The sequence below is a fragment of the Triticum urartu genome, chromosome 5A (assembly GCF_056163025.1).
Source record: "Triticum urartu cultivar PI428250 chromosome 5A, HENAU_Tu73, whole genome shotgun sequence".
Classification (NCBI taxonomy): Eukaryota; Viridiplantae; Streptophyta; class Magnoliopsida; order Poales; family Poaceae; genus Triticum; species Triticum urartu.
The window spans coordinates 424,155,617-424,227,705 of NC_141877.1; the positions used below are offsets into that span (position 1 = coordinate 424,155,617).

Genomic DNA, 72,089 nt, shown 5'->3' on the forward strand with positions numbered 1-72,089 from the left:
CCCCAAAATGACAGCGGTAGATCGGTAAGAGAGATCATAGATCGCACCATATCCAATAGAGTGCGATTACGATGTTCGGACACACCATTACGCTGAGGTGTTCCAGGTGGCGTGAGTTGTGAAACTATTCCACATTTCCTTAAGTGTGTGCCAAATTCGTGACTCAAGTATTGTCGGAGTAAATGACCATGGGTAGCCTAGCAGGCTCCCCCTAGCACTTCAGAAAAATTATAGGCCGATCAAGCCTCCAAGCTTCCAAGACATAGGGCTGCCTTCCCCCAGCCGGCTACCTCTCAAGCCGGCTGCGCAAAGGCGGCCCAGCTCTGAAATCCTTGAGAAACAAGAGCACGAGAAGGCCAACTTCCAGAAGCCGGCCATAAAAGGGCCGACTCCCAGGAGCCGGCCCCTCAGCAGGCGGCTAAGATCTTGCCCTTAGAGTCTACACCCACATAACGGCGACAACACGGGGCGTGGCTACAGTAAAGCCTGCCACCCCCGAATCCCGGCGCACGCATGGCCATAGTGCACCGTACGGGGCGGCCATCCCCGTCCGGCGTGGCACTGTTGCCACGATGATCGTGATGTCACCCACGGCGAGGGGTCAGTACGACCCGTGGGTGGCGGGCCCCCTCGGTCAGGGAGATCCCAAAGGCGGCCAGGCTTCCCACAGTCGGCCAAGGGTATGGCCGGCTTCCAACAGCAGGCCAGCTCCCTCCCTCCAAGGAGGTGCTTCATTAAGGAGACAAGAGAAGGTAAGGCTACAGTGATGAGCCGCCTTGCAGCGGCACTGTAGCCATGCTTACCACGACAAAGCCATCGTCACCAGGGGCAAGATAACAGTAACCAGCCCCCGACAAGACCCCCGAGCGGTGGGGCCGGCCTGTCGGCCAAAAGGTCGGCATCTGGCGGGCCTACAAGTCGGAGGGCCCCACTAGTCGGCGGAGAAGCCGGCGGGCGTAGACACAGACGGCTGGGGCCCACGCCCAGCCAGATTACCATTGTACCCCTGGGGGGTAGGCCTATATAAACCCCCAGGGTTCCCATGCAGGGGAGATCACTCTGGGGATAGATTTTAGACACCATAAGGAGAAGAGGAGTGGGCTGGCCTAGCCCTCCTTCATCCTTTCACCGAACTGCTCAAGGAGCATTCTGTAGCTACCCATCGAGCTAATGATCATGCGGAGACCCCGTAGAGCAGCATTAGGGGTGTTATCTCCACGGAGAGCCCTGAAGCTGGGTAAGATTCGCCGGCGTGCATGTCTTCGCCTTATCCCGTTTCCAGGCACCGGCGATGTTTTATTGGCTCCCACAATGATAAGCCATCCATTGGCATATGTCGGACCAACCACCCGACATTTGGCGCCCACCATGGGGCCAGGTGCACCGTCGTCCGGAGACCTGCTCTGGACGGGAACCCTCTTCCTTCCCAACGTGCGTAGCCAGCCTGGCACGCCCGATGGCGCTTGCCCCGACGCGCTGCAAGACGTCACAAACGCGTGCGCGGCGAGCTGCCTCGCCGATCTTCTTGGCGAGGCTCGCATCTCTGACGAGCCCGCATCCGACGCGGGCACTGACTGCCCCGAGAGCCACCTCGTCAGTCTCCTCGATCAACTCCACGTCTCCGGCGAGCTTGCCGCGGACTTGGGGTCGGTTGGCTCCACCGACCCGATGCTTGTCGACTCCGACACGGCATCCCTTGACGCCTTCCCCACGAACGTGGTGGTCATCAACGACCCTCTTCCTCGAGCCGACAACAGCGGAAGTGCCATCACCAAGATACTGGTTATCAGCCACGGCGCCCCCTTAGGAGAAAACGCCCATGACGCTCTGCAGGCGACGCTGCACGACTTATCCGTCCCCGTCCTGGCCGACACGGATGCCAAGACATTGGAGGTGTGCCGGCTCGCCCTCGTTGCGGAGGGCCAGAGGCTCGCCACCATGAGAAGCCTCACCGAGGCTCACCAGCGCGAGGTCGACCGTGCCGCATTCGGCACGCCGCCTCCCGACGGGCCGAGCCGCGTCGGTGTCGTCAAGAAACACGGCGCGGCTATCGCCGACATGCTGGGAGCAGACCGCCCCGTCTATGCCACGCCTCTCGAGAACTTGCGCACCGCCCAGGCGGCCGCAGACGGGTTGAATGGGCTGGGGCCTGATGAGCTCCCTTACATGACCAGACGCATCCAGCAACTTATCGACACGGCCACAGAGCGGCATGAAGCCGGCGTCCGCGCCGAGAGTCTTCCCCCGCGCCGAGAGCACGACGCGACGTCCCGAACACTGACCGCGGTTAACACCCGCGCGAGAAAAGAAAAGGAGCCGGCTGCTAGCCGCAGCCGGACTCGAATCTCCATCGAGCGAGACGCCGAGGGCCGCCCTCGAGCCGTGGAGTGGCGGGGCAACCCTCCTCCTCCTCCGCCTCGTGGGGAGAGATACCCTACCCCGCCGCCTGTCATGCACCCGACTCTCAGTGGTCGGCTGGGTCGCCGCGAAGGAGTCGGCAAGAATGATGCCCGCCACCGGATCGACCGCCTTGCGCGATCCCTGGCACCGGAAGAAGAAGATGATGTCGGCCCATCTTGCTTCGGCCCCCGCATCCACGACGAGCCCTTCCCCAAAGGGTTCTCGCTCCCAAGAGACACGCCCAAGTACAACGCCTCCGTGAAGCCGGAAGATTGGTTGATCGACTACTCCACCGCGGTTAGCATCGCAAACAGCAACAGGCGTGTTGCCGTAAAATATGTGCCCCTCATGCTCCAAGGCACGGCGCGCACCTGGCTTAACAGCCTCAAGCCTTACAGTGTCAACAACTGGCTAGACTTCACTGAAGCCTTCATACGCAACTTCACCAGCACCTACAAGCGGGCTCCTAAGCCCCGACAGCTCTCCTTGTGCATCCAAGGGCCCAACGAATCGACTCGCGACTACCTCACGCGTTGGGCCGAGCTCTGCTACCTCTTGAGCTTGCAGCAGAGTAGCGTAAGTATTTCCCTCGGTTTTTGAGAACCAAGGTATCAATCCAGTAGGAGGCCACGCGCAAGTCCCTCGTACCTACACAACACAAAGAGCTCCTCGCAACCAACGCGATTAGGGGTTGTCAATCCCTACACGGTCACTTACGAGAGTGAGATCTGATAGATAATATTTTTGGTATTTTTGATATAGAGATGCAAAGTGAAAAGTAAAAGGCAAAGTAAAAAGCAAAGCAAAGTAAAAGTGATGGAGATTGATATAATGAGAATAGACCTGGGGGCCATAGGTTTCACTAGTGGCTTCTCTCAAGAGCATAAGTTTTCTACGGTGGGTGAACAAATTACTGTTGAGCAATTGACAGAATTGAGCATAGTTATGAGAATGTCTAGGCATGATCATGTATATAGGCATCACGTCCGTGACAAGTAGACCGAAACGATTCTGCATCTACTACTATTACTCCACTCATCAACCGCTATCCAGCATGCATCTAGAGTATTAAGTTAAAAACGGAGTAACACTTTAAGCAAGATGACATGATGTAGAGAGATAAATTCATGCAATATGAAATAAACCCCATCTTGTTATCCTCGATGGCAACGATACAATACGTGTCTTGCTGCCCCTTCTGTCACTGGGAAAGAACACCGCAAGATCGAACCCAAAGCTAAGCACTTCTCCCATGGCAAGAACTACCAATCTAGTTGGCCAAACCAAACGGATAATTCGAAGAGACTTGCAAAGATAACCAATCGTACATAAAAGAATTCAGAGAAGATTGAAATATTATTCATAGATAGACTTGATCATAAACCCACAATTCATCGGTCTCAACAAACACACCGCAAAAGAAGAAGATTACATCGAATAGGTCTCCACAAGAGAGGGGGAGAACTTTGTATTGAGATCCAAAAAGAGAGAAGAAGCCATCTAGCTAATAACTATGGACCCTAAGGTCTGAGGTAAACTACTCACGCTTCATCAGAGAGGCTATGGTGATGTAGAAGCCCTCCGTGATGACGGCCCTCTCCGGCATAGCTCCGGAACAGGCGCCAAGATGGGATCTCGTGGATACAGAAAATTACGGCGGTGGAATTAGGTTTTTGGCTCCTGTTCTGATTGTTTGGGGGTACGTGGGTATATATAGGAGGAAGGAGTATGTCGGTGGAGCACCGAGGGGCCCACGAGGCAGGGGGGCGCGCCCTATAGGGGGGGGGGGCGCCCCTACCCTCGTGACCGCCTCCGGTACTTCTTGGAGTAGGGTCCAAGTCTCCTGGGTATTATCCGAGAAGAAAATCACGTTCCAAAAAGGATTTTTTCTGTTTGGACTCCGTTTGATATCCCGTTTCTTCAAAACACTGAAATAGGCAAAAAACAGCAATTCTGGGATGGGCCTCCGGTTAATAGGTTAGTCCCAAAAATAATATAAAAGTGGAAAATAAAGCCCAATATAGTCCAAAATAGTAGATAATATAGCATGGAGCAATCAAAAATGATAAAAAGAGGGGAAGATAGTCTCACATCAACTAGGCGTATCAACGGGCTATGGAGATGCCCATCAATAGATATCAATGTGAGTGAGTAGGGATTGCCATGCAATGGATGCACTAGAGCTATAAGTATATGAAAGCTCATCAAAAGAAACTAAGTGGGTGTGCATCCAACTCGCTTGCTCACGAAGACCTAGGCCAATTTGAGGAAGCCCATCATTGGAATATACAAGCCAAGTTCTATAATGAAAAATTCCCACTAGTATATGAAAGTGACATAACGAGAGACTCTCTATCATGAAGATCATGGTGCTACTTTGAAGCACAAGTGTGTTAAAAGGATAGTAAATTGTCCCTTCTCTCTTTTTCTCTCATTTTTTATTTGGGCCTTTTCTCTCCCCTTTTTTATGGCCTCTTATTTTCGTCCGGAGTCTCATCCCGACTTATGGGGGAATCATAGTCTCCATCATCCTTTCCTCACTTGGGACAATGCTCTAGAAAATGATGATCATCACACTTTTATTTTTCTTACAACTCAACAATTACAACTCGATACTTAGAACAAATATGACTCTATATGAATGCCTCTGGCGGTGTACCGGGATATGCAATGAATCAGAGTGACATGTATGCAAGAATTATGAATGGTGGCTTTGCCACAAATACGAAGTCAACTACATGATCATGCTAGCAATATGACAATGATGGAGCGTGTCATAATAAATGGAACGGTGGAAGGTTGCATGGCAATATATCTCGGAATGGCTATGGAAATGCCATGATAGGTAGGTATGGTGGCTGTTTTGAGGAAGGTATATGGTGGGTGCATAATACCGGCGAAAGGTGTGCGGTATTAGAGAGGCTAGCAATGGTGGAAGGATGGGAAAAAATGCATATAATCCATGGACTCAACATTAGTCATAAAGAACTCATATACTTATTGCAAAAATCTAGAAGTTGTAAAAGCAAAGTATTACGCGCATGCTCCTAGGGGGATAGATTGGTAGGAAAAGACCATCGCTCGTCCCCGACCGCCACTCATAAGGAAGACAATCAATAAATAAATTATGCTCCGACTTCATCACATAACGGTTCACCATACGTGCATGCTATAGGAATCACAAACTTTAACACAAGTATTCTTTAAATTCACAACTACTAAACTAGCAGAACTCTAATATTATCTTCTCTTAGTATTCAACGCACTCAAAAGAAAATTTCACATATCTTGAACACCAAGCATATTTATATTAAGCAAATTACCATGCTGTTAAGACTCCCAAAATAATTTAAGTGAAGCATGAGAGATCAATGGTTTCTTTAAAACAAACCACCACCGTGCTCTAAAAGATCTAAGTGAAGCACATAGAGCAAAATTTCAATGCTCAAAAGATATAAGTGAAGCACATAGAGCAAAACTACATAGCTCAAAAGATTTAAGTGAAGCACATAGAGTATTCTATCAAATTTCAATTCAAGTATGGCTCTCTCAAAAGGTTTGTACAGCAAGGATGATTGTGGCATACTAACAAACAAAGACACAAATAATACAAGACGCTCCAAGGAAAACACATATCATGTTGGTGAATAAAAATATAGCTCCAAGTAAATTACCAATGGAAGTGGACGAAAGAGGGGATGCCTTCCGGGGAATCCCCAAGCTTTGACTTTTTGGTGTCCTTGGATTATCTTGGGGGTGCCATGGGCATCCCCAAGCTTAGGCTCTTGCCACTCCTTGTTCCATAATCCATCAAAAGAATTCACCCAAAACTTGAAAACTTCACAACACAAAACTCAATAGAAATCTCGTGAGCTCCGTTAGAGAAAGAAAACAAAAGACCACTTCAAGGTACTGTAATGAACTCATTCTTTATTTAATTTGGTGTTAAACCTACTGTATTCCAACTTCTCTATGGATTATAAACTATTTTACTAACCATAGATTCATCAAAATAAGCAAACAACACACGAAAAACAGAATCTATCAAAAACAGAACAGTTTGTAGTAATCTGTAACTAACGCAAACTTCTGGAACTCCAAAAAATCTACCAAAATTAGACGACCTAGATAATTTGTTTATTGATCAGAAGCAATTGGAATCAGTATTTTATCACGTTCTGATGATTTTTAGTAATTCGGGCACTGAACGCAAAGTTTCTTGAAATTACAGCAAAATCAAATAACTATCATCCAAGAAGATCCAATAGGTCTAGCTTGGCACAAACACTAATTAAGCACAAAAAACACAACCAAAACAGAGGCTAGATGATTTATTTATTACTAAACAGGAGCAAAAATCAAGGAATAAAAATTAAATTGGGTTGCCTCCCAACAAGCGCTATCCTTTAACGCCCCTAGCTAGGCACAAAAGCGAGGATAGATCTAGGTATTGCCATCTTTGGAAGGCAATCCATAAGTGGCTCTCATGATAGTTTCATATGGTAATTTTATTTTCTTTCTTGGAAAGTGTTCCATGCCCTTTTTTAATGGAAATTGGAATCTAATATTCCCTTCCTTCATATCAATAATCGCACCAACCCTTCTAAGGAAAGGTCTTCCAAGAATAATAGGGCAAGAAGGATTGCAATCTATATCAAGAACAATGAAATCTACGGGCACATAATTCCTATTTTCAACAATAAGAACATCATTAATCCTTCCCAAAGGTTTCTTAATAGTGGAGTCCGCAAGATGCAAGTTTAGAGAGCAATCATCGAAATTACGAAAATCTAGTAAATCACACAAAGTTTTGGGGATATTGGAGACACTAGCACCCAAATCACACAAAGCATAAAACTCATGATCTTTAATTTTAATTTTGATAGTTGGTTCCCACTCATCATAGAGTTTTCTAGGGATAGAGACTTTCAACTCAAGTTTTTTGTTCATAAGATTGCATCAAGGCATCAACAATATGTTCGGTGAAGGCTTTCTTTTGACTATAAGCATGCAGAGAATTTAGCACGGATTGCAACAAGGAAACACAATCAATCAAAGAGCAACTTTCGTAATTAAATTCCTTGAAATCCAATATAGTGGGTTTAGCAACATCTAAATTTTTATTTCTTTCAATCCCACTTTCATCAATTTCATCATAAAGATCTAAATACTCTGAATTTTTGGAACGCCTTCTAGGTAAAGGAAGATCATATTCAGTTTCATCAACATTCATATTGCAAAACAAAGATTTGGTAGGGGACACATCAATAACTTGTAGATCTTCATCTTGATTTTCATAGGTATTGGAAGAACACACTTTAATAAAGGCATCTTTGGAAGCACGCATCCTAGAAGTTCTTTCCTTGCACTCATCAATGGAAATTCTCATGGCTTTGAGAGACTCATTGATATCATGCTTAGGAGGAATAGATCTAAGCTTTAAAGAATCAACCTCAAGAGAAATTCTATCAACGTTCCTAGCCAAATCATCAACTTTAATCAATCTCTCTTCAAGCAAAGCATTAAAATTCTTTTGTGAATTCATAAACTCTTTAACACTATTCTCAAATTCAGAGGGCATCTTATTATAATTTACATAAGAGTTGTTGTAGGAATTTCCATAATTATTAGAAGGATTACTAGGATATGGCCTAGGATTAAAATTCCCTCTATAAGCGTTGTTACCAAAATTATTCCTACCAACAAAATCCACATCCATAGATTCATTGTTATTCTCAATAAAGGTAGACAAAGGCATATCATTAGGATCAGAAGAAACAATCTTAGTAGCAAATAATTTCATAAGTTCATCCATCTTTCCACTCAAAACATTGATTTCTTCTATCGCATGCACTTTTTCATTAGAAGATCTTTCAGTATGCCATTGAGAATAATTAACCATAATATTATCTAGGAGTTTAGTAGCATCTCCTAAAGTGATTTCCATAAAAGTGCCTCCCGCGGCCGAATCTAAAAGATTTCTAGAAGCAAAATTCAAGCCGGCATAAATTTTTTGTATAATCATCCACAAATTTAAACCATGAGTAGAGCAATTACATATCATTAATTTCATTCTCTCCCAAGCTTGTGCAACATGTTCATGATCAAGTTGCTTAAAATTCATAATATCGTTTCTAAGAGAGATGATCTTAGCGGGAGGAAAATACTTAGAGATAAAAGCATCTTTGCACTTGTTCCAAGAATCAATACTATTTTTAGGCAAAGACGAAAACCAAGCTTTAGCACGATCTCTAAGCGAAAAAGGAAATAGCTTCAATTTAACGACATCATTATCGACATCTTTTTTCTTTTGCATATCACATAAATCAACGAAGCTATTCAGATGAGTAGCGGCATCATCACTAGGAAGGCCGGCGAATTGATCTTTCATAACAAGATTCAACAAAGCAGTATTGATTTCACAAGATCCAGTATTGGCAAGAGGAGCAATCGGAGTGCTAAGAAAATCATTATTGTTGGTATTGGTGAAGTCACACAATTTGGTAGTATCTTGAGCCATCGTGACAAACAAGCAATCTAACACACGAGCAAACAAAAGGCAAGCGGGAAAAAAGAGGCAAATAGAGAGGGAGGATAGAGAGAGAGGGTGAATAAAATGGCAAGGGTGAATTGGGGGGAGCAAACGAGAGGCAAGTGACAAATAATTGAATGCGGGAGATAGGCATTGTGATGGGTACTTGGTATGCTGACTTTTTGCGTAGACTCCTCGGCAACGGCGCCAGAAATGGCTCGTTGTCGGGAGTCAAATCTTGACTTGCGCGAACCTCCCCGGTAACGGCGCCAGAAATCCTTCTTTCTACCTCTTGAGCTTGCGTTGGATTTCCTCGAAGAGGAAAGGGTGATGCAGCAGAGTAGCGTAAGTATTTCCCTCAGTTTTTGCGAACAAAGGTATCAATCCAGTAGGAGGCCACGCGCAAGTCCCTCGTACCTACACAACACAAAGAGCTCCTCGCAACCAACACGATTAGGGGTTGTCAATCCCTTCACGGTCACTTACGACAGTGAGATCTGATAGATAATATTTTTGGTATTTTTGATATAGAGATGCAAAGTGAAAAGTAAAAGGCAAAGTAAAAAAGCAAAGCAAAGTAAAAGTAATGGAGATTGATATAATGAGAATAGACCCAGGGGCCATAGGTTTCACTAGTGGCTTCTCTCAAGAGCATAAGTTTTCTACGGTGGGTGAACAAATTACTGTTGAGCAATTGACAAAATTGAGCATTGTTATGAGAATATCTAGGCATGATCATGTATATAGGCATCACGTCCGTGACAAGTAGACCGAAACGATTCTGCATCTACTACTATTACTCCACTCATCGACCGCTATCCAGCATGCATCTAGGGTATTAAGTTAAAAACAGAGTAACGCTTTAAGCAAGATGACATGATGTAGAGAGATAAATTCATGCAATATGAAAGAAACCCCATCTTGTTATCCTCGATGGCAATGATACAATACGTGTCTTGCTGCCCCTTCTGTCACTAGGAAAGAACACCACAAGATCGAACCCAAAGCTAAGCACTTCTCCCTGGCAAGAACTACCAATCTAGTTGGCCATACCAAACGGATAATTCGAAGAGACTTGCAAAGATAACCAATCATACATAAAAGAATTCAGAGAAGATTCAAATATTATTCATAGATAGACTTGATCATAAACCCACAATTCATCGGTCTCAACAAACACACCGCAAAAGAAGAAGATTACATCGAATAGATCTCCACAAGAGAGGGGGAGAACTTTGTATTGAGATCCAAAAAGAGAGAAGAAGCCATCTAGCTAATAACTATGGACCCGAAGGTCTGAGGTAAACTACTCACACTTCATCGGAGAGGCTATGGTGATGTAGAAGCCCTCCGTGATGATGGCCCTCTCCGGCGGAGCTCCGGAACAGACCCTAAGATGGGATCTCGTGGATACAGAAAATTGCGGTGGTGGAATTAGGTTTTTGGCTCCTGTTCTGATCGTTGGGGGTACATGTGTATATATAGGAGGAAGGAGTACGTCGGTGGAGCACCGAGGGGCCCACGAGGCAGGGGGGCGCGCCCTATAGGAGGGGCGCCCCCTACCCTCGTGACCGCCTTCGGTACTTCTTGGAGTAGGATCCAAGTCTCCTGGGTCTTATCCGAGAAGAAAATCACGTTCCAAAAAGGATTTTTCTGTTTGGACTCCGTTTGATATTCCGTTTCTTCGAAACACTGAAATAGGCAAAAAACAACAATTCTGGGCTAGGCCTCCGGTTAATAGGTTAGTCCCAAATATAATATAAAAGTGGAAAATAAAGCCCAATATAGTCCCAAACAGTAGATAATATAGCATGGAGCATTCAAAAATTATAGATACGTTGGAGACGTATCAAGCTCCGCAATTCCTGCGAGGGAGTGCACGAGGTCCAAGCTATAGAGTACTTCACCGCCGGGTGCCGAGAAGGCACCCTCCTCAAGCACCAATTCCTCTGCGACGAGCCGACTACGCTTGAAGAGCTACTGGTCATAGCTGATAAATACGCCACGGCCGATTCCTCGATGAAGACCGAGCTCCGAGTAGACGCCTCCAGGAAGGTGCTCGCTCCGAGTCCCAAGACACCGGCTGGAGAATCCAGCCGACGCCCGCACCAGAACGACCACAAGCGCAGGGCTCCCCTGCCGCCTTCCGCCAGTCGGCAGGTGGCCACGGTCGAAGACGAACAACCTGAAGGACGGCCCGCACCCAAGAAGCAGAAGGGCGGCAGGCCGGCTTGGCAGCCGGCTTTCCCCTACGAGCAAGCACTTGATGCCCCCTACAAGTTTCATAGCGGAGCAATGCCTTCAAACCACACGACCAGAAAATGCCATTGGCTCATTCGGATCTCCAAGGGTGAGGGGATGGCGCCGCCTCCGTCTGCTGGTCAGCCGCCTCCGGCTCCTCCGTAGCCGGCTGCTCGACCAGCGGTCGGGGCAGTTCAAGATGAGTACCCCGACGAGCATGCTGCCTACGTCGTCTTCACCAGCCAGCCAGAAGATCGGCGTAGCCGGCGCCGACAACACCAAGAAGTCAACTAAGTCGCCTCCAACAACCCAGAATTCATGCACCGGTCCGAAAGGCCTATTAGCTGGAGCCGGACAGATCACCTGGAGGTGATGCCGTCTCCCGACTCCTATGCATTGTTTCTGGACGCCACCCTCGCTACGGAAAGGCGAGCCGCCCGTTTCTCCCATGTGCTGATAGATGGTGGGAGCAGTATCAATATCCTATACCGCGACACCATGGAGAAGCTAAGCATCAAGACAAAGCAGCTCATGCCCAGTCGGACTGTGTTCCATGGCATCGTACCCGGCTTGTCCTGCTCCCCAATCGGCAAGATCAAGATAGATGTCCTCTTCGGGGACAAGGATCATTTCCGCCGAGAGGCAGTGTGGTTTGAAGTGGTGGATCTAGAGATCTCTTACCATGCGTTGCTTGGCCGACCTGCCCTGGCCAAGTTCATGGCTGTACCCCATTACGCCTACCTCAAGATGAAGATACCAAGTTCCAAGGGCATCATCACCATAGCCGGAGACTACAAGAAATCCTCCGAGTGCGCCGCTGCCAGCAGTCGGCTGGCCGAGTCCCTTGTACTTGCTGAAGAGAAGAAGATACTGGACCGAGTCGTGGCCATGACCGGCAAGCAGCCGGCCTGTCCCCCGACCCCAAGGAGTGTGGTGCCCAAGGTTCCTTTCAGCCGGCCAAAGAAACAAAGAGGGTACCTCTGGACCCAGATCACCCAGAAAGGTTTGCCACCATCGGGGCAAACCTGGAAAGCAAATAGGAAGGTGAGCTCGCCGATTTCCTCTGTGAGAATCGGGACATTTTCGCATGGTCCCCCAAGGACATGCCGGGTGTGCCGAAGGAATTCGCCAAGCACAAGCTACATGTCCGAGAAGGTGCGAAACCAGTCAAACAGCCTCTCCGCCGACTATCAGAGGAGAAGAGAAGGATTGTAGGAGAAGAGATAGCCCGGCTTCTGGCTGCCGGCTTCATTATGGAAGTTTTCTTCCCAGAGTGGCTCGCCAACCCGGTCCTCGTGCTGAAGAAAAATAACAAGTGGCGCATGTGTATAGACTACACCAGCCTCAACAAGGCTTGCCCCAAAGATCCCTTTGCCTTGCCAAGGATTGATCAAGTAATAGACTCCATGGCTGGATGCGAGCTGTTGAGCTTCTTGGATGCTTACTCAGGCTACCACCAGATAAAGCTGGATCCAGCTGACCGCCTGAAAACTGCCCTCATCACACCATTCGGAGCCTTCTGCTACCTGACTATGACATTCGGCTTGAGTAATGTCGGTGCCACTTTTCAGCGTTGCATGCAGAAATCCCTCCTCAAGCAGCTCGGCAGAAATGCTCACGTCTATGTAGACGATATTGTGGTGAAGACGGAGAAGCGCGGCACCTTGCTGGAAGACCTCAGAGAAACATTTGAAAACTTGCGCCGATTCTAAATCAAGCTCAACCCCGAGAAATGCGTGTTCGGAGTAGCAGCCGGCCAGCTCCTAGGCTTCCTGGTCTCCGAACGCGGCATCGAGTGCAACCCAATAAAGATCAAGGCCATAGAGAGAATGGAGATTCCCACCAAGCTGCGGGATGTCCAGAAGTTCACTGGATGCTTGGCTTCCCTGAACCGCTTCATCAGCCGGCTCGGAGAGAAGGCCCTCCTCCTCTACCGACTCATGAAGAAGTCCACTCATTTCAAGTGGAATGACCAGGCGGACCAAGCCTTCCATGAGCTAAAGAAGATGCTGACCACGCCGCCTGTCTTGGTGGCACCGGCTGAAAAGGAGCCCATGCTCCTTTACATTGCCGCTACTAGCCGGGTGGTCAGCACTGTCATTGTAGTCCAACGCCCAGAAGAAGGCCGGGCTCAGCCGGTTCAGAGGCCGGTGTATTATTTAAGCGAAGTCTTATCCACCTCGAAGCAGAACTACCCACACTACCAGAAGATGTGCTATGGTGTGTACTTCGCTGCCAAGAAGCTCAAGCCCTATTTTCAAGAGCACCCCATTACGGTCGTATGTACTGGCCCGCTTGCCAAGATCATAGGCAACCGGGACGCATCCGGCCTAGTGGCCAAATGGGCCATTGAGCTGGCCCCCTACGCGATCTTCTACCAGCCCCGCACCGCCATTAAGTCCCAGGCACTGGCCGACTTCCTCGTCGATTGGGCCGAAACCCAATACCTGCCACCGGCTCCCGACTCAACTCACTGGCGGATGCACTTCGATGGGTCCAAGATGCACACCGGCTTGGGAGCCGACATCGTCCTCACCTCTCCCAAGGGCGACAAGCTCAAGTATACATTGCAAATTCATTTTGCCGCCTCCAACAATGTGGCCGAGTACGAGGCGCTCATACACGGGCTCCGGCTAGCAAAAGAGCTCGGCATCCGCCGGATCTTGTGCTATGGCAACTCGGATTTGGTGGTCCAACAGTCATCTGGTGACTGGGACGCCAAAGACGCAAACATGGCGAGCTATCGTTTCCTCGTCCAGCAAATCAGTGGATATTTTGAAGGATGTGAGTTCCTTCATGTACCACGTGCCGACAACATGCAAGCAGATGCCCTGGCACGAGTAGGATCCACCCGGCAAGCCATACCAGCCGGCGTTTCTCTCCACCGACTCCTCAAGCCGTCTATCAAGCCATCTCCAGAATCTGATTCCATCTTCGTGCCGCCTGACCCCAACGCAGTCGGATCCGACTTGGGAAACCAAGCAGGCGGCACGAGGACTCCAACAGGCGGCCCGGGGACTGCCATAGTCGCACCCGGCCCGGGGAATTCGGAACTCGGCCCGGGGACTACTGCAACCGGCCCGGGGACTACATCAACACAACAGGCGATGGCCGACTCCGACTCCAACTCTTCACTACCCAGCCCACCCGCCCCTATCACAGTGGCAGTCCTGACAATAGAAGAAGTCATAGCTCCATCCTGGGCCCAGCCCATCCTCAACTTCTTAGTAAACAGAGAGCTGCCAACCGACGAGATCTCGGCAAGACAAGTTCAACGCCGAGTCAGAGCCTACACAATCGTCAACAGAGAGCTTGTTAGGCGCAGCGTCACTGGAGTCTTCCAGCGCTGCATCAAACTAGAGAAGGGCATAGCAATCCTCAGGGAAATCCACCAAGGCGAATGCGGCCACCACACAGCCTCAAGATCACTCGTCGCCAAGGCTTTTCGCCACGGATTTTTCTGGCCGTCTGCCTTGGAAGACGCCAAGGAACTAGTCAAACACTTCAAAGGGTGCCAAGTCTTCAGCTCCAAGCAACACCTGCCAGCTTCTGCACTCAAGACCATCCCCCTCACCTAGCCCTTTGCCGTCTGGGGGCTGGACATGGTGGGCCCATTCATGATGGGACGCGGCGGCATGACACATCTGCTCGTCACTGTGGACAAATTTACCAAGTGGATTGAGGCAAAGACGATCAAAAAGCTGAATGGGCCGACTGCCGTCACATTCATCCCAAATATTATAACCCGGTATGGCGTACCGCATAGCATCATCACCGACAACGGCACAAAATTTGCAAAGGGAGCACTGGCACGTTTCTGCGCAACACGCGGCATCTAGCTGGACCTAGCGTCCGTTGCCCACCCGCAGTCAAACGGCCAGGTCAAGCGAGCAAACGGCCTCATCCTCTCCGGCATCAAGCCCCGACTGGTCGTGCCACTGGAGCGTTCGATCGGCTGCTGGCTCGACGAGCTGCCGGCCGTCCTCTGGAGTTTGCGCACTACCCCAAACAAATCGACCGGCTTCACCTCTTTTTTCCTTGTATATGGTGCCGAGGCCGTCATACCAACTGACATCGAGTTCGACTCGCCTCGGGTCACCACGTACACGGAGGAGGAAGCCAAGGAAGCAGGAGAAGACGGTGTTGACCTGCTGGAAGAGGGCCGGCTGTTAGCTCTCAGTCGGTCCGCCATCTATCAGCAGGGTCTGCGCTGCTACCATAGCCGGAAGGTCAAGCCAAGATCTTTCCAAGAGGGCGATCTTTTGCTCCGGCTGATCCAGCGAACAGCCGGCCAGCACAAGCTCTCGGCCCCTTGGGAGGGCCCCTTCATCATCAGCAGAGCTTTAGGCAACGACTCCTACTACCTAATCGACGCGCAAAAGCCTAAGGCATGCAAGAGAGACGATTCCGGCAAGGAGTCAGACCGACCGTGGAACGCCAATCTCCTCCGAAGATTTTACAGTTAAAAAGCAGTATGTAGCACGCTACCTTTTGTACTAAGTATGAGACAAGGTGTGCCCCGAGGAGTACTTGGGGACTACCCACTTTTATCTATGAAAGATGAGTATCACGCATACGATTATGTTGCTACACTTGCTTTCTTCGTCCGGCACCGGGTTCGACCAGTCGGCCTGGGGACTCGCCGCCTCAAGTTATATCTGAAGTTCCACCTGCAGCCAGACAAGTAGTGTGCCGTCACCCAAGCCCCCTCTTGCCAAAAGTCGTAGCTCGAAGAAACGACTGTCCGACTGGCAAGAGCCAAGGGCAGGAAAGGATGCCACGCGAAAAACGGCTAAGGACTAACGAACTTATATAACACGAGCCACCCTCCCACCCCGCCAGCCGACTACCAGAGCAGTCGGCTGGCCGGCTTCCCGTTCACCTTACTCCAATCTGAGAAAGCTCTAGTACTTGCCTTCCCAAAATGACCAAGTCCTTATCCGGCCACAGACTGCAGAGTGGCTGTCCGGCTGGGAAGGCGGCGACCAAGGGAAGGTGGCAAAGGAAAAAGGCAAAGGATAAAAAGCAAACATAAATGGAAGCCAAACACATGCATAATATTTACACAAAAGACCTTCGAAAGGCCAACATTCAACATAGTCTGAATACACCCCCAGTGGGAGGAACTGCGCAAATTTAAAGATTGTTCAAAGAAGTAACAAGCAGGAAAGCTAGGACGGCTGACCAAGCCAGGGGAGCAACAGGCGAGTGGGGCAGGTTGGCGGAGTCGGCGGTGCTGGCTGGAGGAGTGACCGGCTGACGAGTCTCGGCATCGTTGCTAGAAGCATGATCGGGCTGAGGCGGGCTGGTCGCTCCACCACCCGGCGCAGCGTCTTCGTCATCCTCTCCCTCTTCCTCTTCGCCCTCATCACTAGAGGCAATCTCCTCCGCCGAGTCCTCACCTTCGGCCGGGTTCATCCCAAACCACTCCTCCGGCTGAGCAACGCCGGCGTCATCCACCTCAGGAGCAAAGGCACTGGTATCGGTATACTCGGCGATCGCCGAGGCGCGCTGGATGATAGCCGGCCGCACCGCCTCCAGCTCCTCGTCAGCCTCCTGCCTCCAGGTGCTCAGCTGGTCCAAGTTCAGCCCAGGATACGAAGCCCGGACGAACTCCAGAGCCCGCCCAGCGCCGGACCGGGCCGCTGACGCCTTCCAAGCCTCGAAGCGGCCGACTGCGACCTCTAGCCAGTCGGCAGTCAGACTTGGGGTGCGCAGAATCACCTCGCCAGGCCAGTGGGCGGCCAGCACTTACGCTCCGGCGCGCTGAAGACGGCGGAGCATGCGATGGGCCGGCTGTAGGCGGGCTTGAAGCCCCAGAAGCTGCTCCTCAAGTGACTGACTAGCATTCGGCGCAATCTCGGCCCCACCTACCGCCGCGTGTCGCGGTAGGCCTCGATGGCTTGGGTGGCGGCGGCTGAGTAGCCGGGGAAGTAATCTGCACAAAGAGGAAAGCAGCGACACAAAATCAAAAATTGAATCAGATAGTAGAAGGCAGGAAAGGAAGCAAAGAAGAAGGCGGCCTACCATCAATCAAGTCTTCCACCCGGCTGTAGCCTTGGCTCAGCGCTTGCCTCATCTCGGCCCAGTTTGCCGCCTCGGTCTCATACTCGGCTTTGAGGGCGGCCTCGCTGTCCTGCGCCGCTTTCAGGGCCACCCTGTGGCTCTCCTCCTGGTCGGCCAACCTCTTGGCCAGGCGGTCACGCTCTTGAGCCAGGGCGGTATACTCGGCCTCCTTGGCACGAAGGGCGGTCTGGGCTCCGCTCAGCTGGCTCCTCAAGTCGGCATTGGCCCTTGCAATATAAAGAAAGAAGTCGTCAGGAAAAGATCCGACCCGACTACTCGGTAGTCGGCCTAAATCTCGGGGACTACACCCAGTGGGTGCGCTGACGCGCCCCCACTTAAAAGAAAAACGAAGTGCTTACTCCGGCTCTCGGTCAGATCAGTGGCTTTCTAATTCAACTCCTGGGCCTGGGAGTTGAAGGCGGCCGCGCGGAGGTTGTGGTACTCCTACAGAGAAGACAAGGGACGTGAGTAAGAACAAGATGGTAATCAAGCTTTCCCGTAAATTCCAAGCCGCCTGCTCAGCAGCCGGCTCGGAACTCGGGGACAACACCCAGTGGGTGCGCTGACGCGCCCCCACGGAAGAAATTAAAAGCAATCAAAGGAGTAGGAGGACTCACCCGAATAACCGACCGCGTCGTGAGAAACTCCTGAGTGTACTGCTTCAGCACGGCGGCTTGGGCCTGAAGCCGGCTCTGGACGTCCTGCACCGCCACATTCAGCATGGCTGTCCCACCGCCCGGCGTCCACCCAGACGAGCTGTCGCTGGCCACTTCTAGGTCCTGGGCAGACGAGCCGGCGTCCACAGTGTTCTGCACATCCGGCACTGAAGTCGCCTTCCCCGCGCGCCGGCGAAGCGGTGATGAGATCACAAGATCCCCTCCCACAGTCGGCTCGCCCCCAGCCAGCTGTGCTGGCGGCACTTTAGGCCGGCCTCCTCGGCCTGCTCCAGTCGGCGGCGATGGCGCCGCCTCCCTCTCCATCTCTGGCTGGCCGCGGCTGGCCTCCTCTAACGAGGGCACTGGGGTGTCAGGAGCCGCGGCATGGAGGGGAATGACGAACTGCGGATGCTGGTTCTGCAGGGCTTCCGCCTCCCTCTCCACGTCTGCGGCCTCCGCCTGGGCCTTGGCGGCTGCGACGGCTCGCGCCTCCGCCGACTTCTGCTCCGCCTCCTGAGCCGCCCTCCGCTCCTCTGCCTCCCGCTCCTCTCGCGCTTCCCGTCCGTTCCGCTCCGTCGCCTCTAGGAGGTCGGCGCGGGGATCTACCCGACGCGAGCTTGAAGACCCTCCTACGGCTCCGACTACGCAGGTGGTCGGGACTCGCCCAAGGGAAAGGGGGGCCCTGTTTGATAAATTGATAAAAAGAGTTTGGAAAAACATCAACCGGAGAAGAACAAAAAAGAAAGGCATAAGAACAGTGACACTTACGCTGAGACCGCCTGCGGCGGCTTCACCACCTTGCGGAAGCGGGCTGCCTTCGCGGCCGCCTCGTCCCGCTTGGTCGCCACCGCGGTACTCTTGGGCTTCTTCGTCCGACTGCCGAAGTGGGTCGACGCGGCCCGGCACTTCTGCGCGCCGCCCTGGGCAGTCGGCCCGGCGGATGGGCCCGCACCATGGTGATCGGGCGCCGGTCGGCGGCGCGCGATGACTTCGGCCTCGTCGTCATCTGGCCAGTCCTCGAAGCCGGCCCCGAGCCCGGACCCACCAGTGTCGCCGCCTTCCCCCACGACGTCGTCATCCATGGCGGCCGCCCCTAGGTCTGGGTCGTCTAAATCATTCATCGTACGGTCGGGGAGGAACTGGCGTTCCACCCCTGCGGCCCCGGCTGCTGACGGAAGCATGGGGTTCTGCCAAAGAAAGGCCGGCTGGTCAGGAGTCGCCCACCATGAACTCGGCAATGAGCAAAGAAAAAGAGGAAGAGAAACTTACCACCGGCGGAGGATTGGGGCGAGAGTACAACACCTTTCCATACTGCCACTCCTCGGTGTGCTTGCAGTTGGAAATGTAGTTCACCATGTAAGACACCTCGGCGTGAGGCATCTCCTTGGTGCTTAGCCGGCACGGGTCGAAGCGGTCGCTCATCTGGAAGATCATATGAGGTCGGCCCTGGAGCGGGAGCACCCGACGCTCCACGAAGGCGGCCACCAGGTCGGCCCCGGACAGACCCTCCGACTGGATCATCACCCGGAGCCGGGCAATGGAGGCGGACCCGCCCGGAGACAGTGACCTGGACCGGAAGGACCATGAAGGCTGCCTCCCAGCCAGCGGGCCGGCTATGTAAGCCGGCAGGTTGATGAAGTCGCCTTGTGGAGCAATATTCTTCATGTAGAAGTAGGACTTCTGCCGGAGCTTCACCGACTGGATCAGCGGGATGAGCGGAAACAGGTTGTTGTCGCTCTCCCTCCGCATGGCGATGAAGGCACCACATGGGGCGGGCACGCCCGCGACGACGGTGCCGAGCTTGCACTGAAAGGACTCTCCCCACAGTTCAAGAGTGGGGAGGACGCCGAGAAAACCCTCGCACAGGGTGACGAAGGCCGACAGCAGCATCACCGTGTTGGGAGTGAGGTGATGCGGCTGGAGATGATAAAATTCAAGGAACGAGCGGAGGAACCCGCTCGCCGGCAGGCCGAAGCCGTGCGGGGATAGTGCGAGCGAAGATTACCCACTCGTCCTCTTCTGGTGCCAGCGAGATCTCCCTCTCCGGCACGAGGCGGACCCGTACGAGATCCGCGCCCGGCAACCGCCGCGTCTGACGGAGGAAGTCGACGTGGTCGTCATGGACGTTGGAGCCGTCCCAGGAGCTCGACAACGCCATGGGGACGGCGCGGCGGCGAGAAAGGTACGACGAAAGGAGGGCGCACGACCTAGCTGCGACGAAGCAACGGCGAGCCAAGAAGATTGGAAGGAAGGCCGAGCGGCGGCAGATAGCTGTCGTGACGAGAGGAGGAAGAAGAAGGAGGGGGCGGAGCAAGGGAGAGCGCGTGAGCGTTTGGCGCTCCCCTCCTCTCCCCCTACTTATGGCCTCGTGCGGCGAAGCCGAGGAGGCAGGACGTGGGGGGTGTGGGATTAACTACACCCACTCCCCCACGCCCCATGATTATTGCGCCATTACGGCGTGGGGAAACCGCCGTTGGGGCGCGCGCGGTCGGTCCAGGCCGCAGAAGATCCGAGCATGGGCCGAGGCCCTGTAGTGGCAGGCCCCAGACTGTGGCGGCGTCCCGTCGCGCGCGTGGGCTGGCAGGCCCCTCCAGCCGGAGGATGCCACGTGGCGCGCAGACGACGAGCGGTCAGTTCACAGCCGGGCTCGCGCGCCGACTGGCACCCGCCTTCAAACTTTGAGATCTCTAAGAGATGGCGCGCCTAGTCGAAACCGGCTTCTGGTTCCCGGCTCCTCAAGATAGGAAGCTAACTGGGCTCCTCGACTTTTTTCTGCCTCGGAGCCCAACCAGCTTCGGGGACTACTATCGGAGTAAATGACCACGAGTAACCTAGCCGACTTCCCCTGGCACTTCAGAAAAATTATAGGCCGATCAAGCCTCCAAGCTTCCAAGACATGGGGCCGCCTTCCCCCAGCCGGCTACCTCTCAAGCCGGCTGTGCAAAGGCGGCCCAGCCCTGAAATCCTTGAGAAACACAACCACGAGAAGGCCGACTTCCAGAAGCCGACCATAAAAGGGCCGACTCCCAGGAGCCGGCCCCTCAGCAGGCGGCTAAGATCTTGCCCTCAGAGTCTGCACCCACATAACGGCGACAAGACAGGGCGTGGCTACAGTAAAGCCTGCCACCCCCGAATCCCGGCGCACGCATGGCCACAATGCACCTTACGAGGCGGCCATCCCCGTCCGGCGTGGCACTGTTGCCACGATGATCGTGACGTCACCCACGGTGAGGGGTCGGTACGACCCGTGGGTGGCGGGCCCCCTCGGTCAGGGAGATCCCAAAGGCGGCCAGGCTTCCCACAGTCGGCCAAGGGTATGGCCGGCTTCCAACAGCCGGCCAGCTCCCTCCCTCCAAGGAGGTGCTTCATTAGGGAGACAAGAGAAGGTAAGGCTATAGTGATGAGCCGCCTCGCGGCGGCACTGTAGCCATGCTTACCACGACAAAGCCATCGTCACCAGGGGCAAGGTAACAGTAACCAGCCCCCGACAAGACCCCCGAGCGGTGGGGCTAGCCTGTCGGCCAAAAGGTCGGCAGCCCGCGGGCCTACCAGTCGGCGGGCCCCACCAGTCGGCGGAGAAGCCGGCGGGCGTAGACACAGACGGCTGGGGCCCATGCCCAGCCGGATTACCATTGTACCCCTGGGGGGTAGGCCTATATAAACCCCCAGGGTTCCCATGCAGGGGAGATCACTCTGGGATAGATTTTAGACACCATAAGGAGAATAGGAGTGGGCTGGCCTGGCCCTCCTTCATCCTTTCACCGAACAGCTCAAGGAGCATTATGTAGCTACCCATCGAGCTAGTGATCATGCGGAGACCCCGCAGAGCAGCATTAGGGGTGTTATCTCCACAGAGAGCCTTGAAGCTGGGTAAGATTTGCCGGTGTGCATGTCTTCGCCTTATCTCGTTTCCAGGCACCGGCGATGTTTTATTGGCTCCCACAATGATAAGGCATCTATTGTCATATGTCGCACCAACCACCCGACAAGTATTCTCCCCCACGATCTGATCGCAAGAACTTGATTTTTCTGTCACGTTGATTCTCAACCTCACTCTGAAATTCCTTGAACTTTTCAAAGGTCTCAGACTTGTGTTTCATTAAGTAGACATACCCATATCTACTCAAGTCATCAGTGAGGGTGAGAACATAACAATAGCCACCGCGATCCTCAACACTCATTGGACCGCACAAATCAGTATGTATGATTTCCAATAAGTTGGTTGCTCACTCCATTGTTTCTGAGAATGGAGTCTTGGTCATTCTACCCATGAGGCATGGTTCGCATGTGTCAAATGATTCATAATCAAGAGACTCCAAAAGTCCATCTGCATGGAGCTTCTTCATGCGTTTGACACCTATGTGACCAAGGCGGCAGTGCCACAAGTATGTGGGACTATCATTATCAACCTTACATCTTTTGGTATTCACACTATGAATATGTGTAACATTACGCTCGAGATTCATCAAGAATAAACCATTCACCAGCGGGGCATGACCATAAAACATATCTCTCATATAAATAGAACAACCATTATTCTCGGATTTAAATGAGTAGCCATCTCGAATTAAACAAGATCCTGATACAATGTTCATGCTCAAAGCTGGCACTAAATAACAATTATTGAGGTTTAAAACTAATCCCCTAGGTAAATGTAGAGGTAGCGTGCCGACGGCGATCACATCGACCTTGGAACCATTCCCGACGCACATCGTCACCTCGTCCTTCGCTAGTCTCCGCTTATTCCGCAGCTCCTGCTTTGAGTTACAAATGTGAGCAATAGCACCGATATCAAATACCCAGGAGCTACTACGAGTACTGGTAAGGTACACATCAATTACATGTATATAACATATACCTTTAGTGTTGCCGGCCTTCTTGTCCGCTAAGTATTTGGGGGCAGTTCCGCTTCCAGTGACCACTTCCCTTCCAGTGATCAGTCTCGGGCTTGGGTCCATTTTTTGGCTTCTTCCCGGCAGCTTGCTTACAGGGCGCGGCAACCCCCATGCCGTCCTTCTTGAAGTTCTTCTTACCCTTGCCTTTCTTAAACTTAGTGGTTTTATTAACCATCAACACTTGATGTTCCTTTTTGATCTCTACCTCCGCTGATTTCAACATTGAATATACCTTAGGAATGGTCTTTTCCATCCCTTGCATATTGAAGTTCATCACAAAGCTCTTGTAGCTCAGTGGAAGCGACTGAAGGATTCTGTCAATGACCGCGTCATCTGGGAGATTAACTCCCAGCTAAGTCAAGCGGTTATGAAACCCAGACATTTTGAGTATGTGCTCACTGACAGAACTATTTTCCTCCATCTTACAACTGAAGAACTTGTCGAAGACTTCATATCTCTCGACCCGGGCATGAGCTTGGAAAACCATTTTCAGCTCTTCGAACATCTCATATGCTCCGTGTTGCTCAAAACGCTTTTGGAGCCCCGGTTCTAAGCTGTAAAGCATGCCGCACTGAACGAGGGAGTAATCATCAACACGTGACTGCCAAGCGTTCATAATGTCTTGGTTCTCTGGGATGGGTGCATCACCTAGCGGTGCTTCTAGGACATAATCTTTCTTGGCAGCTATGAGGATGATCCTCAGGTTCCGGACCCAGTCCGTATAGTTGCTGCCATCATCTTTCAGCTCGTTTTTCTCTAGGAACGCATGGAAGTTGAGGACAACGTGGGCCATTTGATCTACAAGACATATTGTAAAGATTTTAGACTAAGTTCATGATAATTAAGTTCATCTAATCAAATTATTCAATGAACTCCCACTCAGATAGACATCCCTCTAGTAATCTAAGTGAAACATGATCCTAGTCAACTAGGTCGTGTCCGATCATCACGTGAGACGGACTAGTCAACATCGGTGAACATCTTCATGTTGATCGTATCTTCCATACGACTCATGCTTGACCTTTCGGTCTTCCGTGTTCCGAGGCCATGTCTGTACATGCTAGGCTCGTCAAGTCAACCTAAGTGTATTGCGTGTGTAAATCTGGCTTACACCCATTGTATTCGAACGTTAGAATCTCCCGATCATCACGTGGTGCTTCGAAACAACGAACCTTCACAACAGTGCAAAGTTAGGGGGAACACTTTCTTGAAATTATTACGAGGGATCATCTTATTTAAGCTACTGCCGTTCTAAGCAAATAAGATTTAAAACATGATAAACATCACATGCAATCAAATAGTGACATGATATGGCCAATATCATTTGCTCCTTTTGATCTCCATCTTCGGGGCTCCATGATCATCGTTGTCACCGGCATGACACCATGATCTCCATCATCATGTCTTCTTGAAGTTGTCTCACCATCTATTACTTCTACTACTATGGCTAACGCTTTAGCAATAAAGTAAAGTAATTACATGACGTTTATGTTGACACGCAAGTCATAAATAAATTAAGACAACTCCTATGGCTCCTGCCGGTTGTCATACTCATCGACATGCAAGTCGTGATTCCTATTACAAGAACATGATCAATCTCATACATCACATATATCATTCATCACATCCTTTTGGCCATATCACATCACACGGCACATCCTTTTGGTTTCTTACCTATGCCAAAACCACAACGTGATATGCCAATTTCTATTTACCCTTCATAAGGACCCTTTTCATCGAATCCGATCCGACTAAATTGGGAGAGACAGAAACCCGCTAGCCACCTTATGCAACTAGTGCATGTCAGTCGGAGGAACCAGTCTCACGTAAGCGTACGTGTAAGGTCGGTCCGGGCTTCTTCATCCCACTATGCCGCCGAATCAAGATAAGACTAGTAATGGCAAGTAAATTGACAATATCGATGCCCACAACTGCTTTGTGTTCTAATCGTGCATAGAAACTACGCATAGACCTAGCTCATGATGCCACTGTTGGGGAACGTAGCAGAATTTTAAAATTTTCTACGCATCACCAAGATCAATCTATGGAGTCATCTAGGAACGAGGGAGAGGGGAGTGCATCTACATACCCTTGTAGATCACGAGCGGAAGCATTCAAGAGAACGGGGTTGATGGAGTCGTACTCGTCGTGATCCAAATCACCGATGACCTAGCGCCGAACGGACGGCACCTTCGCGTTCAACACACGTACGGTTGGGAAGACGTCTCCTCCAACTTGATCCAGCAAGGGAGAAGGAGAGGTTGATGGAGATCCAGCAGCACGATGGCGTGGTGGTGGAAGCAATGGCATCTCGGCAGGGCTTCGCCAAGCTTAGCGAGAGGGAGAGGTGTCACGGGAGGGAGAGGGAGGCGCCAGGGGCTAGGGTGCGGTCGCCCTCCCTCCCCCCCATTATATATAGGACCCCAAGGGGGGTGCCGGCCCTAGGAGATGGGATCTCCAAGGGGGGCGGCGGCCAAGGGGGTGGCTTGCCCCCCCAAGCCAAGTGGGGCACCCCCACCCCTAGGGTTTCCAACCCTAGGCGCAGGGGAGGCCCAAGGGGGGCGCACCAGCCCACTAGGGGATGGTTCCCCTCCCACTTCAGCCCATGGGGCCCTCCGAGATAGGTGGCCCCACCCGGTGGACCCCCGGGACCCTTCCGGTGGTCCCGGTACAATATCGATTACCCTCGAAACTTTCCCGATGGCCGAAACTTGACTTCCTATATATAATTCTTCACCTCCGGACCATTCCGGAACTCCTCGTGACGTCCGGGATCTCATCCGGGACTCTAAACAACTTTCGGGTTACCGTATACTAATATCTCAACAACCCTAGCGTCATCGAACCTTAAGTGTGTAGACCCTACGGGTTCGGGAGACACGCAGACATGACCGAGACGACTCTCCGGTCAATAACCAACAGTGGGATCTGGATACCCATGTTGGCTCCCACATGCTCCTCGACGATCTCATCGGATGAACCATGATGTCGAGGATTCAATCAATCCCGTATACAATTCCCTTTGTCAATCGGTACATTACTTGCCCGAGACCCGATCGTCTGTATCCCAATACCTCGTTCAATCTCGTTACCGGCAAGTCACTTTACTCGTACCGTAATGCATGATCCCGTGATCAACCACTTGGTCACATTGAGCTCATTATGATGATGCATTACCGAGTGGGCCCAGAGATACCTCTCCGTCATACGGAGTGACAAATCCCAGTCTCGATTCGTGCCAACCCAACAGACACTTTCGGAGATACCCGTAGTGCACCTTTATAGTCACCCAATTATGTTGTGACGTTTGGCACACCCAAAGCACTCCTATGGTATCCGGGAGTTGCACAATCTCATGGTCTAAGGAAATGATACTTGACATTCGGAAAAGCTCTAGCAAACGAACTACACGATCCTTGAGCTATGCTTAGGATTGGGTCTTGTCCATCACATCATTCTCCTAATGACGTGATCCCGTTATCAATGACATCTAATGTCCATAGTCAGGAAACCATGACTATCTTTTGATCAACGAGCTAGTCAACTAGAGGCTCACTAGGGACGTGTTGTGGTCTATGTATTCACACATGTATTACGATTTTCGGATAACACAATTATAGCATGAACAATAGACAATTATCATGAACAAGGAAATATAATAATAACCATTTTATTATTGCCTCTAGGGCATATTTCCAACAATAATCTATACTACTGCAATTGTCATATCCTGGTTGTTTTGTTGCTGTAAATATTTGTCCCATGTTTTGTTTCCTTGCATGCTTACTACTACAATTTATACTACTACTATTGTGCAAGATGTTCACATGTTAATTTGACTAAAATCTCTTATGTCATTGACTTAGCTTGACCCCGAACAATAGCATCCTTGATGCGACTAACCTTCACCTCGTTCTTTCTCTCGCAAACTCGGAGGAAGCCGTATGCAAGGCACCAAGGTGCATGGTGCTCGCAAGCGACGAACGGGGGTTGTTCGACATCGGCTACGCAAACCACCATTGTGAGCTCCTCCCTTTAGTATGCTACAACCATGCTCTGTTTCATGTGTGCGTTAGTATTTTGATGCTTTTTGCGCCGTGGTTGCGTCCTTGCCGACTGTTGTGTCGATGATCAAGTGATGGTGCCTCATCTGGCTATTTTATTTGCTGCTGGTAATTAGTAGTATTAGAGTGTTTCTGGTTTGTTAGCATGTGGCTGAAACCATTGGGTGGCCTTCCTGGACATGTTAGCCGGAATTAGTACTTGTCCCATTTTTTGTTTCCTTGCTGGACATGTTATGGTTCAAGTGTCGATGAGGTCTAGTAGTAGTCTACTAGCTATATACCTGCTACTGATTGATACTCTTGTGGTCTCCTGGAATCATATTATACCTAGCTATATATCAGTGTTCTTGTGGTTCTGTGAAGATGCATCACAAACATCTAGGACTTTGAAGTTGGCCGAATCTATTGCTTTATCATATATTTGGTCCGTAAATCTACATTTCTATGAGATCTCTTTCAATATTTTTTTTGATTTTCCAGGAATAATAGCGACTCTAATGCTGGTAGCCTATGTGTTCACTCTTTTATAGGAGCTCCAGGTCTACGAAATTTGAAGTTCGAAGCCTTATACTCAGCAAAGAGTTGTCTCTTATGTTTGACTGTAATAGACTGTAAATATTGTAATATTGTAATAGTAGGCATATTGGGGTTGTAATAGACTATGTACAGATTGTAGTAGACTTAGTGTTATTCGATGAACTACATTTGTACTGTTCTGTCTGAAATACTAATTATGTATGTGATTTGAAAATGTGTGGAATGGAAACCTGACTCATGGGACCCACTTATGAAAATAATCTGAGCAGTTTTGAAATTTCTGTCAAGTGGGCCCAATGTGTGAGATGATGACAAGTGGGACCAACTCCAAAATATAATGGCCCAAACAATGTTAAAAGGCCACGGCCCAGAAATAAAAAAAGGCCAAATTGTTGGTCCAGGCCCAGGTAGCTAAAAAATTGGAAGAATTTTTGTATATAAATGGGCTGAATTGTTGGGCTCGGCCCATGTAAAACACCTAATCGGACCGGGCTGAATCTTGTCAGTGACCTTTTCAATTGGTCGCAATTTTGCCACATCGGATCCGACGTGGTCTGGGCAGACAACCAGTGACCAAAACAAAAGGTCATGGGTTCAACGACCTTCTGTTTTGGTCGTAAACGTCTATGACCTTCTCACAGAGAAGGTCGTTAATTTCAGTTTACGACCGCCAGCTTTTGACCTTCTGTTTTTGGTCACAAAAAGGTCAGAAATGAAAAACAATGACCTTTCAGTGACTAATAGTTAAGGTCACAAGTTGACATATTTCTTGTAGTGCTATTCAATGGTCATGCTGAGCATCGAGGACCTCCACGTAAGCGGAGTGGCGCCGAAATCGATGAGCTGTTGAAAAACTGGAAGGAGTGCCCCGCGGCGGGAAAGACGATGAAAAAGCGCCGGAGTCGCTGCTGAAGGTATGGAAGACGAGTTCTGTGTTCTGGGACTTGGAGTAATGGCACAAACTCGATACACCTCATTGCCTTGATCAAATGCATATCTGTAAGAATGTCCTTGATAGCTTGCTCGCGACACTGATGAACATGCCGGATAAGACCAAGGATGGGCCGAAGTTAAGAAAAGACTTGCAAGATTTGAATATCAGGGAAGATCTGCACATGCCGCCCAGTAAAAAGTCAGACAAGACAGAGATGAAGATAGAGGTGCGGGAGAAGAAGGGCAAGAAAATAATGAAAGAGGATTATTGCCCCCCTTCTTACTTCACCTTAAGTCAGGCTGAGATCGATCAATTCTTTAAGTGCCTTACCGGAGTCAAAGTTAGTTCCGGTTACTATTGCAAGATAAGCAGATATCTAGATACGGAAAGAGAAGCTTCAGCGGGATGAAGTCCCATGACTATCATGTGATGATGACGCAGATACTACCTGTTGCCCTTAGAGGGATAATGGACAAGCAAGTCCGTGACACGCTTATTGGTCTCTGCAACTTTTTCGACGTCATCTCTCGAAAGTTGATCAGTGTGAAGCAGCTCTGAAGGCTACAAGAAGAGATCGTTGTGACACTGAATGAGCTTGAGATGTACTTCCCGCCCGTGTTCTTTGACGTGATGGTGCATCTGTGTGTCCATATTGTGGACGACATAATAGACCTGGGGCTGTCATTTCTGCACAACATGATGCCGTTTGAGAGGATGAATGGTATCATCAACGGATTCATTCGTAACATGTCCCGTCCGGATGGAAGCATCGTCCAGGGCTATCTGACACAAGAGTGTATCTCTTTCTGCGAGAATTTTCTATATGCTGCAGACCAGCCGCCTGTTGTTAGTGTTGGTTTGCCCTTTAACAAGCATGATGGGAGGCTCAAAGGAGAAGATCACTCCAATGGTCGCAGGGAACTGCACGTGGCATACTCAGATCGACGTCGCGACTTTGACAAAGCAAACTTAGTAGTGCTACAACACCTAGATGAGGTAGATCCTTTCGTGGCACTCGATAAAGAAGTTATCGCAAAGAAGCATCGTGACGGGGGGTATGCAGGACGGACGCCGAAGTTACTAGAGAGCACAACTCCACTTTCCTGCATTGGTTCAAAGAGCATATTATTGCTAATCCCCCGGAGGAGGGCTCTAAGAACGGATTGCTCATATACGCCTTAGCACATGGCCCCTCGCCCAACCTCGTAACCTATCAGGCATACGATATCAACGGATACATGTTTTACACGGAAGCCAAAGATATGGACAGTGATGATCAGAACTCAGGGGTGACAATGGAATGCATGACCGGCAGCGACAATGGCGCACAGAAAGATTTTATGGAAGGCTCGAGGAGATCTGGGAGCTTGACTACTCTGGACTACACAACACGATGATGTTCCGTGTCAGATGGGCTAAGAATGTCGAAAGAGAAAACCAGAATTTCACTACCATGACTATACCCTACGCCAAGAGCGCTACCATGAACGCTATCGCAAAAAATGAGCCATGGGTACATGCTAAGCACGTGACACAATGCTTCTTCATAACTGACCCGCGCAATCCCAGTCGTGTTGTCGTGAGGAGAGGCAAAAGGAACATCATTGGAATGGACGGAGTCGCCAACGAGGAAGACTACGGTCAGTACGACAATCCAATGAGGGAAGATGACGATGATGATGAAGTATACGTCAAAAGAAGAATCAGCACTACATTACCTAAGAAAAATCGTACTCCATGGAAAAGGCAAAGTCACAATGAGGGGCTCAATTATTCTTCAACGAACAAGAAGGGAAAGAAGCTGACTCAAAAACAAAAACATCAACGCTGAGAAACCGTATGTTATCGGTCAAATGATGTAGTATATATGTTCCTATTTTGTATACAGACTTAGCCATTATTATGCATGGGTCGAATGATGTAATATATATGTTCCTATTTTGTATACATATTTAACCGTCAAATGATGCAATATATATCGCCTTCCCTTTGTTCACTGCTCTCAGAAAAAAAGTGAGAGAAAATAAAGGAAAAGAAAATAGAAGGAAACAAACAGGAAAATTGTTATATATAGGTACTGGTTATAGCAGCAGCACTTTTGTGAGAAAAGAGCTACAACTAGTCAAGATAGCAGTAGCGGTTTCTACATGAAAGCGCTATAGCCACCTGAAGTAACTATAGCGCGTTTTGCCTAAACGCGCTACTGCTATGCCCATTTAACCCCCAAAATCCCCACTCCTCCCTTCCTCCCGCCTCTTTTCCCCCAAATCCCCACACTCACTCCTCGTCGTGCCGCCGGAGCCCTGCCCTCGCCGCGCCTCTGCGCTCGCCCCCGACCGACCCCGGCGCCGGCTCCGGGCCCGGCCCCCGACCCCGACCCCAACCCCGACCGACCCCGGCGAACCCCGACCCCGACTCCTCCCAACCTCGGCCGTCGTCGGGCCCGCACCCTCTGTAAGCCCCCCACCGCTCCTCCTCTCTCTGGTAGTTAGGTTTTTTTTGGTTAATTTACTTAGGTTTTAGTTAGGGCAGATGGTCAATTAGGTTATATATTTAGTTAGGGCAGATGTGATATGTGGACATCTGATGTTTTGGACATGTCATTGTTGGAATTTGTACATGTCATTTGGACATGATGATTATGTGCAGGGTAAATGATCCGAGTGGCCTATGTTACGCCAGAATGTTGATTCATTTCTGTTCCGGTGAATTTCAGGCGCTCGATATGTCCATTTTTTAGCAAACGTCATGCCGAAATTTTCTGTGAATTTTGGCATGATTTGTGCTAGATAGATTTCTTTTTATGTCATTTCTCATTTTTTCATAGTTTTACAATTAAACGAGGAGACTTAATCATAGGAAACATGTCGGACAATGAAGAAACTGGGCCTTGTGACCAAGATGCAGACGAGATGGATTATGAGAATGAACAAGAGTACCTCGACTATTTGACTGCTAAGACGAGATTGTTGCAAAGGCAAGGTTTGCAGGTCGGCCTCGATGATGGTACTGAAGCCGACATCGACACCAACGGCGCCGGCACCGATGGTGGCACCGAGACCGATGGCGGCGCCGAGACCGGCGGGGAAGATACCGGCGAGGAAGGTACCGGTGCCGATGCCGCTACCGAAAAGAAGAAGCAAAGGATACGAAAACCTAACAAACAAGGGATTGGATGACTAGTGATCACAAAGATGGCACCTGGCAAGTTTGATCCATTAGAGCCGGAAGAACCTCGCAAGTGCTATGGCAACCAAGTAGGATGCATCCTACGGGAATGCGCGAGCATCAACAATGATGACTTAAGGAGTAAAGAACATTTGACGCAGTTGCTCCTGACGAAGTTGCACAAGAGATTCAAGTTCCCCGACCGGGATGATAACATAGAACAACCGTGGAATGATCCAAAGATTAAAAAGATTAACAATCACGCCATGGGCATGTTTAGCAATGATTTTGCCTCCTGGAAAGGGAGGGTGAAACGAGCTATTGAGGCTGAGGAACCCCTGTCCAAGATTCTGGAGGAAAATCTGACACTTACAGAAGAGGAGTTCGAAAAGTTCAAGGACACTTGTGCTACCGAGGCAGCCAAGGCTAAGGCTGCGAAATTCAAGAGCCTTCAGCAAAGGAACACGGGGAAGCATCGCCTCGGAAGCCGTGGCTACCTCGGTAAAAGGCCCATATGGGATAAGGAGGACGCGAAACGTGAAGTCGCGGGTATCCCAGACCCCTTCGCGAAGTTCACCAACCCCTTGGAGCATGACTTCATCAGGGCCTGCTACAAGTGGGACAAGGATAAGAAGGTTTTTTACATGGACTAGATCACGAGGAAATTGATTAGACTACTGGTAATTACTCTTTTACCACCTTACATTTAGCTCCAGATCTAGTCGACTACACATTCCTAAACGGTTCACGCTCCTTCTGCACGAGAAGCAACACCAGCTTGCAGCTGAAAGCCCTACTTCTCCGATGAGGCCCAAGTGGGACACCCCTCTCAACCGGGCCTTGAACGAACTTAAGGGACTCCCTTTGGGCCAGCGTCCGCAATATGGTCGTGTGCACACGGCACTGGAGACGGCACCACGTGGAAGGTGTTTTACAACGAGGGCCCAGAGGCCAAGAAGCAGAAAAAGGCTGACATCGATGAGAAGGTGAAGCTTGCGGTCGAGAAAAAATCAGCTGAGGACGCGAAAAAATAGCCGAGGAGAAAAATGAGTTGCTACAGCAGGCAGTCAATGCAGTTGTAACTGCCTGCAGAAATGATTTCGCTACTAACTTGGTTCCAGCTATCATCAACTGGATGAAGGAAAATCCAGACAAGACGGTACATGATATCCCGTTGCCCATTTTCGTCGGGAGCAACTCCGTGAACAAGAACACCACCGCACCATCACTTTCTCACGCAACTGGGCCTCCTCTCACAGTCGCTCCCGCTCATAGCAGCCTGTCCTCAGTCTCTAGCGCGCTAGGTGGGCCTTCGTCTTTGGCTGAGCTCGACGCCCTCACGGTAATTACGTGTCGCACCAAAATATATATATATATAGAATATTCCATTTTCGTTACCTTTTGGATGTTTTACGCCACAGACATGTGTTTGCAGGCCAAAGAAACCCCATGCACCATACTCTAGTTGATCAAAGGCCAGAAGGTTGACGTGGGAAAGGGGATGATAATGAACCCCTTGCAACCCACGCTCCACAACCAGTCAATCCCCGCTGGGCACTTCAGGGTTAACTTGTCCAGTGTGAACTCAGGGCATGAGGATTTGCCTCCTCCATTAAAGCATGTGGGAGAGGACGATGAGACCCCACCGCGGATTGGAAGGTGCAAGGGTTGGGTGCTTTAATGGCCGAAGAATCTTATTCGTATGGAGCCGTCCGAGAGCACACCAATAACCACACATCAACAAGCATGTGCGGACACCATCACCCCGCCTACGCAATTACCAGCTAATGTACTGCCGGGTGAGAGCGGCGGACGACGTGATGAAGGGGGTGCAATAGTACTGGCTGATGTAATCGGTCCTATAGAACAGAGAATGGATGATGAGACGGAGGTCGACCCAATGGGTTTCATCAATACAAACGCGTATGAGTGTGACTTAGATATGATGAGTCAACCATATGACGAATCGGGCTATCAGCATGCTAATGAGGATATGGATGATCTGCCCGGGCAGGAAGGTCATAGTAGGGATTGCAAAAAGTCTCTCTTCATGAAATCCTCACAGGACACGCCTGAAGATGCCGCCTCAACACAGGCTCAACTAGCCGGGGGTCGTGCAGTGCTTAGCCCAGGAACACTGGGGCAGGGGTTAAGGAAGGGTCTGGAAGGTGTGCCCAAGAAAAAGGACAGGAAGAGATTGGGGAAGATAGCTACTTCCAAACAAGCCAGAGCACATAGCAGCCAAATGATGGATTCTGAAGAGTGTGTACCCGTGAAAGGTGCGGTCATGTTCCATCTCACGGCGAGCCGATGCTACCGCCAAAACCGCTGGAGGCACTATCAGGGGATCTCAGGAGAGTGCACGACCATGTGCTGTCGACTGAGAAAAGCCTACTAGCCTCGAAGGATCCAGGATATCCGACATACGCGGCTTGTGTGCCTGAGGGGAAGTGCTACATCGACACACGGCCTGCGGAGGTGTTCTTCCTGCGGTTTGACCATATCTTTGACATGTTTCTGACAAGGCAGCTCGATTTTACAATCGTCCGCCTTTTTGCGCTACATATGAGCTCCATCATGAAGAGAGAAGAAGTCTCGCAAATCTGTGTGGCGGATCCGTACTACATGCACGAGTCTTTCTTGAGTCTCGGTGACTTTGAGTGTGAAACTACTAGGACCAGGAAATTGTCCTCCTACCTTATCATCGAAAGTAAGTCAGTTCCAGACAACCCTTTCGTACATTTCAATCATTCCTTCTCGCTCATATGGAGAATAATTTGAGGTGTCTTTTCCCCGCAGCAATGGGCGCGCCGTCCTTATCGTTCTTTACCCGTGAGTCTCCCACGCCGTGTATTTCGACCCTTCCAGAGACTACGAGAAGGAGTACACCCACACAATGAATATTCTAGATGATGCTCTCCAAGGCTTCAGCATTAGAGGTGGCCATATGCAGATCAGGAAAAAAAGGAACAAGAAGATGGGTTTCGTGCATAAAACTAACTTCTACTGCATCCATGTCCCAAAACCAAGCAAGAAAGATGGATTCTACATCCGCCATCTATTGATTGATTTCAACACAGATCTACAAAAGCTTCGTGTGACAACCAAAAACGATGATCATATCTGCAAGTGGGTAGAATCTCATGGAGAAGCGGATTATAAACTTAGAGATGACTTCTTTCGCATCCAAAGGGACATTACAACGATCATCATGAAAGAGGTCATCGATGAGAAGGGGATGTTCCACCATGGCCCTATATCGTGAGCTGATGTCCAAACTCGCAAAGGCATGCAACGTCAGGACCTCACGCTGTTCAAGAAGCTAGGGTCCATCCTCGATGATATGGAAGGATGGAACTTCTAGTGATTTACGATGTCGATGATGATGATATGTATCGGTTGAAATATTATACTTTCTGTAGCGATGAAACTTTGTGATGTCCATGGTCCCTGCCGAACTTGCGTAACGCTACTTTGTTAGTTTGGGTATGATGACATGTGTACCTCTAGTTAATTAGTTTGCGTACTGTATGTTGCATCTAGTTGCTAACCTTTTATTTTTCGTGTTGCTCTAGTATATTTTGTTACATATGATTGTACATCCTATTGATGAAGTGGCATCTCTAACAGGTACCTAGTTTCTTGATGGCGAGATGGCAGTGCTATGTCGTGTACAAAGGGAAGGTTCTGGGGGTGTACAACGGGGTGTACAACGAATGGGGTCTCGGGCGCCAGCCATAAAGGCTTCAAAACCAGACAAGAAGCCGAAGCTAGTTACTTGAGGTTCACGCTAGCGCGAAACAAGACTCGTAACCGCCGCCTCATGTACTGCATAGCTCCGCGCTCACTCATAGTGATAGCTCTTCTCACATATACCATTGTTTAGATGGATGACGTTGTAGTTGCAAATATTCGAGACTTGCATGTATCGCTGTTTTTGAGATGATTATGATGAGACTATTTGTATGTATATGCTATGATTACTTTTCTGGTCTCCCAGCATTTGTATGTGTATCATGATGACATATGTATCTGCTAAAGATTCTTGTATAAAGCCTGTTCAAATACAAAACAAATATGTAGAAAAAAATTCAAAAACTACTAAAATTAGCAGTAGCGAGTGCAGAAAAGTTAGCAGCAGCGTGATAGTAGCACGCTAGAGCTATTAGCAGTAGCGAGCTTCCACGCAGCACGCTGCTGCTAGACTTGTATAGCAGTAGCGCGTGCGTGCACGCGCTGCTGCTACGGGTTAGCTATAGCGCCTTATTAGGAGCGCCGGTCCCCGTGCTACTGATATACCTAGAACTCGCACTGCTGCTAGGACTTTCCCTAGTAGTGCATCATCTACTTATTACTCCCCAATGCCTTCCTCTAGGCCCAAACAATGGTGAAGTGTCATGTAGTCGACGTTCACATGACATCACTAGAGGAGAGACAACATACATCTCATCAAAATATCGACCGAATACCAAATTCACATGACTACTTATAGTAAGACTTCTCCCATGTCCTCAGGAACAAACGTAACTACTCAAAAATCATATTCACGTTCATAATCATGGGGGTATTAATATGCATAAAGGATCTGAACATATGATCTTCCACCGAATAAACCGACTAGCATCAACTACAAGGAGTAATCAACGCTACTAGCAACCCACAGGTACCAATCTGAGGCTTTGGGACAAAGATTGGATAGAAGACATGAAGATGGTGCTAGTGAAGATGTTGATGGAGATTGACCCCCTCCCGATGAGAGGATCGATGGTGATGATTTCCCCCTCCCGGAGGGAAGCTTCCCCGGCAGAACAGCTCCGCCGGAGCCCTAGATTGGTTCCGCCTCGTGGCGGCGGAGTTTCATCCCGTGAGCTAGCTTCTGATTTTTTTTCCGCGACGAAAGACTCCATATAGGAGAAGATGGGCATCATAGGGCTGCCAGGGGCCCCATGAGGCTGGGGGGCGCGCCCAGGGGGTAGGGTGCGCCCCCCACCCTCGTGGATGGTGGGTGGCCCCCCTTTGGTACTTCCTTCGCCCAATATTTTTATATATTCTGAAACGTGCTCCCGTGAAGTTTCAGGACTTTTGGAGTTGTGTCGAATAGGTCCCTAATATTTGCTCCTTTTCCATCCCAGAATTCCAGCCGCCGGCCTTCCCCCTATTCATGTAAACCTTATAAAATAAGAGAGAATAGGCATAAGTATTGTGACATAATGTGTAATAACAGCCCAAAATGCAATAAATATCAATATAAAAGCATGATGCAAAATGGACGTATCAATCCACCTGATTCCTCCATGCCCCATTAAAACCCTTCATGCGCATGGCTTGTTGTAGAAACAACCATTGGACCTTGTCATATGCCTTCTCAAAATTCACTTTGAAAATCACCCCATCTAGTTTTTTCGAATGGATTTCGTGCAAGGTTTCATGTAAGACAACAACCCCTTCTAGGATGTGTCTTCCAGGCATGAAGGCAGTCTGACTGGGTTGCACTACCGAATGGGAAATCCGTGTCAGTCTATTGGTGGCCACTTTCGTAAAGATCTTGAAGCTCACATTCAAAAGACAAATGGGTCTGAATGGCTCAATTCGAATTGCTTCCTCTTTCTTTGGCAGCAACATAATCGTGTCAAAATTGAGATGGAAGAGTTGCAGATGCCCATTAAATAAATCATGAAACATAGGCATAAGGTAATCTTTCACAATATGCCAACATTTCTTATAGAATTTTGCTGGAAACCCATCTGGTCCCCGAGCTTTATTCGGTTTCATTTGAGCGATTGCCTCAAAAACCTCCTTCTCAGTAAAAGGTGCAGACAAAATCTCATTCTCATCTAACCTCAACTGAGGAATATCATCAACTGCATGCTCGTCGATGGCCACCACGTTGTCTACCTGAGGCCCAAAAAGTTGCTTGTATTAGTTGGATATAGATAACTTGAGATTTTCGTGACCCACGACGGTTCCCTCATCTTGCTCAAGCTGGATGATTTTCTTTCTCCTATGTTTGCCATTTGCAATCATATGAATTTTTTTTGACTATTATCATTCCCTTGAACTACCTTAAGAACCTTAGCATGTCAGGCCCATTTCATTTCCTCTTCTCTAAGCAACACACATAGCTTCAACTCTGTGTCGGACTTAATGGCCTGCTCTGTTTCGTCCAGCAGATTCGTTTCCGCTCTCAAATCTAGCTCCTGAATCAACTGGATAAGCCGTTCTTTCTCTTGTTTGTAAATCCCACATTCGTTTCTGGCCCAACCCCTCAAGAATTGTCGCAGGTGACGAATCTTATTTTGCCAGTGCTCCATGTTGGATCTACCCGCAACTGGTCTATCCCATTCTATTGCCACCATATCTAGAAAGCCTTCTTTTTCGAACCAACTTAGTTCGAATGAGAAAATGTTTTTGTTGCCAGTATGTGTTGCTTCACCTGAGTCAACTAACAAGGGTGTGTGGTCGGGGACCGCCCTCTGCATGGCATGCACCGATACTAGTGGGTACTTCTGTTCCCATTCCACACTGGCAAGCACCTTGTGGAGATTCTCATAAATAGGCGTAGGAAGAGAGTTTGCCCAAGTAAACTATCTCCCCGTGAGTTCTATCTCCCTGAGATTAAGACTCTCAATGATCATGTTGAACATAAAGGACCACCGCCCGTCAAAATGATCATTGTTCCTTTCTTCTTTCCTCCAAATGATGTTAAAGTCCCCCCAACTAAGATTGGCAACCCCTCATCCCCACAAATCTAACCAGATCCGCCAGGAAATCGGGTTTAAATTCAGGTTGGGCTACGCCATACACCGCCACTAAGGCCCATCAAAACCCATCCAATTTAGACCTTACCCTGAACTTAACAGCATATTGATACATCTCCATCGTATCTACTTTTCCAAACAATTTTGACCTTGTTTTGCACTCTAACTTGAATGAATTGAATGGAACTAACCCGGACTGATGCTGTTTTCAGCAGAAGTGCCATGGTGCTATTTTTGTGCAAAAATAAAAGTTCTCGGAATGACCTGAAAATCAACGGAGACGCGTTTTGGAATTAATAAAAAATACTGGAGAAAGAATCAACACCAGGAGGCCCACACCCTATCCACGATGGTGCAGCACCCCCCCCCACCAGGGCGCGCCCCCTGCCTCATGGGCCCCATGAGGCTACACCGACGTCAACTCCAACTCTATGTATTCACGTTCGGGGAGAAAAAAATAGAAAGAAGGATTCATCGCGTTTTACGATAGGGAGCCACCGCCAAGCCCCAATCTCTATCCGGAGGGCTGATCTGGAGTCCGTTTGTGGCTCCGGAGAGGGGAATCCGTCGCCATCGTCATCATCAACCTTCCTCCATCACCAATTTCATGATGCTCACTGCCGTGCGTGAGTAATTCCATCGTAGACTTGCTGGACAGTGATGGGCTGGATGATATTTACCATGTAATCGAGTTAGTTTTGTTAGGGTTTGATCCCTAGTATCCATTATGTTCTAAGATTGATGTTGCTATGACTTTGCTAAGATTAATGCTTGTCACTAGGGCCCGAGTGCCATGATTTCAGATCTGAACCTATTATGTTTTCATGAATATATGTGAGTTCTTGATCCTATTTTGCAAGTCAATAGTCACCTACTATGTGTTATGATCCGGTAACCCCGAAGTGACAATAATCAGGACCACTCCCGGTGATGACCATAGTTTGAGGAGTTCATGTATTCACTAAGTGTTAATGTTTTGTTCCGGTACTCTATTAAAAGGAGGCCTTAATATCCGTTAGTTTCCAACAGGACCCCGCTGCCACGGGAGGGTAGGACAAAAGATGTAGCGATCCGACCTCAAACGGTCAAATTTCTGTGCATAAGTGTCATCCTTGGATCGGTAATGTTGACACACACAGTACTTGAAGGATTTATAACAGAGTTTCAATCACACACTTATTGCATTGAATGTCTCAAAATAGAACTTATTACAATAATATGGCTGAAGGCCATCTAAATAAGATAACAGCGGAAGGCTTGGAAGATAAAGCGAGTCCATCCGCGATGAAGTAGAAGGAGGGAGACATAGAGATTTGCAAGATACATACGGGTCTGAATGTTGCAGACCCGTTGACTAAGCCTCTCTGACGAGCAAAACATGATCAGCACCAAGACTCCATGGGTGTTAGAATCATTACAATGTAATCTAGATTATTGACTCTAGTGTAAGTGGGAGACTGAAGGAAATATGCCCTAGAGGCAATAGTAAAGTTGTTACTTATATTTCCTTATATCATGATAAATGCTTATTATTCATGCTAGAATTATATTAACCAGAAACATGATGCATGTGTGTATGCATAGACAAAACACAGTGTCCCTAATAAACCTCTACTAGACTAGCTCGTTAATCAAAGATGGTTAAGTTTCCCGGCCATAGACATGTGTTGTCATTAGATGAACGAGATCACATCATTAGGAGAATAATGTGATGGACAAGACCCATCCGTTAGCTTAGCATGTTGATCGTTCAGTTTTATTGCTATTGCTTTCTTCATGTCAAAAACATATTCCTTCAACTATGAGATTATGCAACTCCCGAAAACCGAAGGAATACCTTGTGTGCTATCAAACGACAATGTAACTGGGTGATTATAAAGATGCTCTATAGGTATCTCCAAAGGTGTTTGTTGGGTTGGCATAGATCGAGACTAGGATTTGTCACTCCGAGTATCGGAAAGGTATCTTTGGGCCCTCTCGGTAAAACACATCATAATGCCTTGCAAGCAATGTGACTAATGAGTTAGTTGCGGCATGATGTATTATAGAACGAGTAAAGAGACATGCCGATAACGAGATTGAACTAGGTATGAAGATACCAACGATCGAATCTCGGGCAAGTAACATACCGATGACAAAGGGAATATGTTGTCATTACGGTACGACCGATAAAGATCTTCGTAGAATATGTGGGCACCAATATGAGCATCCAGGTTCCGCTGTTCGTTATTGACCGGAGAGGTGTCTCGGTCATGTCTACATAGTTCTCAAACCTGTAGGGTCCGCACGCTTAACGTTCGATGACGATTTTGTATTATATGAGTTATGTGATTTGGTGACCGAATGTTGTTTGGAGTCCTGGATGAGATCATGTACATGACGAGGAGTCTCGAAGTGGTCAAGAGGTAAAGATTCATATATTGGACGATGATATTCGGACACCGGAAGTGTTCCGGGGGTACCGGGTACATATCGGGTCACCGGAAGGGGTTCCGGACATCCCCCCGGCAACTACATGGGCCTAATGGGCCAACATGGGGACGAACCAGCCCCTAAGGGGCTGGTGCGCCTCATGTAGGCCGAAATAAGGGGAGAAGGAAACAGAAGAAGAGAGAAAGGAAGGGGAGGGATTTGGCCTCCCCCTTCCTTCCCTCCTCCCTCCTCCTTCCTTCCCCTCCGGGAATTATGGTAAGGGGGGCAAATAGGATTAGGGCCCCAAGTAGGATTCCTCCTACTTGGGCGCCCCCTTGGATGCCCCCTCTCCCTCCCACCTATATATATGAGGGGGAGGCGCCTAGAAGACACAAAAAACATCTGTTAGCCGTGTGCGGCGCCTCCCTCCATAGATTACACCTCCGATCATATCTTCGTAGTGCTTAGGCGAAGCCTAGTGCGGATCACTTCACCATCACCATCGCCACATTGTCGTGCTGACGGAACTCTCCCTCGAAACTTTGTTGGATCAAGACTTTGAGGGACGTCATCGAGCTGAACGTGTGCAGAACTCGGAGGTGCCCTACGTTCGGTGCTTGATCGGTCGAAATGAGAAGAAGTTTGACTACATCAACCGCGTTGTCAAACGCTTCTGCTTTCGGTCTACGAGGGTACATGGACACTCTCCCCCTCTCGTTGCTATGCATCTCCTAGATAGATCTTGCGTGAGCGTAGGAATTTTTTTGAAATTGCATGCTATGTTCCCTAATAGCAGCCACGGCCGCAAGCATGTGCGGCAGGAGGAGACCCCGGGCGAGGCGACGAGGCAGCGGCGAGCGCGGGCGGTCGCCGACGGGCGGTGCGAGCGGACGGGGAGAGTTGCAGAAGGCGGTGGCGGCGCGGGCAGGGGAAGTCGGGAGAGGAAGCGGGTTGAGGGGAAAGGAGGGGGACGGGAGACCACCCCGGTGCTGGGAAACGGGGCGGCGAGGCTTAGTGAAGCCGGTCGAGGTGGGATGGTGGCGAGGGCGATGGGCGGAGTAGCGATAGCATCCTCGACAGCTCTTCCCGTTCGGTGCAGGGAACAAGAGGGAAAGGGGGGAAGTGGAGCAGGGGGAGGCATGGGGACCGAGGGGTCGAGGGGGAGGGCGGTCTTATACCCTCCTCGTCGGCGCCCGCGAGGTGGTTGGGGACGACCGTGCCCCTGTAGCCGCGCGGTCGGATGAAATGGGGAGGAGGTAAGTGGGTCAGCCAATAGGGCCGCCTGATGGGTGAATGCCTAGGGGGCAGGGGAAGGTTTCCTTTTTCTTTCTTTTTATCTTTTGTTTTTCTTTTTCTTTATTTTATATTTTCTTTTTAGTTTCAATTTATTTTAGTTTTACAAAATATAAAATTAACACCTAGAGTTATAATTAAGTCCACTGCCACAATAATTTTGGCATTAAAACAAAGTAGCTTGCATTTTTAAAATTTCAAGAAGGCATTTAATTAATTATTTTAGCCCATGTTTTTAATTATTTTTAGGCATTTAAATACTTTATAAAATGTTGATTTCTCCATCATAATTATCTATGTAATATTTACTACATTTTGAACATTTTAGTTTTGAGATTTGAAAACTTGATTTATTTCACTTCAATTTACATTTGAATTTGAATTGTGTTTGAATCAAAGTGAAATTTAGCAACAGTTATTGCAATGACATGGCATCATTAGTAGGGGATCACTGTAGCTTAATTATTAGGGTGTTACAGAAGATGTAACTGGTGTGTCCCAGCCGTCAGGGGGAATCATTTTTTGTGCGTAATAATGAGGCACTTCCTTGCGTGCGAAAATGTAGCTGGTGGGGTCCCTACTGTGAGCCTAACCACATATTGTTTTCTTCCGATCGTTGTCGTTCGTGGCCACGTCGACCATGCCGCGTCGAAAGCACCAAAGCGGTGGACGACGGCGAGGCCTAGGACATGGCAGTGAATGCCCACGTGAAGGGGAGTACGAGGGTTGACTAGTTCGGCTGCAATGTGAGGTTGCCGTCGCCGGAGAATAACAGAATATGTGGATGAGTAAAGAAATGACCTGGCCAGCGATGGGAGTAGGGTGGGGTGGTGAGGCATGCGTGACAACACAGCCGGCCACGTGAGGCAGGACCAGGCGGTCTTATGGGCGTTGCTTTGGACGGCTAAAGTAAGAAGATCTGCAATTGAAAAAACAGGATAGCATACTATTTCCATTACAATGTACGGTTGGCATCACTCTTGTTTACTTGAATTAAAACACAATCTTCATTTGCAGAAGTAGCAATGGGGTGAAGTCTTCATTAACTTCATCGGAAATGATAGAAAGACGGTAGCTTTACTTAACAGTGAAATTATGGAGGCAAAACAGTTAGCAAAACATTGGCTCGTTTCAACATTGTAACAATATCATTAGCTTGATGGCAGGTTAACAAAGAACGGTGTCAACATGAGGATGGGAGTAGTTGATAAAACATGCACTCATAAATAAAAACATCTTCATTAGTTTACAGAAAACATAGAAATACAGTAGATTTACTTGAACGGCGTTACTTGAGTCATGAGCCTGCCAGATCTCGTGCATCGGATTCGGCACATCGGTGGGCTTGTCGTCCTTGTCGGCGAGTTTGGACGCAGGAGCGTATAGCTCAGGGTCAAGGTAGGCAAAGAACTGGGTCGCTACGGCCTGCATGCGCACGAGGAAGTTCCCACGGTGAAGCTTCTCAGCGGTGCGGATGAGTGTTGGTGCCGCGAGAGAGGAGCTGAAGTTAGCCATGGCCAAAAGGATGTGAGAGAGGAACAAGCTCTGAATACCATAAAAGGATGGAGTGAAACGAATGCGTTAGCACAGACGCGTTACATGGGATACGGTTTGTTACGCTGTACAGATTTAATCCCTACTCTAGCTACTGTACTGAGATTGAGATCTTATCTAAACAGCCTGTCAAACTCACATGACGCTAGAACCTTTTAGACTGTGTACGATTTATATATACACCGTATGCAGATACACTACAATTCCCAGCAGACAATACGCCTTGCCCGTTTCCAAGCCCCATCGCCTTCTAGTCTTCTGGCATTTTTTATTCTTCTGCGTTGTCCACCGCCGCTCGGCCTAGCATTTGTCGCCTTCGTCCCGGTTGCCGGGCGTCGGCCACACAAGTCTCCCTTGTTGGAAGACCGTTTGTACTCATGTAACTGATGGACCGAGTCCTACGTAGTTAGGCGCATTATCCACTTCTCTCACGACTCGCACGTTGTGCATGCCCTCGTATAGCTCGGGCAGTTACTCTCTGTACATGATATATAATCCCTTCGTGGGCAATGGAATGAATCACGCATTGCTTTCCATAATTCAACTTGGCACCAGAGCCTTCCTTCCTGCGAGCCTACCATGGACACCGGCAACTCCTCTTCTTCCGGCGATCTCACCAGCACCACTGCTCCTCCGCCGCCGCCGGTTCTCCCTTCCTCCGGGCTCCTCACCCCCTTAGCTTCCGCTCCACTCACAACACCTTCCGCCGCCATGACTACGCTGCCTCTTGCGCCAGCACCCACCCTTCCCGTCACGGCTCCTTCATCTTCCTCCGCCGTCCCCTCCATCCACAACCTCAACAACATCGGCAGCCTCATCACCTTCAAGCTGGATGTCCAATCCGGCAGCTACTCCAAGTGGCGCGAACTCTGGCGCTGCATCCTCACCATGTACTCCGTCGCCAGCCACGTCGACCACTACTCCAACCCCGCCCAGCAGACTCCGGCATGGCGCCACACCGACCTGACCCTCCTTCTGCTCCTCTACTCCACCATCACCGACGCCCTGTACGAGGTCGTTCGCGGCGAGGACAACACCGCGTATAGCGTCTGGAGCCAACTCCGCGACTTCTTCCTCGCCAACCAGCCCGCCCAGGCCGTGCATCTCAGCGCCGAATTCCGTGCGCTCACCCAAGGCGATCTGCGGATCGCGGAATACTGCGGGCGGCTCAAGGCGTTGGCGGATGCCCTGGCGGACGTCGACGAGCCCATCAAAGACCGCACCCTGACGCTGCAGCTCCTGCGCGGCCTCTCCCGTCGATACCAGGTGATCGCCACCGTCCTTCCGATGCAAACCCCGTTCCCTACCTTCAATCAGGCTCGCTCGCGGCTTCTTCTTGAGGAGATCACTCAGGACGCCCGGGACCGCTCCGACGGTTCCTCCGCCCTCTCCATCGGCCTTGGCGGTGGTGGCTCCTCCTCCGGCGACCGCGGGTCCTCCGGCGACCGCGGCTACTCCAGCACCGACTGCGGCAAGGCCCCCATGGAGCGTGGGAGCAGCAGTGGCTCCGGCGGTGGGCAGTCCGATCGCGGGCGTGGTGGCGGGCGTGGTCGTGGCCGTGGCCGCGGGCGTGGTCACCCTGGCGGGCGTGGGCACAATACAGCTCCCGCCGGCGCCGGCCAAACCCCTTGGATGGGGTACTTCGCCCCGTGGGGGGCACCCTTCCCACCGCAGGCACGCGCACCGTGGGTTCCTCCCAACGCGGCGGGCGTGCTCGGCCCTCGTCCGACAGCTCCGCAGCAGGCGTACCCTCTGATGTACGCTGGGCCGTCCGCGCCTCCACCGCATCAGCCATCATGGGATCCGGCCGTGCTCTACTCCGCCCTCAACCAGATGAACCTCCAGCAGCCCGGTCCCAACGACTGGTACCTCGACACCGGGGCCTCCGCACACGTCACCGGTAACGCAGGTATCCTCGCCTCGCTTCGTCCTGTTTCACAGCAGCATCCCCCTATTATCGTTGGCAATGGATCACGTCTCCCTGTTGTTGCCACCGGTTCCACCTCTCTTCCTTCTTCCTCTCGTTCTCTCCAACTTAACAATGTTTTAGTCTCACCAGATGTTGTTCCCAATCTCATCTCCGTTAAACAATTAGCCATTGAAAATTATGTCTCCGTTGAGTTTGACCCCATCGGCTTCTCTGTGAAGGACCTGGCAACGCGGACCCCCCTAATGAGGCGAAATAGCTCCGGCCCGCTCTACCGGTGCGGTGGCCCAAATCCTTCGGCGTTCTTCCTCGACACCGGCGAGATTTGGCATCGCCGTTTGGGGCACCCCGGGCGTGGCTCTCTTTCCCGTTTAGCGCACCAATTTCTTCCAGATTGTAATAAACTTCCTTCCCCCTCTCATTCATGTGAGGCATGCCAACTAGGGAAGCAGGCACGGTTGCCTTTTTCAGCTTCTAGCACTGTTACAACTTTTCCGTTTCAAATAATTCACTGTGACCTATGGACCTCACCGGTGGCTAGTTGTTCCGGCTATAAATATTACTTGATCATAATGGATGATTTTTCTCATTATACATGGACCTTCCCCCTTCGAGCAAAATCTGATGCTGCCGGTGTTCTTCATCGTTTCTTTCAATTCGTGCTCACGCAATTTCGCGTTTTCATCCAATGCATGCAGTGCGACAACGGCGGAGAATTTCTCAACTCCTCTCTCCGCTCCTCCCTTAGCGCTCACGGCACCTCGTTACGCCTATCATGCCCACACACCTCACCGCAAAATGGCAAGGCTGAACGTGCCATCCGCTCCACCAACGACATTGTCCGTACTCTCCTTGTCCAAGCTCACATGCCACCAAAATTTTGGGTAGAAGCGCTTCACACCTCCACCTACCTTCTGAACGTTCGTCCCTCGCGCGCCATCCACCATAACACGCCCCACTTTATGCTCTACGGCACACATCCACCCTATGACCACTTGCGCACTTTTGGATGTTTATGCTACCCCAACCTCTACGCCACCACACCACACAAACTCTCCCCCAGATCCACCCCATGTGTTCTTCTTGGTCTCCCGCTCGAGCACAAGGGTTATAGGTGCCTCGATCTTCTTACGCGCAAAGTCATCACGTCCAGGCACGTTATCTTTGACGAGCTCACTTTTCCCTTTGCTCAGAGCCCCACGCATGCAGCCACCGCACCCGCCACGGAAAATCCCGCACCACCCAACCCACCCCCCTCGATCTCGGGATCTCCACACCTACCTCGTCCCCGTCAGAACAATCCTCCCCGGGATCACCTGCCGCCCGCGCGGTTCCCGCAAACCCACGCGCAGTGGGGATCTCCCCACCCAGATCGCCCGCATCCCCATCACCCGCACCTGCCCCTTATGCACCGGATCCCGTGCCCACCCCATGCAACCAATCAACGCGCACCTCGCCATGCACGAGCGCCTCGCCCCCGCCTTCCGTCGTGCCTACGTCCCCACCCCCTCGTTCGCTCCCACCACGCGCGGTCCCAATCGCTCCACCCAAAAACCAGCACCCCATGCGAACACGTGCCAAGGCCAGATTTCTCCAACCTAAAAGCCTATTCACCCTCTCTGTAACTTCTGATCAGATCTCCCCTATTCCTTCCTCCTACAAACAAGCCCTCAAAGATCCTAATTGGTACAACGCTATGTTAGAGGAATATACTGCTTTGTTACAGAACGAAACTTGGTCGTTGGTGTCTCCTCCTGCAGGTGTCAATTTGGTGACGGGGAAGTGGATCTTTCGGCACAAGATGAACCCCGATGGCTCCCTTGCGCGGTACAAGGCTCGTTGGGTCCTGCACGGCTTCACACAACAGCACGGCATTGACTTCGAGGAGACCTTCAGCCCCGTCGTCAAGCCGGCGACGATCCGCGTCGTCCTCAGCCTCGCCGTCTCGTCCGACTGGCCGATACACCAGTTGGACGTGAAGAACGCGTTCCTCCACGGCCACCTCGACACCGTCGTCTACAGTCAGCAGCCGTCCGGCTTCGTCGATGCTTCCCGTCCCTCGCATGTGTGCAAATTGCACCGCTCGCTCTATGGGCTTAAACAGGCTCCGCGGGCGTGGTTCCAGCGCTTCACCACATACCTCACTCGCCTCGGGTTCGCCGCTTGCAAGAGCGACACCTCGTTGTTCATCCTGCATCGTGACAGCGCCACCGCGTACCTCCTCTTGTACGTCGATGATATTATACTTACCGCCAGCTCCACCTCCATGCTTCGCCGCATCATCTCGCAGCTCCAGCATGAGTTTTCCATGACCGATCTTGGTGAGCTCCATCACTTTTTGGGGATCAATGTTCAGCGTACCCCACATGGCCTCTTTCTTTCACAACAGCAGTATGCTCTGGAGATCCTTGAGCGCGCCCACATGAGCACCTGCAAGCCTGTCGCCACTCCCATAGACACCCGTGCCAAACTCTCTGCCACAGACGGGGCGCCCGTGTCCGATCCATCCCTCTACCGCAGTCTCGCCGGTGCTCTCCAGTACCTCACTCTCACTCGGCCGGACATTGCCTACGCCGTCCAGCAGGTCTGTTTGTTCATGCATGACCCGCGGGAGCCGCACTACACCACCCTCAAGCGGATCCTCCGCTATGTCCGGGGTACACCGCAGCTCGGCCTTCATTTACGGCGCTCCTCCGACCACCGGCTGATCGCGTATTCCGACGCTGATTGGGCCGGTTGCCCCGACACGCGCAAGTCCACGTCGGGTTACTGCATCTACATCGGCGACAACCTTGTGACATGGTCGTCGAAGCGGCAGCAAACCGTCTCGCGCTCGAGCGCAGAGGCGGAATACAGGGCCGTGGCCAACGCCGTGGCCGAGGCGTGTTGGCTGCGGCAACTTCTTCATGAGCTCCGGCGCCCGCCGGACAGGGCGACGATCGTCTACTGCGACAATGTGAGCGCGATGTACCTCTCCACCAACCCTGTCCAACATCAGCGGACCAAGCACATCGAGATCGACCTACACTTCGTCCGCGAGCGCGTTTCCTTCGGTGACGTGCGCGTGCTCCACGTTCCTTCTGCGTCGCAGTTCGCCGATATCTTCACGAAGGGGCTCCCGTCGACCGTCTTCCTCGACTTCCGGTCCAGCCTCAACGTGATCGACGCCCCCGTTGTGGCTGCGGGGGGCTGTTGGAAGACCGTTTGTACTCATGTAACTGATGGACCGAGTCCTACGTAGTTAGGCGCATTATCCACTTCTCTCACGACTCGCACGTTGTGCATGCCCTCGTATAGCTCGGGCAGTTACTCTCTGTACATGATATATAACCCCTTCGTGGGCAATGGAATGAATCACGCATTGCTTTCCATAATTCAACTTCCCTAATATCTCTGCCGTTGTACGTATTATTATACTCCAGAGTTATTTGGTCCGGTTCGGCCAGGTGCTCTTCCGTCGCCACAGACGTAGCAAATGGCGGGGAAACGTGCGCGACGTACGTCCACACCAACACAGGCTGCGGTCACTAGCCTGATCGCGAGGAACAGTAACCGTTAGGGTATATAGTTTCCTTTGCTTAGCACCACAGTTTCACTCGCAAATCATTGGCTCTCTTTCTCTCACGCGCGACACAGAAGCATCACACGTAGTCACTTACTGTAGGTTTCTGTGCCTTCAATGGAACAGCTAAACTGGGAGCAGGACGAGCAGGAGCTCAACCTTGGCGGAGGAGCCGGAGCAGGGCGGCTTCTTCCTCTGCGTCTACTGCGACCACAAGTTCCGCAGCTCCCAGGCGCTCGGCGGCCACCAGAACGCGCACAAGCACGAGCGCTGCGTCGCCAAGCGCGGCGGGAGATCGCCGCCAGCACGCGCGCGCATGGGCCGGGCGGCGCGCCTGCCGCGGCGCACGACGCAAGGCCGGGCGGGTACGCCGGTGACAGCGACTTCATATCCGCGGATGTGAAGGCGAGGACAACGGAGCCGCTCAACACCGCTGCTCCGATGCTTGCTGAGATGGCGCGCAAGCGCGGCAGGGCCCCGTCGGAGTACGGCTACGGTGCCTTCGAGCACGCCGCCGACGAGGTGGACCTGTCTCCCAGGCTATGATCGGATCCACTGATTCGTCACTCGACAACTTTACTTGATTGCTAGCATTTCCTTTCGGTATGCCAATGTCTGCTTTGCGGTTCATGTGAAATGAATTGTTTGTTTCAGACTCTTGTGTGTTGGATAAGATTGATCTCTTCTTAGCTAGTTGAGTGTGGCCGATGGTATTATTCCTTAACCAGAAGACATGCTGGTTTACATTTACCGGAGATTTGGTCTGTCCTCTCTTGTTTAAATCTTTGATCTAGTTCGCCGATTGATTTCGAGTTTCTTGATAGAGGATTCCTCAACCTCAAGTTATTCAAATCGTGCATATTCCATGTGAGATTTCTCGTTTCAAAAACAAATACTATATGCTCCCGATAGATTTAACTGGACGTATATGCTTCGCTGGTTATCTCTATCACTACTTGTGCAACAGCCACCTGCCGAAACTCTACTGTCTCACCAAGGGGTCAGCTTGGTAAGGTACCCAACAAAAAATTGCAAGCAAAAAAGAAAAAACTCTACTGCCTCTAAGTTCCAAAAACGTGCCCGAAATATACTGAGGTAGGGAAAGGATCTTTCTAAAGAAAAGAGAGAGAATGTCTCACGTACTAAGAATCGAAGATACAGTGTAAAAGGATGTGTAATAGGCAGTTTATAAGATTTTTGTTTAGCTGGAGGAGAGAGAAAAAACGGGGTGTAGAATTACAGAGGGCTGTAGTATGGGCTCCAACATCTTTTGTGAGAGAGAAACGTAGAACACATATTAATGGCACAACATACAAATATGATTAACAATTGTATGAGTGCGCTATTAATTAGGTTGACAGAGTACCGGATTTGGTTATGACAACATGTACTCAAGTGGAGCGGGATTTTGATTGGCCTGCGCCTTAATGTCATGGCAACATCTTCTATCCCGTTTGGATTCGGTTAACTTGACAGAAGAAAGGGATGTGTTTCGCTGAAATCTCACTACATCTAGATCCTTCACATTTGACACTATGTACCGTGCACTCTCGCACTCAGAGATTCCTGTGGATAACTAATCTAGAAATCAAAGATATCACTGACAATTAAGATTTTTATGTGGTGTCTTTGGAGAGTTGTGCTAACAAAAGACAACCTCACTCAACGCAACTGGTAAGGAAATAAGAAGTGTAGCTTTTGTACGCATGACAAGACAATTAAACACCTCTTCTTTCAATTCAAGTTCGCGTGTTCTATATGGTCAGTCATCCAAATAGCGTTCAATTTGTATTCACCCACAAGTGTTGCCAACATATATGGTCACTGACTTGATGGGATACTTAGTACTTTTAATACGCTAATACGAGTGGGAGCGTCTGCCTTATTATGGTCGCATTGACTATATAGAAACGATTGTGTTTTTAATGGCAAAACCTCTTATCCTATGCAGGTTATTTACCGTTGTACGCACTGGCTTCGTATGTGGTCTACGCTATAGCAAACGGACACTACTAGGGAAAAGGCTATAGGTAGATACTTAGTAGTACATGGGGTTAGCACCAAACGCTACTGTTAAGTAGTAGTAGCGAGCTGTCGAAACAAGCGCTACATGTACTATGTAACAGTAGCGCGGGGTGCCGCGACAAGAGCTGCTGCTAAGTGGGCTACACAGTGCCCCCACGGGCTGGCCATATAGTAGCTAAGCAGGTCGTCGTACCGCGCTACTGCTAAGCCCGTTAACGGTAGCACGAATCTCTAACCCCCGCTGCTATTGTCGTAAGCTCGGGCCCAGCTCCCAGGCCGGCCCACTTAGCAGCAGCGTGGGCTTTGACACCGCGGTACAGCTAATAGTCTTAGCAGTAGCGTGCGCCCGTAACCCGCGCTACTTCTAAGCTAGCCCTATCTTCTTCCTCCATGGCCCGCTCAACTACCTCTCCCTCACTCTCCACTCGCACTCTCTTGCTCGCTCTCTCCGCCGCCGCCGCTGTCACCCCCAATGTATCCCCCTCCCCCCTCCTCCCTCCTCCTCCTCTCGCCGCCCTCCTCCCTCCTCCTCGTCACCTGTCATCCTCCTCTCCCTCCCTCTGTTCTCCTCCCTCCCCCATCCCGACCTCCTCCTTCTCTCCTTTCTCCATCCCTGCCTCCCTCCTCCTTCCTTCCTCCCTTCCTCCCTCCCCCATCTATATTTTTTGAATAAAATAGAACATATAGGTTATATGAATAGAATGTAGTCATTTTGAATAGAATGAAAATAGAAAATATAGGTAGAATGGAGGTTTTTTGAATAGAATAGATAGGTAGAATTTTGTTGTAGAATGTAGAAATTTTATTGTAGAATTTTGCATAGAATAGAATAGATACGTAGAATGTAGGTATTTTGAATAGAATAGAATAGATAGGTAGAATGTAGGTATTTTGAATAGAATAGAATAGATAGGTAGAAATTTTTTTGTAGAATTTTGAATAAAAACAATTAGTAATAGAAATTTTTAGTAAAAAAATTGTAATATAAATTTTTAGGTATAGAAAATTTTCAATTACAGAAATGTATTGGAATACTATATGAGAATTTTTTAGGTATCAAATTTAGTAGCAAAATTTAGGTATAGAAATTTTAGTAATTTTCTTTTTCAATATAGAAATGTATTGGACAATTTAATTATTTTATGTCATTATCACTTTCTCACTAAAGAATGGTATATGAGATTTGATGATCTAAAGTTTTCACTCGATGGAATATGCAGGCTCTATCGTCGGAGCTTCATCTACTTCCCTACACCTGAGTCGGTGAGCTAGCTAAAAGTTTACCTCCTCCTTCTCTTCTCCTCGGACATGTGTATGATGATATTTGGACATGTGGCCTTGGTTTGCAGGAACACCTCCGAGCAGCCTATGTTTTGCCAGAATGTTGATTAATTTATGTTCTTGGCAAATTTCAGGCGCTCGATATGTCCTGTTTTAGCAAAGGTCATGCGGGGATTTTCCGTGGATTTCAGCATGACTTGTGCTATAATGTAGGAAATATTGAATGCACGTGATTTGCTGGAACAGGAATTAAATGACATTCCGACAAACCATAGGTCATTGTTTTATGTCATTACTCGATATATGTAACGGTTTGACTATCATTCTGTCGGGCTCCTTATGTGACTTTCAGTCTGCTCTTGAAGGAAGAATGCCGACTATAGTCGTGGGGGTCGCTTCCTTTCCTTCTTATCGTGATTTACCTTGGTAATGCACGAGAGAAGGAGGGGGAGCGACCATCACCGATGGTTGAAATATTTGTGAGGGAGTGTCCACTGTATACTGTAGTATGAGAGAGAAAGACTCCTGTCTATTGTCGTGGGGGTCGCTTATTCATTCGAAGGTTCTAGACATTTTGGTGTAATGCACTTTTGAATGAAAAGAGGAGCGACCATCACCGACGGTTGCAAATGTCAGAGAGGAAGAAACCCGACTGTTATCGTGGCGGTGGCTTCTCCTTCGTTCTCGTGTAATAGACATTTTGGTGTGATGCACTCGGGAACGAAGGGAGGAGCGACCATCACCGACGGCAGAATATACCAGAGAGGAAGTGTCCACCATAAACACCACGCGAGATGAGAGTTTTCAAGGAAAGACTCGACAGACCGAAAGTCAACCCATGGTGAATAGTGATCTGTGTGTTGAGTTCCTGGTAATTGCCGTCGATTTATAATATTTTAATTTTGAACAACAAATTGTCTGTCGATGATGGGATCCCCGAGTGCGAATACTGTTGCGACAACCGGGGTATGTGCGATAGGGAGCCTCACCTGCAAAATGGTAGGGTCTTACCCTTCAAGATGGAAGAGACCTTTGATGTTTGTACGGTACACAACAACGACAAGTATTTCTTCGTAATTAATCATGACTTGTGCTTCTTTGCTTCAACGTGCAATTTCCGTTTTTTTAATTTGAGTAGTACATCCCCTGCCATGCAAGACCGTATGTCTTGCAGAAGCTCGGTTTCCAAGAGTTTGAGAATATGGAGATGAGGAGAGCTCACATCGGGACTAAACATGGTTATGCTTTTCGGGTTAAGCTCTACAATGAACTTAATCACTCACATTTTGGTTGCTCTAATTGTGGAGCTCTCTGCAAGGCATATGGATTTTAGGAGAATATGCAAATAACCTTTGATATTCGTCCTGAAGATGATGATATTGAACATAATATCGACATTTGGGTGGATGTGTATATGCCTCCATTTTTTCCTAAATGTGAGGTTGTCAAACAAATTTGTTAAGTAACTTATATTGTTTATTTAAAATATTTGGTGTTCATCGCTACTAAACTTGTTTATTTATAATTTTCAGCTTATTTCTTATCTTCAAGAAATACTCGGAAGGTTGTAGATAGGACGTACTACAACTATGGCTCCAGGCTTAATTGTGAGGAGAAAGGATATATTTTCTCATTTATAGATGATGTTGAGACTTTTAAGACCAATCACTTTATTATCCCAAATTTTAGTGGATATGTGCCACTAGTCCACGAGTTGCATGATGGTAACTTCATTGCCAAAAACTTGGTATGATTTTGTTAATGATGGTAACTTCATTATATACACTCTTCTTAAGTAAACAACATTGCTAACTATATACATATACATATATATATATATATATATATATTACTATTATGTTGTTCAACGGAAGCTCCCGAAGGAGGTTGTGCCTGACATGATGCTTACCGAAGATCATATGTATATGGTTAGCTTATGACTGTTTCCGCCGAAGGCTTAACAAAGTGCATACTCTATTTCTTTGAATGATGCAATGCTCAATAGAAAAGAATTGAACAAACTAATGAATGTGTGTACGCAACCGATTGGAGACAACATGCATGTGCACAAGCCACAAGTTGGTGATAGGTGGATCTCCATTCTCCATTTTGAAGATGGACCGGTTTGCCTGTTTTATGCCATTTTACCTAAGAGAGAGGAGTAGATCCTAGGTAGTAAGAACAATTAGCTAGTGTTGATTATGACTATGATGATGATGAGGAGTTATTATTATTATGATGATGAGTTATGTGCTAGAATGTGTTAGAATGATAAGTTCTTATATGACTCATAGATGATGATGATGAGGAGGAGGAGGAGGAGGAGGTGGAGGAGGAGGAGTTGTTATTATGATGATGAGGAGTTGTTATATGACTATGATGATGGTGAGTTATTATATCATTGGGTGAAATAAATGCGGTTTAGATTCAAGTGGCCCAACTTGAATCTAATCCGCGTCTATTTCACCCAATGAGAGTTGGGCCACTTTGGATCCATCCAGTTGAATCTAATCCGCGTTTATTTCACCCAATGATATAATAACTCATCGTGTTCATAAAATGATATGATGGGACTATTGTATAAAACCTGTACAAATGCAGCGCAAATAGGTAGAAGAAAAAAATAAATTTTTTTTGCAGTAGTGTGGGTTATCCGGTAGCATCAGTGTGGGCTAAACAGCAGCGCTACAGGTAGTTAGCAGTAGTGATGGCCATGACCCACGCTACTGCTAGGTAGGGGTAGCAGTAGTGCCGGTTCAAACCACGCTACTGCTAAACATTAGCTGTGAAGGAAATATGCGCTAGAGGCAATAATGAAGTTGTTATTTATATTTCTTTATATCATGATATATGTTTATTATTCATGCTAGAATTGTACTAACCGGAAACTTAGTACATGTGTGAATACATAGACAAACAAAGTGTCCCTAGTATGCCTCTACTTGACTAGCTCATTAATCAAAGATGGTTATGTTTCCTGACCATAGACGTGTGTTGTCATTTGATGAACGGGGTCACCTCATTAGAGAATGATGTGATGGACAAGACCCATCCGTTAGCATAGCACTATGACCGTTTAGTTTGTTGCTATTGCTTTCGTCACGACTTATACATGTTCCTATGACTATGAGATTATGCAACTCCCGAATACAAGAAGAACACTTAGTGTGCTATCAAACATCACAACGTAACTGGGTGATTATAAAGATGCTCTACAGGTGTCTCCGATGGTGTTTGTTGAGTTGGCATAGATCGAGATTAGGATTTGTCACTCCGTGTATCAGAAAGGTATCTCTAGGACCTCTCGGTAATGCACATCACTATAAGCCTTGCAAGCAATGTGACTAATGAGTTAGTTACAGGATGTTGCATTACGGAAGGAGTAAAGAGACTTGTCGGTAATGAGATTGAACTAGGTATTGAGATACCGATGATCGAATCTCGGGCAAGTAACATACCGATGACAAAGGGAACAACGTATGTTGTTATACGGTTTGACCGATAAAGATCTTCGTAGAATATGTAGGAACCAATATGAGCATCCAGGTTCCGCTATTGGTTATTGACCGGAGATGAGTCTCGGTCATGTCTACATAGTTCTCGAACCCGTAGGGTCCGCGTGCTTAACGTTCGGTGACGATCGGTGTTATGATTTTATGTGTTTTGATGTACCGAAGGAAGTTCAGAGTACTGGATGTGATCGCAGACATGACGAGGAGTCTCGAAATGGTCGAGACGTAAAGATTGATATGTTGGACGGCTATATTCGGACACCGAAAGTGTTCTGGGTGGTTTCGGTTAAAACCGGAGTGCCGGAGGGTTACCGGAACCCCCCCCCCCCCCCCCCCCGGGGGGGGGAACTAATGGGCCTTAGTGGAGAGCGAGAGAGGGGGTAGCCAGGGCAGGCCGCATGCACCCTCCCCCTTGAGTCCGAATTGGACTAGGAGGGGGGTGGCGCCCCCCTTTTTCCTTCCCCTCTCCCACTCCTTCCTTCCCCCTCCTAGTACGACCAGGAAAGGATGAATCGTACTCCTACTAGGAGTAGGATTCCTCCTTTCCTTGGGCACACCAAGGGTCGGCCGGCGTCCCCCCTTGCTCCTTTATATACGGGGGCAGGGGCACCCTAGAACACATAAGTTGATCATTGATCCCTTAGCCGTGTGCGGTGCCCCCCTCCACCACAATCCACCTCGGTCATATCATCGTAGTGCTTAGGCGAAGCCCTGCGAAGGTAGCTTCATCATCACCGTCATCACGCCGTCGTGCTGACAAAGCTCTCCCTCGACACTCAGCTGGATCAAGAGTTCGTGGGACATCACCGAGCCGAACGTGTGCAGATCGCGGAGGTGTCGTACTTTCGGTACTAGGATCGGTCGGATCATGAAGACGTACGACTACATCAACCGCCTTGTCATAACGCTTCCGCTTACGGTCTACGAGGGTACTTGGACAACACTCTTCCCCTCTCATTTCTATGCATCACCATGACAGATCTTGCATGTGCGTAGGAATTTTTTTGAAATTACTGCGTTCCCCAACAGTGGTATCAGAGCCAGGTCTATGCGTAGATGTTATATGCACGAGTAGAACACAAAGGAGTTGTGGGCGTGGGTATATACATATTTCTTGCCGTCACTAGTTGATTCTTGATTCAGCGGTATTGTTGGATGAAGCGGCTCAGACCGATATTACGCGTATGCTTACGTGAGACTGGTTCTATCGACGTGCTTCGCACACAAGTGGCTAGTGGGTGGCAGTTTCTTGAACTTTTGTTGAATCGGATTGAATAAACAGATTTCTTTCTGAAGATCAAAAAGAAATCATTATACAACATTGTGGTTTTTGATGCGTTGGTAAGAACGGTTCTTGCTCGGCCCGTAGCACTGGTAGAAAAAGGGCCTGTTGTCCCGGTTCGTAAGGGCCTTTAGTCCCGGTTCCTGAACCGGGACTAAAGGGTCGGTACTAATGCCCTGACCCTTTAGTCCCGGTTCAAACCAGAACCGGGACTAAAGGCCCTCCACGTGGCCGGTCCACCTTTAGTCCTGGTTGGTAACACCAACCGGTACTAAAGGAAATTTTCTGATTTTTTTTTGAAATTTTTTTCTGATTTTTTTTGAAATTTTTGTAAAAAAAAATTATTTTCAAATTTCTGAATTATTTTAACCTCTAATCTCTAATCACCCCTCATCACTGCTCAATTTAATCTCTAATGGCCGGTCCACCTTTAGTCCTGGTTGGTAACACCAACCTGTACTAAATGAAATTTTCTGATTTTTTTTTGAAATTTTTTTCTGATTTTTTTGTAAAAAAAAATTATTTTCAAATTTCTGAATTATTTTAACCTCTAATCTCTAATCACCCCTCATCACTGCTCAATTTAATCTCTAATGGCCGGTCCACCTTTAGTCCTGGTTGGTAACACCAACCGGTACTAAAGGAAATTTTCTGATTTTTTTTTGAAATTTTTTTCTGATTTTTTTGAATTTTTTGTAAAAAAAAATTATTTTCAAATTTCTAAATTATTTTAACCTCTAATCTCTAATCACCCCTCATCACTGCTCAATTTAATCTCTAATCACCCCTCATCATTCCAAATCATCTAACTTCCCGGACGGTCACCCATCCTCCCACTCCCCCAGCCTGAGCACGCTTAACTTCCGGGTTCTATTCTCCCTCGTTTCCAAGTCTGCACTCGTTGTTTTCCTGACAATAGTAAGATGTCAATCCTATTAACCCTCAGGAGTTTAGCTTGAGCATGAAGTCACACATTTCACTGTTTGAGATTGAAACTATTGTTCTAAAAACAATAATTTTTTAGTAACACTAATATTTCTTGAATAAGTAGTTTGACCATTGTTTGACCACAGTTTGACCATAGTTTGACCAGATTTGACCAAAATTCAAAAAACTGAAATAATTATTTAATAACACTAATATTCTTGAATAATTATTTAGTAACACTAATACTTCTTGAATAAGTAGTTTGACCAGATTTAATGAAAATTAAAAAAAACTGAAATTTGAGCATAACTTTTTTTCCTTTTGGAATTTGAGGATTCTACAAATTTGCAAACAGGCCATAGGCCGTCTCCATCGGATGTAACTTTTCGAGTAGATGATTTTTCATATATAAAACTTTTTAATCCGAGTTCGTATGCAAAAGTTATGCCCATTTTACAAATTCCAGAGAGATTTTGTAAATAAAGTCGAAATTCATGTTTGTAAATTTTCCCAACAACTAGACCACATATCACATGGGAAACTTATTTTATTTTATTTTTTTGACATTTCCATCATTTTCTTTTCTTTTTTCTAAAACTGAAAAGGCGGTCCACAGGGGGGGAGAGTTTGAAAATGGGACCTTTAGTACCGGTTCGTGCCACGAACCGGTACTAATGCCTCAAAGCCCATTAGTCCCGGTTGGTGGCACCAACCGGGACTAAAGGTCCAACCTTTAGTACCGGTTGGTGCCACCAACCGGAACTAATGGGCATCGCACCCTTTAGTCCCAGTTCGAGGCACGAACCGGGACTAAAGGGCCCAGGTGAACCGGGACTAATGCCTTAGCCGCACGAACCGGAATAAATGCACCCATTGGTCCCGGTTCTGGACTGAACCAGGACTAATGGGCTTACCCGGCCTGGACCAAAGCCCCCTTTTCTACTAGTGTAGCAGCCACGTAAAACTTGCAACAACAAAGTAGAGGACGTCTAACTTGTTTTGGCAGGGCATGTTGTGATGTGATATGGTCAAGACATGACGAGATATAAATTCTTGTATGAGATGATCATGTTTTGTTGAAGTTACTGGCAACTGGCAGGAGCCTTATGCTTGTCTCACTATTGCATAAGATGCAAGCACCATGTAATTGCTTTACTTTATTGCTATGTGATAGCAATAGTTGCAAAAGAAATAGTTGGCGAGACGACCATGTGACGACATATGGATAAAGATCAAGATGATGGAGATCATGGTGTCATGCCGGTGATGATGGAGATCATGACGGTACTTTGGAGATGGAGATCAAAGGCACAAAATGATGATGGCCATATCATGTCACATATTTTGATTGCATGTGATGTTTATCCTTTATGCATCTTATTTTGCTTAGTACGGCGGTAACATTATAAGATCATCTCTCACTAAATTTCAAGGTATAAGTGTTCTCCCTGAGTATGCACTGTTGCGAAAGTTTGTCGTGCCGAGACACCATGTGATGATCGGATGTGATAAGCTTTACATTCACATACAACGGGTGCAAGCCAGTTTTGCACACACAGAGTACTCGGGTCAAACTTGACGATCCTATCATATGCAGATATGGCCTCAGAACACCGAGACCGAAAGGTCGAGCGTGAATCATATAGTAGATATGATCAACATAGTGATGTTCACCATTGAAAACTACTCCATCTCATGTGATGATCGGACATGGTTTAGTTGATATGGATCACGTGATCATTTAGATGACTAGAGGGATGTCTATCTAAGTTGGAGTTCTTAAGTAATATGATTAATTGAACTTTAATTTATCATGATCGAACTTAGTCCTGATAGTATTAGAAAATTATGTTGTAGATCAATAGCTCGCGTATAGCTTCCCCATTTTATTTATGATCTGTTCCTAGAGAAAACTATGTTGAAAGATGTTAGTAGCAATGATGCGGACTAGCTCCGTGATGTGAGGATTATCCTCATTGCTGCATAGAAGAATTATGTCCTTGATGCACCGCTAGGTGATGGACCTATTGCAGGAGCAGAGGCAGACGTTACGAACATTTGGCAAGCTTGGTATGATGACTACTTGATAGTTTAGTGCACCATGCTTTACGTCTTAGAACCGGGACTTCAAAAACATTTTGAATGCTGCAGAGCATATAAGATGTTTCAAGATGGAGGAGAATATATTAGTATTTCAAACTCATGCCCGTGTCGAAAGGTATGAGACCTTTGACAGTACTTTGCCTACAAGATGGAGGAGAATAGCTCAGCTAGTGAGCATGTGCTCAGAATGTATGAGTACTACAATCACTTGAATCAAGTGGGAGTTAATCTTCCAGATAAGATAGTGATTGACAGAGTTCTCTAGTCACTATCACCAAGTTACTAGAACTTCGTGATGAACTATAATATGCAAGGGATAACGGAAACGATTCCCAAGCTCTTCGCAATGCTGAAATTGGCGAAGGTAGAAATCAAGAAAAAGCATCAAGTGTTGATGGTTGACAAGACCACTAGTTTCAAGTAAAAGGGCAAGGGAAAGAAAGGGAACTTCAAGAAGAATGGAAAGCAAGTTGGCACTCCCATGAAGAAGCCAAAAGCTAGACCCAAGTCTGAAACTGAGTGCTTCTACTTCAAAGGAAATGGTCACTGGAAGTGGAACTGCCCTAGATACTTGGCGGATAAGAAGGATGGCAAAGTGAACAAAGGTATATTTGATATACATGTTATTGATTTGTACTTTACTACTGTTTATAGAACACCTCAGTATTTGATACCGGTTCAGTTGCTAAGAGTAGTAACTCAAAACGGGAGTTGCAAAATAAACAGAGACTAGTTAAGGGCGAGGTGATGATGTGAGTTGGAAGTGATTCCAAGATTGATAAGATCACCATCGCACACTCCCTTTACCTTCAGGATTAGTATTGAACCTAAAATAAATGTTATTTGGTGTTTGCGTTGAGCATAAATATGATTGGATCATGTTTATTGCAATACAATTATTCATTTAAGTCAAAGAATAATTGTTTTTCTATTTACATGAATAAAAATGTCGTGGAGTTGTCACGGCAGATGTCCTAGTGTGAGGACTTAGTCGTGGAGCCATCGCGATGAGGTTAGCTTAAAGGGGTTAATCAGGACAAAGGACATGAGGAGTTTATACTGGTTCGGCCCCTTGCGGTGAAGGTGAAAGCCTAATCTAGTTGTAGGTGGTATTGCTAGGGTTTCGATGAGCAGGGTGCGAATACGCTTGACCCGGCTCTCGATCTGTTGTTTCTTGTCTTAAGCCGCCGCTGGTTCGTCCCCTTATATACACGGGTTGACGCCCTGCGGCCTACAGAGTCTCGGCCAGCTTATACAACGTATCTGGCTTGGTGACTCTTCTTTCCTGCTATCTTACAAAACAAGTATACATACATGGTGGTTTATATCCATGGGCCTTAAACCGCATCCAAGTTTGGGCCATCTACCAAGCCTATCTATGAACCGCCATATGCTCTTGGGCTTCATTGAGATAAATCGCCGTAGGGATGACCCGGCCCCTCCTGGGCGGGTCATACCTAATAGTTATATCCCCAACATTAGGCCCCAGGTTGATTTGAACTTGTTCATGTCAATCTTCAACACTTAGAAAAATCCTTCCTCCTCTTATTGTGAAGTATTATAATAAGCCATGACGTCGCACCCGAAAGTTGCGATAACCAAACATGACGTCATCTGCAATTAATGTTATATAGAATCCAAATCTTAATAAATCTCTATCTTTATTGATTCTCTGAAAATCCAGGCGCCCGTTGCTACCTCTTGAGCACTGTGTTGGTTTTCCCCGAAGAGGAAGGGATGATGCAGCAAAGTAGCGTAAGTATTTCCCTCAGTTTAGAGAACCAAGGTATCAATCCAGTATGAGGGTACGCGCGAGTCCCTCGCACCTGCACAAAACAAATAAATCCCCGCAACCAACGCAAATAGGGGTTTTCAATCCCTATAGGGCCACTTACGATGGTGAGATATGATAGATATGATAAGATAATGTTTTTGGTATTTTTATGATAAATATGCAAAGTAAAATAAAGGCAAAGTAAGTAACTAAGTAGTAGGAGATTAATATGATAAATATAGACCCGGGGGCCATAGGTTTCACTAGTGGCTTCTCTCAAGAGCATAAGTATTCTACGGTGGGTGAACAAATTACTGTTGAGCAATTGACAAAATTGAGCATAGTTATGAGAATATCTAGGTATGATCATGTATATAGGCATCACGTCCGATACAAATAGACCGACTCCTGGCTGCATCTACTACTATTACTCCACCCATCGACCGCTATCCAGCATAAATCTAGAGTATTAAGTTAAAAACAGAGTAACACCTTAAACAAGATGACATGCTGCAGAGGGATAGACTCATGCAATATGAAGAAAACCCCATCTTGTTATCCTAGATGGCAACAATACAATACGTGTCTTGCTACCCCTACTATCACTGGGAAAGGACACGGCAAGATTGAACCCAAAGCTAAGCACTTCTCCCATTGCAAGAAAGATCAATCTAGTAGGCCAAACCAAACTGATAATTCGAAGAGACTTGCAAAGATAACCAATCCTACATAAAAGAATTCAGAGAAGATTCAAATATTATTCATAGATAGACTTGATCATAAACCCACAATTCATCGGTCTCAACAAACACACCGCAAAAAGAAGATTACATCGAATAGATCTCCACAAGAGAGGGGGAGAACATTGTATTGAGATCCAAAAAGAGAGAAGAAGCCATCTAGCTACTAACTATGGACCCGTAGGTCTGAGGTAAACTACTCACACTTCATCGGAGGGGCTATGGTGTTGATGTAGAAGCCCTCCGTGATCGATGCCCCCTCCGGCGGAGCTCCGGAATAGGCCCCAAGATGGGATCTCGTGGATATAGAAAGTTGCGGCGGTGGAATTAGGGTTTTGGCTCCGTATCTGATCGTTTTGCGGTACGTGGGTATATATAGGAGGAAGGAGTACGTCGGTGGAGCAACAGGAGGCCCACGAGGGTGGAGGGCGCGCCTGGTGGGGGTGGGTGCGCCCCCTACCTCGTGGCCTCCTCTCTTGTTTCTTGACGTAGGGTCCAAGTCTCCGGGGTCTTGTTTGTTGAGAAAATGACGTTCCCGAAGGTTTCATTCCGTTTGGACTCCGTTTGATATTCCTTTTCTTCGAAACCCTAAAACAGGCAAAAAAACAACAATTCTGGGCTGGGCCTCCGGTTAATAGGTTAGCCCCCAAAATAATATAAAAGTGGATAATAAAGCCCAATAATGTCCAAAACAGTAGATAATATAGCATGGAGCAATCAAAAATTATAGATACGTTGGGGACGTATCAAGCATCCCCAAGCTTAATTCCTACTCGTCCTCGAGTGGGTAAATGATAAAAACAGATTTTTTGATGCGGAGTGCTACTTGGCATAATTTTAATGTGATTCTTCTTAATTGTGGTATGAATATTCAGTTCCAAAAGATTCAAGACAAAAGTTCATATTGACATAGAAATGATAATACTTCAAGCATACTAACTAAGCAATTATGTCTTCTCAAAATAACATGGCCAAAGAAATTCATCCCTACAAAATCATATGGTTTAGTCGTGTTTCATTTTTGCCACACAAGAATGCTCTCATCATGAACAACCCCGATGACAAGCCAAACAATTGTTTCATACTTTAGTAATCTCAAACCTATAAACTTTCACGCAATATATGAGCGCGAGCCACGAACATAGCACTATAGGTGGAATATAATATAATGAGGTGGGTTATGTGGAGAAGACAAAAAGGGAGAAAATCTCACATCAACGAGGCTAATCAATGGGCTATGGAGATGCCCACCGATTGATTTTAATGCAAGGAGTAGGGATTGCCATGCAACGGATACACTAGAGCTATAAATGTATGAAAGCTAAACAAAAGAAATTAGTGGGTGTGCATCCAACTTGCTTGCTCACGAAGACCTAGGGCACTTGAGGAGGCCCATTGTTGGAATATACAATCCAAGTTCTATAATGAAATATTTCCACTAGTATACGGAAGCGATAACATGAGAGACTCTCTACTATGAAGATCATCGTGCTACTTTGAAGCACAAGTGTGGCAAAGGATAGTAACATTGTCCCTTCTCTCTTTTTCTCTCATTTTTTTGGGCCTTCTCCTTTTTTATGGCCTCTCTCCTCTTTTTTTATTCCTCACTTGGGACAATGCTCTAGGAAATGATGAACATCACACTTCTATTTATTTACAACTCAATGATTACAACTTGATACTAGAACAAAAGATGACTCTATATGAATGCCTCCGGCGGTGTACCGGGATATGCAATGAACCAAGAGTGACATGTATGAAAGTATTATGAACGGTGGCTTTGCCACAAATACTATGTCAACTACATGATCATGCTAAGCAATATGACAATGATGAATGTGTCATGATGAACGGAATGATGGAAAGTTGCATGGCAATATATCTCGGAATTGCTATGGAAATGCCATAATAGGTAGGTATGGTGGCTGTTTTGAGGAAGATATAAGGAGGTTTATGTGTGAAAGAGCGTATCATATCACGGGGTTTGGATGAACCGGCAAAGTTTGCGCCAACTCTCAATGTGAGAAAGGGCAATGCACGGTACCGAAGAGGCTAACAAGGATGGAAGGGTGAGAGTGCGTATAATCCATGGACTCAACATTAGTCATAAAGAACTCACATACTTATTGCAAAAATCTACAAGTCATCAAAAACCTCGGTACTACGCGCATGCTCCTAGGAGGATAGATTGGTAGGAAAAGGCCATCGCTCGTCCCCGACCGCCACTCATAAGGAAGACAATCAAATAACACCTCATGTTTCAAACTTGTTGCATAACGTTTACCATACGTGCATCCTATGGGACTTGAAAACTTCAACACAAGTATTTATCAATTTCACAACTACTCAACTAGCACTACTTTGATATTATTACCTCCATATCTCAAAACAATCATCAAGCATCAAACTTCTCTTAGTATTCAAAACACTCTTAAGAAAATTTTACTAATCTTGAATACCTAGCATATTAGGATTTTAAGAAAATTACCATGCTATTAAGACTCTCAAAATAATCTAAGTGAATCATGAGAGATCAGTAGTTTCTATAAAACAAATCCACCACCGTGCTCTAAAAGATATAGGTGAAGTACTAAAGCAAAACTATATAACTCAAAAGATATAAGCGAAGCACATAGAGTATTCTAACAAATTTTAAATCATGTATGGCTCTCTCAAAAGGTGTGTACAGAAAGGATGATTTTGGTAAACCAATAAGCAAAGAATCAAATCATACAAGACGCTCCAAGCAAAACACATATCATGTGGCGAATAAAAATATAGCTCCAAGTAAAGTTACCGATAGAAGTAGACGAAAGAGGGGATGCCTTCCAGGGCATCCCCAAGCTTTGGCTTTTAGGTGTCCTTAGATTATCTTGGGGGTGCCATGGGCATCCCCAAGATTAGGCTCTTTCCACTCCTTGTTCCATAATCCATCAAATCTTTACCTAAATCTTGAAAACTTCACAACACAAAACATAAAGTAGAAAATCTCGTGAGCTCCGTTAGCGAAAGAAAACAAAAGACCACTTCAAGGTACTGTAATGAACTCATTATTTATTTATATTGGTGTTATACCTACTGTATTCCAACTTCTATGTGGTTTATAAACTATTTTACTAGCCATAGATTCACCAAAATAAGCAAACAACACACGAAAAACAGAATCTGTCAAAAACAGAACAGTCTGTAGTAATCTGTAGCTAGCGCAAGATCTGGAACCCCAAAAATTCTAAAATAAATTTCTGGACGTGAGGAATTTATATATTAATCATCTGAAAAAATAATTAACTAAATATAACTATCCAAATAAAAATGACAGAAGTTCCCGTGAGCGCTAAAGTTTCTGTTTTTTTACAGCAAGTTCAACAAGACTTTCCCCATGTCTTCCCAACGGTTCTACTTGGCACAAACACTAATTAAACACAAAAAACACAACCAAAACAGAGGCTAGATAATTTATTTATTACTAAACAGGAGCAAAAAGCAAAGAATAAAAATAAAATTGGGTTGCCTCCCAACAAGCGCTATCGTTTAACGCCCCTAACTAGGCATAACAAGCAAGAATAGATCTAGGTATTGCCATATTTGGTAGGCAATCCATAAGTGGATATCATAATAGATTCATATTGTAATTTAATTTTATTTCTAGGAAAGTGTTCCATGCCTTTCCTTAATGGAAATTGGAATCTAATATTTCCTTCCTTCATATCAATAATTGCACCAGTCGTTCTAAGGAAAGGTCTACCAAGAATAATAGGACATGAAGGATTGCAATCTATGTCAACAACAATAAAACCTACGGGCACATAATTCCTATTTGCAACAATAAGAACATCATTAATTCTTCCCATAGGTTTCTTAATAGTGGAATCCGCAAGGTGCAAATTTAGAGAGCAATCATCAAAATCATGGAAACCTAGCAAATCACACAAAGTCTTTGGAATCGTAGAAACACTAGCACCCAAATCACATAAGGCATAGCATTCATGATCTTTAATTTTAATTTTAATAGTTGGTTCCCACTCATCATAAAGTTTTCTAGGGATAGAAACTTCCAATTCAAGTTTTTCTTCATAAGATTGCATCAAGGCATCAACGATATGTTTAGTAAACGCTTTATTTTGACTATAAGCGTGAGGAGAATTTAGCACGGATTGAAACAAGGAAATACAATCAATCAAAGAGAAATTTTCATAGTTAAATTCCTTGAAATCCATAATAATGGGTTTAGCAACATCTAGGGTTTTAATTTCTTCAATCCCACTTTTATCAAATTTAGCATCAAGATCAACAAGTTCAGAATTCTTGGAACGCCTTCTAGGTAAAGGTGGATCATATTCAGTGCTGTCATTATCAAGATTCATATTGCAAAACAAAGATTTAATAGGGGACACATCAATAACTTTTAGATCTTCATCTTTATTTTCATAGGAACTAGAAGAACACGCTCTTATAAAGGCATCTTTCTTAGCACGCATCCTAGCGGTTCTTTCTTTGCACTCATCAATGGAAATTCTCATGGCTTTGAGAGTCTCATTGATATCATGCTTAGGTGGAATAGATCTAAGTTTCAAAGAATCAACATCAAGAGCAATTCTATCAACGTTCCTAGCCAAATCATCAATCTTAAGCAATTTTTCTTCAATCATATCATTAAAATTCTTTTGCGAAGAAATAAATTCTTGAATATTGGATTCAAAATCAGAGGGCATCTTATTATAATTTCCATAAGAATTGTTGTAGGAATTACCATAATTATTAGAGGGATTACTAGGATAAGGCCTAGGGTTGAAATTTCCTCTATACGCGTTGTTACCAAAATTGTTCCTACCAACAAAATTCACATCCATAGATTCATTATTATTTTCAATCAAAGTAGACAAGGGCATATCATTAGTGAGGGAGTCCTGGATTAGGGGGTCTCCGAACAGCCGGACTATATCCTTTGGCCGGACTGTTGGACTATGAAGATACAAGATTGAAGATTTTGTCTCGTGTCCGGATAGGACTCTACTTGGCGTGGAAGGCAAGCTAGGCAATACAGATATGTATATCTCCTCCTTTGTAACCGACCTTGTGTAACCCTGGCCCCCTCCGGTGTCTATATAAACCAGAGGGTTTTAGTCCGTAGGACAACATACAATCATACCATAGGCTAGCTTCTAGGGTTTAGCCTCTCTGATCTCGTGGTAGATTAACTCTTGTAATACTCATATCATCAAGAATAAATCAAGCAGGACGTAGGGTTTTACCTCCATCAAGAGGGCCTGAACCTAGGTAAAACATCGTGTCCCCTACCTCCTGTTACCATCCGCCTTAGATGCACAGTTCGGGACCCCCTACCCGAGATCCGCCGGTTTTGACACCGACATTGGTGCTTTCATTGAGAGTTCCTCTGTGTCGTCGCCGTTAGGCTTGATGGCTCCTATGATCATCGATAGAGATGCAGTCCAGGGTGAGACTTTTCTCCCCGGACAGATCTTTGTGTTCGGCGTCTTCGCACTGCGGGCCAACTCGCTTGGCCATCTGGAGCAGATCAAAAGTTATGCCCCTGGCCACCAGGTCAGGTTTGGAAGCTTAAACTACACGGCCGATATCCGCGGAGACTTGATCTTCGACGGATTCGAGCCCCTACCTTGTGCACCACGCGGTCACGATGAGTACGATTTAGCTCTACCATGGAACCGTATTCAGGAGATCGCATCGGCAGCTGCTCTGACCCTCAATTCGGAGCCAGTTTCGCCATCCGTGGACGGGTGGATAGACCCCGTCACGGAGGTCGTACCCTCTGCGGTGATCGAGCCGAATATCAACCTTACCCTTCACGAGAGCTGTGTTGCCAAACTGCCGGATCCTTCTCCGGCCACGGACTCCGAACCACCTGCGCCCCTTCCTATCGAATCCAATTGGGCACCGATCATGGAGTTTACCTCCGCGGATATTTTTCAGCACTCTCCCTTCGGCGACATACTGAACTCATTAAGGTCTCTTTCCTTGTCAGGAGGATCCTGGCCGAACTACGTCCGGCAGGATTGGGATGCGGATGATGAAGAAATTCACCGCCCACCCACCACCCACTTAGTAGCCAGTGTCGATGTCTTAACCGACATGCTCGACTTCGACTCCGAAGACATCGACGGTATGGACGATGATGCGGGAGTCGAAGAGGAACCAATGCCCACAGGGCACTAGACAGCCACCTCATCATATGATATATACATGGTGGACACACCCAAAGAAGGCAATGGCGACGAGACAACGGAGGATGACCCCTCCAAGAATTAACCCAAGCGCCGGCGTCAGCGGCACCGCTCTAAGTCCTGCCAAGGCAAAAGTGGTGATACCGGCACCAGAGATAATAGCACTCCTGACAGTGCCGAAGACAACTACAATCCCCTCCAGCAAGATTTAGAGCAGGAGGATGGAGGAGCCAGCCCTCCTGAGAGAGCGGCAGATGGAGAGGCGGAGGATGATAATTACATGCCCCCCTCCGAAGACGAGGCAAGCCTTGGCGATGACGAATTCGTCGTGCCAGAGGATCCCGTCGAACAAGAGCGCTTCAAGCGCCTGCTTATAGCCACGACAAATAGCCTTAAGAAAAAGCAGCAACAGCTTCAAGCTGATCAAGATTTGCTAGCTGACAGATGGACTGAAGTCCTGGCGGCCGAGGAGTATAAACTCGAACGCCCCTCCAAGAGTTACCCAAAGTGCAGGTTGCTACCCCGACTGGAGTGGGAAGCACCGAAACCTACATCCCCGGCGTATGACGCGGCTGATCGGCCACCTCGTGGCCGCGACAGAGAGACATTCCAGCCAAAAGCTCAGCCCGCACCCTGACGTCATTCAAATAAAAAGGCATGGGGAAATACGCCAGACCTGCGAGACATATTGGAGGACAAAGCAAAACATGCAAGATCGATCTACGGATCACGAGGGCGCGCCAGACGATAATTGTCACACCAGATACAGTAAAAGTAAGTCCGGCCGGGCCAAACACAGTGGGCAAGACTCATTCGAGTTGCGTCGCGATATAGCCTAGTACAGAGACGCCGCACACCCCTTATGCTTCACAGACGAAGTAATGGATCATCAAATCCCAGAGGGTTCCAAACCCGTAAATATAGAATCATACGACGGCACAACAGATCCTGCGGTATGGATCGAGGATTTCCTCCTGCACATCCACATGGCCCTCGGTGATGACCTACACGCCATCAAATACCTCCCACTCAAACTCAAAGGACCAGCTCAGCATTGGCTCAACAGCTTGCCAGCAGAGTCCATTGGTTGTTGGGAAGATCTGGAAGCCGCATTCCTCGACAACTTTCAGGGCACTTACGTGCGACCACCAGATGCCGATGACTTGAGCCACATAATTTAGCAGCCAGAGGAATCGGCCAGGCAATTCTGGACACGGTTCCTAACAAAGAAAAATCAAATCGTTGACTGTCCGGATGCAGAGGCCCTAGCAGCTTTCAAGCACAACATCCGCAACGAGTGGCTAGCCCGGCACCTTGGTCAGGAAAAGCCAAAATCTATGGCAGCCCTCAGGACACTCATGACCCGCTTTTGTGCGGGAGAAGACAACTGGCTGGCTTGCAGTAATAACATATCAAAGAACCATGGTACTTCGGATACCAAGGACGGCAACGGCAGGTCACGTCACAACAAGCATAAGCGCCGCATTAACAGTGACAATACCGAGGATACGGCAGTCAATGCCGGATTCAAAGGCTCTAAACCCTGTCAGCGGGAAAAGCCATTCAAAAGAAGCACTCCGGGCCCGTCTAGTTTGGACCGTATACTCGATCGCTCGTGCCAAATACACGGCACCCCCGACAAGCCAGCCAACCAGACCAACAGGGATTGTTGGGTATTCAAGCAGGCTGGCAAGTTAAATGCCGAAAACAAAGATAAGGGGTCACATAGCGATGACGAGGAGGAGCCCCGGCAGCCGAACACCGGAGGACAGAAGAGGTTCCTCCCACAAGTGTGGACGGTGAACATGATATACACAACCCACATCCCCAGGAGGGAGCGGAAGCGTGCGCTCAGGGACGTATACGCGTTGGAGCCAGTCGCCCCAAAGTTCAACCCATGGTCCTCCTGTCTGATCACCTTCGATCGCAGGGACCACCCCACTAGTATCCGTCATGGCGGATTCGCCGCACTGGTCCTAGACCCAATCATCGACAGATTTCACCTCACTCGAGTCCTTATGGATGGTGGCAGCAGCCTGAACCTCTTTATCAGGACACAGTGCGCAAAATGGGTATAGACCCCTCAAGGATCAAACCCACAAAAACGACCTTTAAAGGTGTCATACCAGGTGTAGAGGCCCATTGCACAGGCTCAGTCACACTAGAAGTGGTCTTCGGATCCCCAGATAACTTCTGAAGTGAAGAGTTAATCTTCGACATAGTCCCGTTCCGCAGTGGCTACCACGCACTACTCGAGCGAACCACATTTGCAAGATTCAATGCGGTACCGCATTATGCATATCTCAAGCTCAAGATGCCAGGACCTCGGGGGGTCATCACAGTCAATGGAAGCACAAAGCGCTCTCTCCGCACGGAGGAGCACACTGCGGCCCTCGCAGCGGAAGCACAAAGCAGCCTCTTAAGGAAATCCACTAGTTCGGCGATTAAGGACCCGGACAACTTCAAGCACGCCCGCAGTAATCGGCAACTAGACCGCCTGACACGTCCCGAGCTCGCATAGCAATGCGGCCCCCACCCCGGCTCCAGCCAAACGGCGAAATTCGTGCCACGCGTACATAATTATGCATTAAAAATACCATGGGCATAGGCGGAGAGGGGGGCACAACTACGGCACGCCCCAATACGCGGCTTAAACCGCACTAGGGGCTTCCCGCTTTGTTATTTTTTTCAGGACTTTAATCTCTGGAAACCCTGTCCGGCAGCATGATCGCCGAACACATGATGCAGCAACCAAGGAGGCACAAAGCTACGTCACACCACGGAACTCCCAGGTGGATTACGATAACGAGTGAAATATTTGCTCTAATACTATTCCTTAGCTTGCCCTTGGAAGGGACATGTCAAACAGTCCTACTTCTTGCTTATCGCACTACTTGTATCATTCTGCTTTAACACACCTTTTTGAATAAACAATGCATAACATTAAGACAATTATTGCATTCCTCCTTTATATATATGTTCATTCACGACATCTAGCACCCGTACACTCTGGTACGGCCAATACGCTAGGGGCTTAAGCATACCCCATAATACAGTGTGAGAAGTCTGAAAACTTTCGACAGTGCGGCACCCCGAACGTATAGCATTATATGCATCAGCTCCGAATCATGTCTTGGGTCAATAGTTGGGTTTGCCCGGCTCCCATGTTTTGGTACCTTACGTTCCACCATATCGGCTAAGGTAGCACTGGGAGAACTACTGCAATTGTGCCCCGGTTCTGCTGGG

The 72,089-nt window shown here is 48.0% G+C and overlaps 1 protein-coding gene and 1 pseudogene across 1 annotated transcript; both read left to right on the plus strand.

Annotated features, from left to right (window-relative positions):
• Positions 1 to 43,884: 43,884 nt before the first annotated feature.
• On the plus strand, positions 43,885 to 45,958 carry LOC147971712 (uncharacterized). Its single transcript, XM_087522837.1, has 2 exons — positions 43,885 to 45,419; positions 45,659 to 45,958. The coding sequence occupies exons 1-2, from the start codon at positions 44,090 to 44,092 to the stop codon at positions 45,694 to 45,696; spliced, it is 1,368 nt and encodes a 455-aa protein (XP_087378963.1). The 5' UTR covers positions 43,885 to 44,089; the 3' UTR covers positions 45,697 to 45,958.
• A 3,158-nt stretch (positions 45,959 to 49,116) lies between these two features.
• LOC147971713 (uncharacterized) lies at positions 49,117 to 49,692 on the plus strand (annotated as a pseudogene).
• Positions 49,693 to 72,089: the final 22,397 nt, after the last annotated feature.

What these genes read in the sequence shown, in the direction of transcription:
- LOC147971712 (XM_087522837.1), top strand. Translation starts at nt 44,090, where the DNA reads ATGGACACCGGCAACTCCTCTTCTTCCGGCGATCTCACCAGCACCACT. An exon ending in ACACGTCACCGGTAACGCAG is followed by an intron (nt 45,420 to 45,658) that starts GTATCCTCGCCT and finishes TTCTCTGTGAAG; the next exon opens with GACCTGGCAACGCGGACCCC.